General features: G+C 38.5%; 1 protein-coding gene across 1 annotated transcript; it reads left to right on the top strand.

The window, feature by feature from the left end:
• Window positions 1-46,248: 46,248 nt before the first annotated feature.
• Window positions 46,249-50,741, top strand: LOC136781330 (uncharacterized). Its single transcript, XM_066740182.1, has 5 exons — window positions 46,249-47,102; window positions 47,145-48,439; window positions 48,509-49,740; window positions 49,813-50,310; window positions 50,595-50,741. Exons 1-5 carry the CDS (start codon window positions 46,249-46,251, stop codon window positions 50,739-50,741), a joined length of 4,026 nt encoding a protein of 1,341 aa, XP_066596279.1.
• Window positions 50,742-72,089: the final 21,348 nt, after the last annotated feature.

Here is a 72,089-nt window from a genome sequence, read left to right as displayed (position 1 = left end):
TGACTTTCAGGCGTTGATGAGGAAACGCGGGATAAATCACTACTCGACCTACAGCGTGATGAAAGCATCGATAGTCGAGCGCTGGAATCGTACGTTGAAGACGGAAATGTGGAAACGATTTACGCTGAACGGCAATTACAAGTGGCGCGCTATGCTGCAAGAGTTGGTGGATGCGTACAATGCGCGAAAGCATCGTACCACGGGAATGCGTCCCGTGGATGTGAAACCCGAGCATGCAGATAAGCTACTCAAGACAGTATACAGTCACATCAAGGTCGCAGGTCGTGCCAAGTTCAAAGTCGGCGATTTCGTACGAATCAGTAAATACAAGCAGATGTTCGCCAAAGGCTACACGCCAAATTGGACGACCGAAATATTCGAGGTGGCGAAAGTGCAGAGGACCAATCCCGCTACGTATCTCCTCAAGGATTCCAGGGGCACGGAACTGTTGGGAGGATTTTACGAATACGAGCTTTCGAAAACCATCAATCCCGATGTGTATCTGGTGGAGAGAGTATTGCGCAGAAAGGGCGATAAAGTGTTCGTTAAGTGGCTGGGATTCGACAGTACGCACAATTCCTGGATAAATAAGAGCAATGTTTTATAAGAACTTTTATTAAGATGTTTCGTTGAAATAAAAAAAAAAAAATAAAGCGACTAAATAAACACAATAAATAAATTATAATTTTAGACTATAATGTCCCCAGGGTAGAGTCGCCGCGGTGCCGGGTGTAACGAAACGCTTGTCGTTGTACGGACTGAGGGCGACCTTTCTCTGACTGATCGAGAAAACTCGGTGCAGCTTCGATCTAATTAAATTTTGACTGCGAGACTGTACGGTGAAATTGTCCAAACAATCCTTGTAGTCGTCAAATGTTATATTTCTATCGATAACGTAACCTTTGACACCTTTAGCTTTTTTGGTAATTCTCGCACAGTCCTGCACCTTGAAAGTATACATTTTTGCCCTCAGTCCTACGAACTCGGTCATGATACGACCATTGTTCTCGTCCTTCATCAAACCAGGTATCTTTTTGTTGACGCGCGGCAAGTCATACCGATTGTCGTCGGGATAATCGCTGGTGTCGAATCGTGCGAGATCGCGTTTCATGTACGAGTAAACGTCGTCGCACTCCACGCTGTATATCAGACTGTCCGTGTCGGTATACATCGCTCTACATTTACCGCCGAATGTAGGAAGCATATAGTCATAGTGAAATTCGTACAAGCAAATTTTTGAAATATCTAAAATACTCATTCCCACGTAAATGGGTTTATCAAATTTCGCGCACAATTTCGACAATTGAATCGCGACCAAATTCTCATTGAAAATCGCGAGACTGTTAAAATTCGGTTTGGAAATTAGGGTTTCCGCCCCGTATCTTCCCTCCCACTTGGTTGCAAGCCTCACGTCAACTCTATTCCTCACGTTCTTCATTGTTTTACCGAAAACCGCGTTGTTCATCAACTTGAAGAGATTCCTCTCAAATTCGTTAGTGGACGCGGTGCGCAAACGCGTGTTCAGCTCGATGTAATCGCGTAGCCAGGTGGACTGCTGAAACTTTAAACCGCGATGTATACGTTTCAGTACGAGTCCATTACGCATACATTGTTGCAAATCGCGATAATGTATTACGTAACGGGTCTTATCGTTTAAAGTGGCCAGCAGCTTCTCCTGGCTCGCGCCCGGCGGCTTCTCGCGCACCATGCAGAACGGTAGGTCCGCGTGTTTGTCGTGAAGCTCGCGCGGATACTCCAAATCGACCTCCAAAATATAACCCTCGGGATGATCCGTGGGTATAGCGGAGACATCGAGATTGGCAGCGTCCTCCATCCATTGGAAACCATGGGTGGGCAGCGGCTGACACATTGCCCACCCATACAGATTGTTTACGTCGTAATACATGAGATATTTCGACGGTTCCGCCGGATCGTAGTCCCGCATGTACCGATTGTTGGCCCTCTCGTAACGATGGGAGCACTGACTCAAACCACCGCGTATACCGCGCTCCACGAACAGCAACATATCCACGTCCGTGAAAAGCTCCAGCCTGATTCCCGTATGCTTCAACATCGCGTCCCAGGTGAAGCCCGGTAGCGTATAAGAATGGGCTGGATCCAAGTTATAATTTAGCATGCAACTATCGCGAAAACTTTCGAAAACATCGGTCAACAATAGGACATCGGTCTTCAGGTACAGGTCACTGTACTCCCCAATTGTGCGCATCTGGAATTTGGTCCATACCTCTACGGCATGATTGTATGCTTCCTCGCTGATATCGCTGTCGGTCAGTCTGTTGCGAAACGACTGGCGCGGTGGTAAAGCCGTCTCTTCCAATCTAGCCGCGCTATCTATATAGTCGTAAGGAAAAATACCTTTTCTCGTAAGCAAGTTGAACTGCTCGACGCTCAATTCCGAAAATTGTGACCTCAAATTTGTCAGCTGAGATTCCGCCAAGTACGAACTCAATTTGTCCAGACTGGAGGCCATAAATTTGAACGAATCGATAAATCTCAGCCGTATATTATAATTTCGCAAATATTTGGTGAATGAAATGTATTTTTTCTTATGTACAGGCAGCAGATATACCGATCCCTCGTACAAATTAGCGATAGTCTCGAGAATAAAATGCGAATCATAGCCGGAAAAATTGTGGAAAATCACTGGAATGACATGCGAATCTTTAAAGTTTAAATTACAATTATTGTGAGCCGGTCGTCTATATCTGCCGGTCAGATGATCGTGATCGCGAATTCGTAGTTGATTCGGAAGAAACGGCTTTTTGCATATATGACAATTGGGGTCATTATAGTGACGCGATCGTTCGGTAAGACTAAGATTACGCATGGGTACGATAGTGCCCAGTTTTTCGATCGCGATACGCGCAATGACGTCGAGCTCGCGTACGAACCATTCGATGCAGTCGACACCCCGATGAGCATCGTATTTCGAGAGTGACGCATCGCGAGCACTTTTTAAATAATAAGCTACACTTATAGGTTCATGCTTCTGATAAATATCACTATTGTTCGATTGTTCAACTTTCGATAATATGCACTCGAGATCCGCGTATACGACGAATGGCACTCGCTCCCCATTTTCGATGTTCTTGAAGGAAACCCAGCGATCCTCGGACTCTCTCGGTAGCATCAATCGGAGGTTATCGTTGAGCCGCGCGCAATCCTGCTCATGCGACTCCAGCTTCTCCACTGTGCAAAAGTAGTGGAGACATCTAAAAATAAATCATATGCAGTTATATTTGTATTATTATTAATACATACCGATCGCATATATAATGTGCAATTTTGCTCTTGGTGAATTGACTTCGCACCAATCTCGACAGATTCCTTATGCACATGAAATGTGCAGCTCCCTGTTCATCGTTGACGAGAAGAAGATTGGCATGCCTCGATCTCTTCTTCTTCGTCACCTGAAGAGGTACGATTTTTGCATCGATATCATTCTCCAAGGTAAAGATGTTGACCGACACGTCATTATCCGTCTCGAATTTCGGGATCTGTTTTAGCGTAGTCGGAAAGGTTATGCTACCGACGTCTAAAACCGTCCGAAAATGTGGATAAGAGGACGTACGATTTGGATGAGCCGTAGATTTTGCCGGATAGAGTGCCGCCGTCACGGCCCACGCGAAACATGCATTATCGCTGGTTTCTAAATTTATCAGAGCTTTCCTACTTGTGATAGCAGATGGCAGATTAATTCTACAACCCGCGTGCAACGGGTTAAAACGATTAATGTTAATTAATAAATAATGGATTTTTTGTAAAGCCCATCCACTATCACTCTCTTGAAATTCGCTTAATTTTTTCATAATAACGTCTAAAATATTTTTCCTATACCAATCACTAAAATTATCAGTTTTATACTATGTTGCGTTAGTCGTACTGATGTTTTTTTCATCACTGTTGTCCTTGGAGATGAATTGTCCGTTAAATACACAATTAACCTTAACACTATTTGCACTAACAAATACCTTATCTATACGCACACGCAATAATACTTCCGCGTCTACTAAAAAATCCTTAGGCTCTATATAATTACTATTAACTACCATGCCGCTGCATATTCGACTTCGAAACGCCGAATCAAGCTCCTCCCAGGTAAGTCCTTGTACGTCATTGCTACAACCAGCCCCTGATTTAATATAATTCAATTCCCTCTGCGCTCGTAGCAACAGACACTTTATACACGCGATTTCGGCAAAATTCTTCTGACGCGTTCCAACGGGTAAAGCTCGATCCGCGTTGCTCAATCGTCGAATATGCTCGCGACAATCCAGTACCCACGCATCGTACTCATTCGCGCTATTAATTGTAAAAAATTTTCTTCGCAATTCAGTCGACATTTTGTGTGTGTTTCTTAAAGAAATGACTCTGTCATACGGTGAACAACAACAATAAATTAATAATTGCGAATGCGTCTCTCGCGAAGAGTAACGCTTATATATATCGAATAGAGAAGGGAAGTAGGGGTATCTACACATCCCATTGTTTCATCCGAAATGCATACTGACATTGATATACATTGTTTTTTTTTTCAGAAGTCTTTTATTCCTTTATATATTGATCATATACAGATTTCATAAACTAGACATTTTGCAGTGAACATATACCATAATGATTCATACACTTGGGTAACGGTGGTTCGAAATTTTTACTCCATCCAAGACTAAATTTACCCCACTCACACTCCTTCGCATTGTATATATTTTCTAAGTTGCAAATTTTTCTCAACCAATCATATTTCTCCAGTCCTTTCACGAAAATCCAATCCTCCTCCTCGTATGACGTTACATACTTTCTTATTACATCTTTATACTTGTAATAAGGTGAATGACCGTCGGTCCAATTGAATCCATGGCGATTAAAATAAAGCCAACTTTAAAAAGATAAAAAACATTATATTTTTTATCTTTAAAAAAAAAAAATACTTACTCATTCTGTTTTCTCTCGAGATCGCTCAACCAAGCTTCTTGAAATGGTGGTGAAAATACATTGTGATACACTTCATTATCACGGAACACCGCAAATTCTTTAACTATAAAACTTTTGTCGGTCAATACAAAACCTTGAAAATCAACGAATGTCGGTGCCATTATCGTCGTCAGTCGCTCGATGCATTACTGAACGATCTTTTTTTTTTATCGCATTTAAGAAATTTCTTTTCCCCCTCCATCAGGGGAACCAATATGCTAAACGTATTAAAATTCAATGTTTTTTTTTTGGAGGGGATAATTTCTAAGATTTTTTCCCATTGTAATTAAGAAACAATGGACTCCTTATCAAATGTAACTTTATACTTTAAAGAAACGATAAAATCTTTCTCTCGACGGAGATATTTTTTCGGATGCTTCATTTCAGTTTTTTTCTTCATCGAGAATAGCACGAGCGCAACAATGCATAGAATAACTCACATAATGGATATAGAAGCTTTCTTAGTTTATAAAAAAGAACTTAGATATAAAGATATAGCTATAATTGATTTAAAAAGTAACCAAATTTCTTACGCATCTTTTCGTTTGCGTGACAGTATGAAAAACCTTAGTGAGAAAGACAAAAAAACCGTGTGGTATTTGCTCAATATGGAGCATGGTATAAAATACAGTGATACGGGATTCGAGAAATACGAGCAGGAGGATGTAGAAGATTTTATTGGAGATTGCTTAACCTGCGAGAATCCCGTAGTAGCCTACAAGGGAGGGAATATTGAAAAAAATATATTGAATAGGATGAATGTGGAAAATATAAATTTAGAAGTGTATGGTTGTCCTAAGTTTAAGGATTTAATTAAATTATATGATTTTGAAAAAACACCGTGTAATTTACACGTTCGAGAGACGAACTTGGACAATGAACGTATCCACTGTCCTTACGAGGAGGTGTCAGTTTTTGCCAAGTGGATAAAAGCAAATATGTGATTCTTTGAAAACTATTTAGAGAAATAAAGAGGAGAACACAAGTCCTCAATTCTTCATTCAATCTTATACCGTTGTCGGTGCTGCACACAGGAAAAAAAATGAGCTGCGAAAAGTGTAAATTAATCATGATTCAAGAGGATATTGTTCCTCTTTCACCCACTCTTCCCAGAGAATTGACAGAGGAATACGTCAATCGTTACTTCGAAGAGTATGAACGGAAACTGCATCTTTATTTGCACAAAAACTGTAAGTATTTATTTTTTACATTTTTTCATAATTATTGTTTGTTTGTTTTTTTTAATAAAGTGAAGAAAGAGGAAGAGAAACAGGCTGAGGAAAAAGATATTGAGTCAAAGGACACGAAGAAGGAAGAGGAGGAGGAGGAAAAAGATATTGAGTCAAAGCAAACGAAGAAGGAAGAAGAGGAAGAGGAGAAAAAAGTAGAGGAGGAGGATATTGAGTCAAAGCAGACTAAGAGGGAAGAAGAAGAGGTACAACCACATTTCTATTTCTTTTACTATTAAATTTTGTGTATAATATTTAAAAAAAAAACATGAGAGAAAAAGTAGAGGTTAAATAAAATATTATTGAAAAAATATTATTGTAAATATTCCCCTTCCTATTTCATCAGGAGTAAACGGAAAGAAATCTAATACGTTTTGATTAAGAGATGCAACTCAATCTAGAGTAGAGATAGATAAGGATTATTCGTACTGGAGAGCAATCTCGACTTCAGTAGTGTTTCTGACAGTAGACGAAATGGATTCAAACAAAAAAAAAAATCAGTTTGCCAGACAAAAAAGTGACATTATTGGATTATCAACAAACAGGAAAGCCTGTAGCCATCGTAAAGCCATTTAGGATTGTACAACAGGCAACACCGCAGTTAGTTGTACCAAATAGATGGAGACTTCTGCAGCAGCATCAACCACTTCGTAGACCTTTAAATGCACCGCTGCAGCCTGATGCTGCTGGTGCTGGTGCTGGTGCTGGTGCTGCTGGTGCTGGTGCTGCTGGTGCTGGTGCTGCTGGTGATACCGATCATCAACCTATACCACGTATTGTAAGCTGTGCAATATGTGGTCTACGTGAGCATAGGGGTCGTGATTGCATTTAACAGCCACCATCACGAATCGGTAAGAAAAGTTTAAACTCTTTGTAACGAAGTTCCCCGTTACGTATACGAGATACCGAATAAAGAACATAAAAGCTACCGAACAGTGGATATTATTAATCCCTACGTTACCGACTCGTGAGATAGGCTCACGAGTGGATTATAGCTAACGTCAAGGATAGACCCCGTTGACAGGCAGAGGCCCGGATGAAAAGACCGGCGCTCCAGTAAACGATGTCCAGGTTGTCCTGAGAAGTAAGGCAGGGCCATGCCAAACAACCCAGGCAACCTGAGATAAGGAGAAACGGCCTCGGGGAGTCCTAAAGGAATGACAGTGTCTATAAGTCCCCACGAGGAGGGGAAATAGAACATCGAGTCTGGCTTGAACGCTGGTTACGCGCGTCAAGCAGGCTGCGCGAATGTCGTGCGCAGACTGCCATAGCAGGCAGCCGGAACGCGACCATGGGACTGTGCTGATGTGTCCGTGCGTGCTGGTGAGCGCGTGACGCGGCACTCAACAGCCATGGGTCGGTTCGCGTACGTGAGGCGTGTGCTATAGGCCAGCCTACACGTACGTCACGACTGGATACCGGCCAATGCATGGTGGGTTGTGCAGGGGCGTAGTTAGCCCGTTGGAATGTGTCCCGGTGCCCTCCGTAATCCCATAGGCTTGCGCTATGACTGGACGGGCCGTGAACATTGCCTCCGTGGTGGTCCGCTCCTGGCAAAACTCTATGCTTTGGCAATTGATACCGCATGTTCCCGCACTCCTCACCACCACCTGTGTGTGGGTGGTGAGGAAGAAATGTATGTCCCTCAGCAGGCAGGTCTGCGAGGCTCGTACTTCCGTAAGGAACCCTCCCCTCTCTCCACGACCTAGCATACTGAGCGACCCTGGCTACCGCTACCGTCCATATGCATGGCCGCAGGGCCGTATGAGATGCATAAAGAATGGGGTCGAAGGACCCAATTGATAACGTAGGGTTGTTGGCCACCCAACTGACCAACTGGCGCCCTGATACCGATAGAAAAGGACGGGCGAAGGTAATGGGAAAACCCGTAGTGTGAGTGGCCCCTCACACTGACGGGAATACCGTTACATCTTCTAATATTAAGTACTTCACGAAATTAAAATTTAAGACTAATAATAAATCATTTTCAATTTTTTAATCGCAGATTCTGCTGCTGGTGCTGCTGCTGCTGCTACAGTTTAGGAGCAATATTATTATGTGTATAATATTATTATTATTATTATTTTAAAAATATATAAGTTTTAATTAAAAACTCGAACGATCGTTCAACTCGTAACCCCCATCTCCCTGCTCCTCACCCTTGAAATCACGCGAAAAATGATAAAACAATATTATTATTATTAACGTTCGTCGTATCAGAATGCTAGTTAAAATATTGAGATCATCCAAAGTATGGACGAGGTAGTGGAAGATAGTAGTAGTGAGATGGAAGAGAAGGAAAATAACGTGTTGATAGCTATTGTGAAGTGGCGAAAGCTAATACGTATTGATAGAAAAAATAATAATACGTATTGTTAATATATTTCGTATTGAGCTTACATCTCTTCCATTCTCAGTCTACCGAGTTTGCTTAACGTGATAGTTCCTACAAAAAAAAAATGGGTGTAATTAAATTGTACAGATTATTTACTGAACAAAATATTGATAACATTCTAAATATGGAAGAATCAGTGGAGGAAGAAGAAGAAGAAGAAGTAGATTTGGAAGGAGATTGGGGTGAAATTGAAGACGAGGATAACAACGTGTTGACCGCAATTGTGAAAATGTTGAGGAAGAAGCTTCAGCGGCAACAATCCTCACAGTCCGATGGGAATAATGACGATAATGATGATGATCGTCTATCAGATTTTAGTAGTGAAATGGAGTGGGAGGGTATTGATATGGAACAAGAACTATATCCAGAAAACGTAATACGGTTCGACGAGGATGCAGACGTTCTCCAGCTACTGTCCGATTCATCTACGGAGACCACCCACAATCGGTAAGAATAGATGAAAAAAAAAAAATTTTTTTGGCATCGAGTGCTTGGATAAGTAGTACAATAAATATTTTTCCTTACTTTTTTCTCGTAGATGATACCGCTCCTACTGCTACTGTCACTACCATCTGCCGCTATTTACTTAAAATAACCAATCAAAAATGATGTCAACATTTTTTCCCAGTATTTATTTATTGTATAAATAAAACCTTCAAAATAAAAAATTATACTTCCTTTTTTTTTTATCAATCTTACAAATTAGAATTTGCATTTAGAGGTACAAATAAAAATATACGAGGATGCTAGTAGGTCTCTATTGACATTCTCTTTGACTGCGTTCCACTTCTCGGAAAGGAAGCTAATACGTTTTGATAAAGAGAAGACTAATATGTATTGATAAAGAGGAAAGAAAGGCATCAGATTAACTAAAAAATACGTGCGTAATCGGTCAGTTCATATTTCATTGGAAGATCGTTTTGCATCTGAGCGACTAGTGACGAAAAATCTTGAGATCATTTTAACGCTAGCGATCAAAGTGTAAAGAACAATGTTGTGTGACATACCGAAAAAGCAAGAAAATGATTTGTGGGAGAATGTGGAGGTGGTGCAGGACATTGATGATGACCCAGATTTTGCCGCCTTAGTTGAACAACTTATGGAGATAACTAATGAAATGGAGGAACAAATGGAGCAAGAGGAGGAAGAGGAGCAAGAAGAGAAAGGAGATGAAGAGGCGGCGTAAACCTAAAAATCGCGTGCTGAATTTTTGTAAGTATACTTGCTTTGTTAAAAAAAATAGAGCTATTACTATGCGAAAAGTAACAACATGATTTCAATTATGTCTAAGGTGAGAAATATTGGCTACGCGATCGGAGTCTTTCGTCACGGGAACACAAGCTGCGCGCAAATGAAGCCTGAGGTAGACCTTACTTCGACGAGGCAAAGTGGACCATTTTGATTTTAGATGGAAGAACTACTCAAAACGCAGAACCCAGCTATCTCGCTGCAGATTATCAGAAAAAAAAAATGAAGATTGTGAAAAATATATATATTTTAAATAATAAAGTGCGTTTTTTATGCCGCAAGGCTGTTTCACCAAAATCTACGTATATTCATACGTTCCCTCAATTCCTTTCATAATAATTTAATTTTACAATATGTGTTCTCTCTCTCTTATATCTCTCGCGTAAAGGGCTGGGACGTTTGGCGGACCCGTTGCGAACACCGGCTGGAATTTTTCATTTGAAATTAGGCATACCAATGGATGAAATAACAAAATAGGCAGATAGGCGCGCGATGTACTACTTCGATTCGCAAACTTCTTATAAAATTATACCACGTTATCAGTACCAAGAGATCTAACGATATAAATAAACCTTTTTGTTAAAGGCTAAACAATTGGAGTGTCACGTGATTAATTTTCCCCCACCACCGGGGTGTCACGTGATTATTTTTCCCCCACCACCCTGGAGTGGGGGCAATCCCCCTCCGCTAAGAAGTGGGGGTATTTCCCCTACCTCCCCTTCCCCCGCGAAACCCCGACCCCCTCGCCACCCGGTCCCAGAATCCCTATAGCCACACTACTGATATATATACGTTATTATGTGCTATATATATCAACAATCATAGATGGCGGCCAGCCATTTTCCCCCACCACCTTGCTTCACTCCCGCGGGCATATGCTGCTAGCTTGCTATTTTCCGTTTAATTTAAGTATTAAACGTAGTCACCAAGATTATTTAATTAAAATGATATTTATAATGAATAATAGAAGCAATTAAACTAAAGTAACCATTAAGCTTAACTAACTACGCTTTCATTAATTATGTCAATGTGTAGGAAGTGCTTCAATGCTATAGTCAAATAACACAATCCTATGTCCCGCTGTTAGGAAAAGACCCTGTACATACATGCAAGTAATTTCCCTTGGTTTTAAAATTATTAAAATTTTTTGGACAAGGGAGATTTTTACTAAAAACGAGCGCGCCCGCGAAAAGGACAGAACGATTTTTATCTAAAATTTTTTACATTGAGTTAGACTTTTTTACTAATTTTTGGTAACCAATTAATTTAGCTTTTAATAAACCCAATTTATCATGTGATTTGTAAAGTATAGAAATTATTTTTTAAAACTTATATAATTATTTTGTAATTTTTTTAATGGTGCTGCTAAATAGGAACAGTATGTTATCTCCTCTGAAATTGATGTATACATTTTTTAATATCGAATTAATTAAACGACACATTTTTCATTATGCAAAATACGATTAAAGGTTGCAAGAAAAACCGTATAGTTTTTATCTACGTAAGCACACATTATCAGTTTCGTTTTTGAACGTTTCATTATTATCGCGCTAAAAGAAGGATATGTTGTAGAGAGTCATAGAAAAAGGGGTGGGGATAACTCGAGGTGACTCTTAACCGAGGACAGTGACACACTGTTAACAGGAGAACTATATATTACTATATATAGGAAACAAAAAAGATAGCCAGCCTTGCTACAATTTTTCTCTTAAAACAATGGCGACTATTAAAAAATCAACAAATGTACAATACGATGATAATTATATATATGAGAATAATAAATTGTACGTGAATAAAAAAGGCGAAAGAGTAATGTAAGTATAAATTGTAATATTTTGTAGATAATTAAAAAATAAAATATTGGTGAAAAAAGCAAAATACTAGCAAAGAGGATTGTCCGAATTTTAATTTAGACATGTTACCTGTATACTTATTTGTGATCCGTCTTTATATTGAAATGGGTATAAGTCAAGGTTTCATAAATAATTACTCGATTTTAACATTCTTCAGAAAATTCTACATTTACATATAAATAAAGTATTATAATTGAGTTTTGTAATAAAATGAACTTATAAATTATACTCTGCAATAACACTTTAATCTAAATTAGGAAACATATATAGTATTATTTTCTTTAGATATTTGAGGTGCCCAAAAAAAGAATGTCAGGGAAGCGCATATTTAATAAACAACAAATTTATGAAAAAAAAAAGATCATTCTCATCCAACTGATCAAAATTATCGAAAAACAGCATCATTTCGGCAGAATTTATTTGAGAATATACAAGTATCAGGAAGTTCATCAAGTTTGAAAAATATATAATATATCAGCGCAAAAGTGAGTAAAAATTTAATATTTAATTAAACTGAAAAAATTGCAAAAATAAAATATTTTTGAATTATAACACAGAGAACCGAAAGGGGCAGAAAATACAACCTATCCTAAAATAAGAAGAAATATGAATAATTGGCGAAAAACAAATAAAATGCCACGTATTAAGAATTTGAACAATTTAGAACGAGTTATTAATAATAAGGAAAATGATAAATTGTTTTCTTATGAAATTAAGAATAAGAAGTATAAATTAAATATCTTTATTATTCAAAATGATGATGATTTTTCAATTATATTTTACGATAAAAATCTGTTAAAACTGTCAAAAAATGTAAAAAGCATCTCTGTCGATGGACTGTTTAAGACAGTCCCAAAATTTGATAATTTATACCAACTATTAACAATAATGGGGTTGTTTAAAGGAAAAGTAATTTCTTTGAAATTGAAATACATTACCTACCATTAATATATACTTTAATTAAAATCATTCATCTCAATATTTTTTTTAACAGTTTATTCCTATGGTTTGGGCATTTATGTCATCGAAGAGAGAACAGTCCTATGTTCATTTATTTGCTTTTATAAAACAAGTTATTGCACCCCAAATCAAACCTTCTATAATAATCACAGACTTTGAGCAAGGTCTGCAGAATGCTCATAACGGGATCCCTCACGCGTGCTTTACCGACAGTACAAGTCAATGAACAATTCGTTTAATAAAAGTCAAATGCGAAGCAAATTGCAAAAACGAGCTTCTTTATGACAAGGTGCCAATTCTAACGAGTCAATCGAGCTTAAAAAAACTCAAATCGGATGAAGAATAACGTTGTACCACTGTCCCGCGTTCTTGAAGTGGAAATAACCAAAAGTAACCTCTCTTTAAGAACGCAGCACAATGGTACAGCGTTATTTTTCAACTAATTTGAGTGTTTTTAAGTTCGTTTGACTCGTTAGGACTGGCACATTGTCCAACAAACGCCCGATTGTTCAATTTACTTCGCATTTGAATTTTATTAAACGAATTGTTTATTGACTTGTATTGTCGATAAAGTAGGCGTGAGGGCGGGATCCCTCAAGCCCTCTATAGCCAACATTAGGGAACGAAAAACGAGAGAAAATTGTCCAGCGCTATTTTTCGACCGATTTCAATGTTTTTTGGCTTGTTGGAATCGTTAGGAATCGCACCGTGTCATAAATAAAGCCGTATTTTCCAAAAAACGTAAAAAAAATAAAATTGTTTAAAAATTTGCATTAATAATATTTAAACGCAAAACAAATTGAAAAATCGGGCTTCTTTATAACGAGGTGCCAGACCTAACGATTCCAACAAGCCCAAAAACATTGAAATCGGTTGAGAAATAGAGCCGTACCATTGTCCCGCGTTTCTGAGGTGGACGAAGCAAAAATTTTTAGGAAGGAAGCTAGGGTTCCTCCCCTCTCGCGGCTCACGCTAACGTGTTCCCCCACTCCAGCATCGAAACTTACTACGAAGCTTTCCTCTCATATTTACGCTATTCTCCTATCTGTAGCTATACATATATAAATACGGCTAAAATAATGTTGAGAACATTTCATTTCGCCGATATAATGAAATTGCTAAAAAAGCAATTATCATTTTGAAATAAAATTGTAGAAAAGGAGATTTCGTAATGCTTGAAATATAAGACATACGGCGAAACGCTGGACAATGGTACAGTCGTATTTTTCAACAGAATTTGATGAGACTAGTCATACCTAAAGCCATTCTTCATGTAGATTGTCCTAAAGAGCTCGCATTTTCGATAAAGCTTATAGTTTTTCAGCTATGAACGATTGAAGTTGCACGGCGCACAAATACATATTTCCTCTCTCGCTTAGATCAGCTGTTGCGCATGTTCATCTTCAATCGTTAATAACTGGAAAACTATAAGCTTTATCGAAAATGCGTGCTCTTTAGGACAATCTACATGAAGAATGGCTTTAATTATTACTAGTCTCATCAAATTCTGTTGAAAAATACGACTGTACCATTGTCCCGCGTTTCGCCGTAGGCCCTATATTTCAAGCATTACGAAATCTCCTATTCTACAATTATATTTCAAAATGATAATTGCATTTTTAGCAATTTCATTATATCGGCAAGATGAAATGTTCTCAACATTATTTTAGCAGTATTTATATATGTATAGCTACAGATAGGAGAATAGCGTAAATATGAGAGGAAAGCTTCGTAGTAAGTTTCGATGCTGGAGTGGGGGAACACGTTAGCGTGAGCCGCGAGAGGGGAGGAGCCTAGCTTCCTTCCTAAAAATTTTTGCTTCCGTCCACCTCAGAAACGCGGGACAATGGTACGGCTCTATTTCTCAACCGATATCAATGTTTTTGGGCATGTTGGAATCGTTAGATCTGGCACCTCGTCATAAAGAAGCCCGATTTTTCAATTTGTTTTGCGTTTAAATATTATTAATGCAAATTTTTAAACAATTTTATTTTTTTTACGTTTTTTGGAAAATACGGCTTTATTTATGACACGGTGCGAGTCCTAACGATTCCAACAAGCCAAAAAACATTGAAATCGGTCGAAAAATAGCGCTGGACAATTCTCTCTCGTTTTTCGTTCCGTAATGTTGGCTACAGAGGGCTTGAGGGATCCCGTTAAAATAGTATTTCCACAAGCACATGTACAGGGTTGTTATTTCCATTATGTACATGTAGGTAACTATACATATGTTACAAACATTATATTTTTTTATGAATATCAAATAAACAAGCGAAATGACACTTCTGTTACAGAATATTTTAAAGAAAATTAATAGATTAAAAATTTTTAAAGCGAAAAAAACAATAGCATCTATTATTTTTTGTAAACTCAAACTATACATAAGAAAATTATTAAATCTACCTTACTTACCAAAGGATTTAATTGAGGAAATCTATGCTAAAATATACAATGAAGTAAAAATAAACGAGGAGTTATTTGTAACATTACGGCCGTTGTTGTTTTATTTGAAGTCGTATTGGTTACGTAAAGTTACTACAAATACTATAAGTATATTTAAATCAAAAACTCCTCCTAATAATCTACAAGAGCGTTACCACAGGATGTTAAATGAAATGATCGGCAAATGCCCCGAAACTACGATTTTATATGTAAGATAATTTTGCGGTTATAACTTAAAACATATATACTATTCTTTTGGATGATTCAGTACTTGTATATAATAATATATTATATTACAGCTAAATTAATGGAAATTAGTAAAATATACAACTTAGAAATTTGTCAGTTAAAACGAGGGAGTTGTATATCGAAAATTAATAGAAAAAATAACTACGTTTTATACGAGCACTTTTTCAAAGAAAATTGGAAAACATTTGATAATTATCATACATTAAGTTAAAATGAACAAATCAATGAAGCTCTATTATTTTTAAATTTAACTTGTTTTAAAAACAGAAAATTTATAAACGCTATCAAGAAAATATGTGCCAATAAAAGTAAGAGTATTTCTACTTTATTTTACTTAATGAAAGAAATATTTAATTAACCGACAGAGCAAACACACTTGCCTAAAAATTGACTATATATACATATTAGAGTTTGAGGATAGTATTGATTGTGATTAACGGTCATCAATAAAAAACTTCCTTAATATTCACAATAATTTATTATATACTTATCGTTACACGCGGAGAAAATTCAATACTGACTTCTTCGATTGCTTACCTCTAATTTTATACCTCAGCTTTTGTTGCCACGAAGTAGCTCTTTCCTCGAGTGTAAACAATAATTGGCTTAAATTAATTAATCTGCTTGAATTCTATTATATGTATATATATACAGGGTGTCCGGTTAACTATGGCCAATCCGGGATATTCGGATAGAGGGTAAAATTTCGAGTAAAAAAGTTCGAAACACTTTGCGGCTAGCACCCTTAATTAAAAAGTTATTAGCGATTAAATATCCTCAGTTTTACTTGGATTTGTTTAGACGGAGGATTCTATTGGTCGCATTGTTAGCCCATAAACGCTAAGATTCAGTAAAAGTTAATACTAATGCAAACACACGGGCAGTGGACCACCCACTTGAGCCTGTGGTAGTGACCGAAAGCCGAGCGACCGAGTCTCGAGAGCGAGCGTCATAAAAACAATGAAAACATAAATACTCTTGATAATAGTCACAAGCTAAAATTTAAACTTTTGTAATTTTCAAGTAAGAAGTTAATAATTATCATTTTTGAATTGTATGTATTTTTACGATGAAAATGAGTCCAAACACAATATAATTACGCCAATTTTAGAGTATAATTAACAGTTTTAATTAATTAATAATGTCGCTAAAAAAGTCATAATTATGTCGCGCTTGGACTTATTTTCACCATAAAAATATGAACAAATCAGAAATAAGAATTAGAAATTTGATAAAACACAATTGAAAAAGTTAAATTTCTTATAAATGTCTTAATTTCATTACCCCGATTCCCCCTTTCCTCTGCCGATCAAGCGCGTAGAATTATCGAGCTCCCAAGGCTAATCATTCAACAATAGGCCTCGATTTAAAAAACAGAAAAACGTAAACACATTACATTAAACAAAGAGAAATTTAACTTTTGCAATTGTGTTTTATCAAATTTCTAATTCTTATTTCTGATTTGTTCATATTTTTATGGTGAAATTAAGTCCAAGCGCGACATAATTATGACTTTTTTAGCGACATTATTAATTAATTAAAACTGTTAATTATACTCTAAAATTGGCGTAATTATATTGTGTTTGGACTCATTTTCATCGTAAAAATTCATACAATTCAAAAATGATAATTACTAACTTCTTACTTGAAAATTACAAAAGTTTAAATTTTAGCTCGCGACTATTGTCAAGAGTGTTTATGTTTTCATTGTTTTTATGACCCTCGCTCTCGAGACTCGGTCGCTCGGCTTTCGGTCACTACCACTACCACAGGCTCATGTGGGTGTGTCCACTGCCCGTGTGTTTACATTAGTATTAACTTTTACTGAATCTTAACGTTTATGGGCTAACAATGCGACCAATAGAAACCTCCGTCTAAGCAAATCCAATTAAAACTGAGGATCTTTAATCGCTAATAACTTTTTAATTAAGGGTGCTAGTCACAAAGTGTTTGGAACTTTTTTACTCGAAATTTTACCCTCTATCCGAATATCCCAGATTGGCCATAGTTAACAGGACACCCTGTATATTAGGGTGGTCGTTAAAAAAAAAATTTTGCGGATCCTTAAAAAACACTAGTATTTAATGAGAAACTACAGTCGTTGAAACCTGCGGCCTGACAAATGATGGAAACACGTGCCTCAATGCGATCAAATACAATTTTCGAAGAATTTTACAGTTTTTCGCAGATAACTCATTAAATATTCGATTCTATAAAAAGATGCATATAACCATTTCTCTGAAGAATTAAATTCTACATAATAAAGGTTCTATATATTTTTGTTCTAGAATGCATACTGATCGAGATATTCCTGAAAAATCGATCCTCTTTTTCGTTTATACACATTATATTGATATGTTTATATGAATAATTATTTTTAGTTTACCGTACAATTAACATATTTGATTAAATTAAGAGAAATGAAATGTGTAACTACAGCCAAATAAGAATAACTACTCATATGAGCATGTCAGTATAATGTGTATAAACGAAAAAGAGAATCGATTTTTCAGGAATATCTCTATTAGTATGCATTCTAGAAGAAAAATGTATACAACCTTTATTATGTAGAATTTAATTTTTCAGAGAAATGGTTATATACATCTTTTTATAGAATCGAATATTTAATGAGTTATCTGCGAAAAACTGTAAAATTCTTCGAAAATTGTATTTGATCGCATTGAGGCACGTGTTTCCATCATTTGTCAGGCCGCAGGTTTCAACGACTGTAGTTTCTCATCAAATACTAGTGTTTTTTAAGGATCCGCAAAATTTTTTTTTTAACGACCACCCTAATATACAGGGTGTAACGAAACGACCGCCTTTTCTCGTAACTGGAGGTTCGGGGTGACAAACTGAGTGCACGTGTAAAATTATACTCGAATCGTTCGAGAGGTTTAAAAGTTATTTACATTTTAAAATCACCCTTTTTCAGTCCTTTTCGAACGACTTTGACTGCACAATGGGAAGTGGGGAAAGTGAAAAAACAATTGATGAACACCCCAATAGAATGTAAAAATTATCGACCGCGCGCGATAATACTTTTGCTACTTATTCCATTAATCTGGCTATCAGATTAATTTTAAAAATAGCAAAATCCTTTTCATTACATTTCCAATTCAATTCAGTACAGTTATCATTGACTGAATTTATGGAAAGAGCGAGAAGACGCAATGAAAAGGAAAGTATCAGAAACTAAGATGTCGCGCGAACGCACTGAAAATTTAATAGGAAACGCATGAGGGCATTCTCTTTCTACTAACGAAGCTAAAGAGAATGATTCAAAATCAATACATTGATGATAGAGAAAACTAAACTTACCCATTTAATGTTCTCCAAGTTCTTTTACATCGAAGTTTTCGAAAAAGCTTCAAACTGGCTCTTCGATGATTTCCAGAAAGCACACTATCTCTGTTTTTGCATTTAAGCACTCGTGAATTTAAACAAATTAGGTATTAATCTACGTTTCTTCAAAACACTGGTTAATTTGACATTTTTGAACTGTTTAAAGTAGGCTGATTAAGAGTAGTCGAAACGAATTACTTATTATTTTTCCTCTCTTTGTCTCTCTCTCTTTCTCTTCAGCATACTTCAAACAGTTCAAAAGTGTTAAATTAACCGGTGTTTTGAAGAAACGTAGGTTAATACCTAATTTGCTTAAATTCGCGAGTTTTTAAACGCAAAATCAGTGATAGTGTGCTTTCTGGAAATCATCGAGGAGCCAGTTTAAAGCTTTCTTAAAAACTTTGATGTAAAAGAACTTGTAGAACATTAATTGGGTAAGTTTAGTTTTCTCTATCATCAATGTATTGATTTTGAATCATTCTCTTTAGCTTCGTTAGTAGAAAGAGAATGCCCTCATGCGTTTCCTACTAAATTATCAGTGCGTTCGCGCGACATCTTAGTTTCTGATACTTTCCTTTTCATTGCGTCTTCTCGCTCTTTCCATGAATTCAGTCAATGATAATTGTATTGAATTGAATTGGAAATGTAAAGAAAAGGATTGTGCTATTTTTAAAATTAATCTGATAGCCAGATTAATGGAATAAGTAGCAAAAGTATTATCGCGCGCGATCGATAACTTTTACATTCTATTTGGGGTGTTCATCAATTGTTTCTTCACTTTCCATTGTGCAATCAAAGTCATTCGAAAAGGACCGAAAAAGGGTGATTTTTAAATGTAAATAACTTTTAAACCTCTTGAACGATTCGAACGAAATTTTACACGTGCCCTCAGTTTGTCACCCCGAACCTCCAGTTACGAGAAAAGGCGGTCGTTTCGTTACACCCTGTATATAGATTGGCATGATTTTTGCTACCATTTTGTTAAATATTTAACATTTATGATAATTAACTTTTAAACTATTGTAAGAGCTTTTAATAGGTACAATAAAATTTGAGTATAATAGTTAATTATACTAAGTTAAAAATGTCCCAGATATTTCATCGCCAGGATATGAATTTATATTCTTGTAGTATTTATAAAAATATTTATTGTACCGCTTCCCAGCAAATTGATATTTCATATCTGTAACAATGTAGATTATGGAGTACCCCTAGATGCCGAAAAATCTGTTCGCTCTTTATGCAATTTTAGGGAGATGTACCGTTTAAGTGTTAAAATATAAGATATTTAGTAATCTCTTTAAGGTTGAGGACTAGCATGATTTTCTCAAATCCAAAATATTTACGAATTACTAAGATTTTAATAATATTATTTGTATTATTTTTTAACTTACTCTTGTAATGATAATATTCAATAGCGTCTGTGTGCGTCCTTGTTTCACTATTAAAAGATAAATTGTAATACCTGAAACATCAAAAAAAGCGACAAAGTATACATGGTTTTGAGTTCGAATCACGTGTACTATTTATCTTTAGTAAATTTTTACTTATCTAATAATTTGAGATTCTCTTTGGTTTTTAACCTCTTTTTTCACTGTTGATGTACACATCGTATTCAAACAGTTTTCAGTATTGTCTAAGATAATTATTCATAAATATGGTCACTTTACACAATCTAATAATTAATACATTATTTAACATATGATTATATTACACTTATTTTAAAACTCAATCACAAATCTTGATAAATAAACATGCTTAAAACTTCCATCGTTGCCTCAACTTGTGGCTTCAGCAGCGTAATGGTGAGAAAATGGCGAAGGGTAAACTGAGAGGAAAGAGACAAAGACAGTTATACGTACGGGCACCGTTAGAAATGGCGTTCTACTTTACTATATTATCTGTATACACATAATTTACAAAAGCTATGCGGAAAGTATACTGAATTAGAACGCCATATGTGGCGGTGTCTGTACGCCAAGTTAGTATACAGGCAATGCCAGAAAAGGCGTTCTATACTTTAGTATACCTTTCGGATACACATACTGAGCGTAAAATCATTTGCATATAATGAACACATTTATTTGCATTTTTGTTTATTTAAATCTAATATTTTTAATTGAAAACCAACAAATATTAATATAAAATAAAGAAATATTTGAATTTAATTGATTTAAAAAAATAATTAATTGAAATAAAATCTTCGTCCATTTGACTTAAATAAACTGATTTATCTGAAAGGCAAGTTTCATGGCATTCATTTAAATATTTATTTATTTGGTTGAAACAAAATAATTATTTGTATTGCTAGAATATATAAATAATAGATATTAAATTCAGATAAATTAATGTCTTTGTTTCAAATTATTGTGTTATTGAATGAAATAAATGTTTTCTTTTTTATTAAATATCTGATTACAAGGTAAAAGTAACTTTTCATTTCATTTCAAACTAACATTCATTTAATAGAAAAGGAAAATTATTTCGCTGAAAACTAATTTTGTTAGAGTTAGTAAATAATATTTTCTTTACATATAACCACATATTTATTTCGATAAATGAAACTAAATACTCTAATGAAATCGTTGAAACGCATTGTCATAAATTTCTGAATTCAATAACACATTTTCTTGAAACAAAACATTTTATTTCTTGCATCAAACGAACAATTGTAGAGTTTTATTATTCTCGGTTCCACATCAATTAAATTTCGTATTCAATGGAAGACGATAGTTATGTTTAATCAAGAACATCGATATGTCAAATTAAAACAGATTACATTTGTTTAAAAATAATATGTTTAACTCAAACGAAAGGTTTAACTGTTTTAAAATATTATATTGACTGCATACAAACTTATATTCGTTTGATGAACATTAATATTTGTTTAAACCGAAATCTTTTTTAAATTACTTTGCAATTTCTAAATTAGCAACACCGTTCTTCAATATAATCAACATTGTTCTTGAATTAAATGATTCCTTCATTAATATAAAATAATGTATTACATATTTCAAATAATTTTTCATTTTTATTTTAATTTAAAATTATATGAAACATTACTTGTACCCTGCAATCAAGTATTTCGTCAAATAGAAAAAGTTATACAGGGCAAGGGAAAAGTATGTGGAAACCATTAAATATTTTGTGGAAAATACTCATTCTAGTAAAAAATATTTCAGATAAAATTTGTATAGTTTCAAAGAGTATTAGCACGCTTTATAAGTACATAATCTTAAATTGCGTTGTGCAGGTCATTTCAAGGTCATATTCATTTTTTCAATAGTTCACCCTATTTGTATTACGTATTCTTTTAGCATATATCCCAAGAGCTTGCTAAAATACTAAAAAAGCCATCAGACTTATTAATGCAATTAAATCAGCTATCACAAAACATTGATCTCCATTTTGTCTGATTAATCCTGTGATTGTGAGGGAAAAAATATTTCTCTACCTACAGTTAACTGCCAATCCGCTCTTCAAAAATCCAATTTCAAATTACGATTGGCAAGCATATGCTATATAAAATGGATACAAATCTATACAGCACACTTCATTAAAAGTCATTTTATAGACATCGTTTAATCATCTAATTGACTAAAAGATGATTAAAAGATAACTTTGAGTCATTTGGTTCTACGCGAGAAACCAGAATGCCATTTATTGCGATGTTTGTGTATACTAGGCTGATACTGTAACTTTAATGAAAAATTTTAGCGTCGGTACCGACCCAAAACGATATAAATTTTTTCTATAATTCACAAATTGTTTATAATTGTATAAAAATATGGACAGTATATATTTTTAGTACATTAGTAGTAATCCAATAACCTTCAATATTGTTTTTATAATCAAAGTATTCTTTTGCAATTTTTTTCAGATCCTCAGACAAATTTTGGGGAAGGTACTTTTTTTGTCTCCAATTTTTCTCCTTCTTTCGATTCCTCCCTCTCCTCTCTCTTTTTCATTCTCTCTCTTTTTCTTTCTCTCTCTTTTTCTCTCTGCCTGCTGAAAAGCAGCCATACGCCTGTTGAAAAGCGGCCATACGCCTGTTTAAAAGCGGCCATACACTTGTTAAAAAGCACGATTTGGTTTGCTAAAAAGCGCCAATTAAAGATTCATAATATTACGTATTTTTTACTAATATTAAATATTATTATCAATTTATCATCTGTATATTTACTGGTATAATATACAAATTGTTGATAACAGCCATCATGGAGCTTTGCGCTAGAAATGAAGAAATTATTAAAAATGGCCAGTGGTTGGAGAATGAGCACATGAATAATTTTTTTCATATATTAAAATCATGCTCCAATTATAATCCTCAAAGTACACTATTAGTTCAGATTCCTAATAATCTTGAAAGTGTACCAAAAAATGTAAAACATATTCAAATATTACATAGCTGTGATTATTTTAAATCTAATCAAAGCGACCATTGGGTTTGATCTTATTATGATGGTAAATCAATATATATTTATGATTCATTGAATATGAAAAGGTTGCATGCCCATCATAAAACATTTCTTAAAAGATTGTTCCCATATTATAATTTGGACAATGAATCAGTTATATTTCCAATAGTGCAATCGCAAAGAAACGGAAATGATTGTGGAGTATTTGCTATAGCATTCGCAACGTCTCTTTTATACAATATTAAACCTAATGAAATTTTATATGATCAAAAGTTAATACGTCAACATTTGATACAGATTTTAAAATCGAATCGCTTAGATCATTTTCCAATTATACAGAGACAACATGAAAAAGCTAAAATTGTTACGTTTGAGGTATTACAAAATCGTCATAAAGCAGCTTCTCGAAAAAGAGAATTAAGAAAAAAGGAAAGTGAAGAACAACGTTTAGATTGGTTGAATAAAGCTGTTACTTATATCAAAGAAAAGCGAAAAACCGATAAAGAAAACAAAGCTATTGATGATAGTAAAAAGGTATGTGATAATGAAAATAATTTGAGAATAAGTTTAAGTATTGATACGGACGATAGTATTTTAATGATTAATAAAGGTGAAATATCGTTTCAAGGAGAAGAAACGAATGATGATACTTACAAAAAAGACCAAGAAGCTAACATTCAATATTTCAAAAATAATAAATATAAGAAAATTGAAAGGGTAGATAATATGTATAAAAATGCCAAGAGTACAGATATCGATGTACAGAAAGAATTAAATTATTTCAGTTTAAATACCGAAAATACACAAATAAATGTATCTGAAAATATTTCCAATTTGAATTCTACATTTAAGAAACACGCTTTGTCCAATATTTGTGAATATGAAATTTCCTCACATCCGAAACTGTTTAAATTTAATAATTATTCACTTAATTGTGATGATAGATATAGTAATAGAGCAGTGGCGAAAAAATATATTATGAATTAAATAAAAAAGATATTATAAGAAAAAGAAAAAGATTTTATGAATCAAATAAAGAAACTGCACTAAAAAAAACGGAAAGTATGATATGAATTAAATAAAGAAGCTAAATTAAAACAACGGAAAGTATCGTATGAATCAAATAAAGAAGCTATATTAAAACAACGGAAAGTATCGTATGAATCAAATAAAGAAGCTACATTAAAACAACGGAAAGTATCGTATGAATCAAATAAAGAAGCTACATTAAAACAACGGAAAGTGTCGTATGAATCAAATAAAGAAGCTAAATTAAAAAAACAAAATATCGCATGAAACAAATAGAGAGGCTAGAATAAAAGAAAATGAAATTATCATATGATGTTAATAGAGAAGCTATATTAAATAAAAGAAAGTTATTAAATGATTCAAAGAGAGAAGCTATATTAGAAAGGAAAAAAAATTATATAAATCCAATAAAGAAACTATACTGAAAAAAAGAAAAATATACTACGAAACTAATAAGTCAGCAAAACTTTGTTGCAAAAAAATTATTAATAAATACAATCGTATTAATAGACAAAACAATAATATAGCGTTAAAATTTACTGCTGAAAGGTACATACAAAATTTAACAAAAACCCTCGGCATTCCTTCGCTAACAGAAAGTAGAATGGAAGCTGAATGCATAATAAAATGGTGTTTATATACTCGAAATTTGTATATTACGAGCATGAAGAAAAATTTAAAAGAAATTAAACAAAAGACCGAAGTTTCTGTAACTCGGTCTAAACAATGTACTTCTATAGATATTATGAATAAAGTGAATTCTTTATGTGGATTGTCGGAACATATTGCTTCCTCGGAACAATATTTCTATGAAACTTCTTACTATGCAATGAGTGAAATTGTTGAAGCAAATTTAGATTTGTCTCTGAGGACAGGAGAAGATTTTCCTACTACTAGAAGAGATTTAGAAAGAAATATTACTGAAATTATCATGAATTCTGAGGGTAAATGTATTAATATCATGCCTTTATTGGAATCAAAAAATAAAACGAAGAAGACATGGCATTGTAATTTTCTTTGTAAAATTAAAGATGCTAATTTAATAAATGATTTAAAAAAATTTTATGAAAATTTATTACAGTGTACCTTAAAAAAGTTACATAAATTTATAACAGATATAAACCGTTGTTCTAATAAAGTTAATTATAACAAACTTGGCCATTCACATGGTTGTTATATAAATTATAAGCTTTGTAGGTCAAAGTTTATAGCAACACAAATATTGTCGTCTCATTTTCCTGAAGTGAAGTACATTAAAAGATTGTTACACGATTTGATAGCTTTAGATGCAAAACTTAATAATTTGGACAAAGCTTTGAATGAAACTGACGTCAATTTACTTCAAGAGATATCGAAGGAAGCTCAAGAAAATGCTGCAGCACATAGAGAGAAATTCACAGAAATTAATTTAAATGAAGACGACATAAAATTTCAATATTTTCTTGCCTTTAAAGCTTTTACAAAATGTTTTATCGATATACCTAAATGGCATTGTATTTCTTGTGAAAAGTTATCTTTTGAGAGAAATGTAACGAGAATAAAAATTTGTAATAAAACGTATGGCTCAAAACTTTGGAGCAAGCTGCTGCAGCATATAGATTATAAAGAGAATGATACTGCTTATATTTGTCAATATTGTAATAGTAAAATTCGCTTTAATATTATGCCACCTACGTATATCTTGAACAAATTAGATGCAGGGAAAGTACCAGAAGAAATAGAAAACATAAATGATTATGAACGAATCTTGATTCAAAGAGCTAAAGCATTTCAAACTGTTTTGCGAATGGGAACTGTTATGAATAAAAATATACCACACAGAGGTATGATTCCTAAAGTTAAAGGTAGGACATTCCATTTGCTTTTGCCATTGGAAGAAACATTTTAAAAAATCTGTCCTTCGCATGTACCAATAAATGTAAACCATGAATTATACATACTGGTAAGAGGAATTCCTACTAAATCGAACATAGTATGGGAAAATTTAGTGGATGTAGACAAAGTATGAAACGCTTTATTATGGTTGAAGGATAATAATCCTTTATATTCAGAAATAGTCCTACCTATATCTTTTGATGGCTTGCTATTACAGTCTAGTTTGAAAGACACTGAATTCCAAATAGATAATGACTTGAGAGAAGATGATGAAATATTTGAAGAAATAAATGATAAAGAAAAAGAAAACAATGCTTTAGTGACACAAAAGTCTCAATCTGATTCATATTATGTGTTGGTTGATTTTAACTTTCGTTAAGTTGCTGACGACTTTGTATGTATGGGTGAATTGAGAGATTCTACGCTGCGCGCTTAACATGTTTATGCGCGATCCAACGGTATTAGGCTAACGCTAGGCGTTAGGAGAAGACTGACTCAAGGAGCACTGGGTGCCATTGTGACGAGTCCTATGGTGCAGGGCACCTTTGTAAATCCAGATGGGGAAATGGATTCCTTGGTAAGTTACCGTGTAGGACGGTAATTAGATCTGGAGACACTGGATGGTTTGAGTGACCATAAGAATGGGTTGAATTACCCAGCAAAGTAATAACAGGTTAGTGGGTTACCGATTTAGTTTGTGAGGCTTTTCTCCTCCCATGTGGGGGTTTTTTTAGGCCAGGTAGAGATAGTAGAGTAGCTAAGGGGATTCTATGACCGGGTGACGAGGGGGTCGGGGTCCCGCGGGGGCAAGGGAAGTAGGGGAATTGCCCCCTCTCCTCGAGCGGTTGTGCGCATGCGCATCCTCCTCCCCCGACGTTAAACTCGTAGGGTACACACGTGGGCCCACTCTTACGTTAAGCAGTGGACGCAGAGAAAGAGAGAAAGAGAGAGAGAGAGAGAGAGAGATTCCATCGATGATTGTCGGTATCGCTAACTACCGATAGTTGTCGCGTGTATCCCCCCTCTGACTCCTTTGGTGGGGGGGTACAAATGTGGCCTCCCCCTTTTACCTTAAATTCCTTAAAGAGCGGTGCCCAAGCGAATCTTGACGCTCCTGGGATGAGAGTTGGGGGGTGCCCAACCGAGTCTTTACGCTCCTGGGTGCCCGCGCGACCGACTTCTTTTAAGGCGAATAGTGTAGACGCTTTGGAGAAAGAGAGAGAGAGAGAGAGAGAGAGAGAGAATACTCGTAGAGAGCGATCCAGTGATCGCTCCCCCATATTTTTTTTTTTTTTAATTATAATTTATTGAAGTATTAAAAAGGTTTTATTTACAATGCTTTTTTTTAGAAATTTTTTTTACATTCAATTGCATGATGTATATATTTATGACAAATGCTACACCACTCTGGTAGTGAACAATTGATGCGTAGGTGACCATATTTTGTACAATTTGTACACCAGTAATGTGGTGTGAGATCTATCTGAGGCTCCATTTGCGTAGCCTCAGTTCTTGTAGCAATGGACTCCGTTTGTGTGGCCATATTTTTCACCTGGGACATATTTGAAAAACATTTTGTTATTTTTTTTTTTTTTTTTGATATTGTAATAACTATTTTAACAAAGCAAATATACTTACAAAAATCACAAAAAGATTTTTAGGCTTTCGCTGCTTCTCCTTCGTTTTCCTCCTCCTCCTCCTCCTCCTCCTCCTCATGCACTTCTTCTTCTTCTTCTTCCTCTTATTCCACCTGCTCTTGCTCCGCTTGCTGTAGCCCTTCTTGTATTCGATTTCTGAGCTCCACTAGTTTTTCAACTAGTACTATCAAATCAGGATCGTCACCCAACAAATCTTCGTCCTCTTGCACTTCTTCCTCCATTTTACCCATTATTTCCACAAGTTCTTTAACCAAGGCGCTAAATTCAGGATTATCCTCCGGATTCCTCAACAAATCTTCGTCCTCTTCCTCTATTTGTTCCTCTATTTCACTTATTATCCCCACAAGGTCTTCAATCAAGGCATCAAAATCAGGATTATTCTCAAAAATGTCTCGTTTTTTAGGTGTATCACAGAACATTGTCACTGTCGTTGCTAGCGTTAAAATGATCTCAAGATTTTTCGTCACTAGTCGCTCAGATGCAAAACGATCTTCCAATGAAATATGAACTTACTGATTAGACACGTATTTTGTAGTTAATCTGATACCTTTCTTTCTTCTTTATCAATACATACATATTAGTCTACTCTTTATCAAAACGTATTAGCCTCCTATCCGAGAAGCGGAACGCAGTCAAAGAGAAGGAGAAGGAGAAATAGAATTTTGAGGTTGTGAAATGAACGATATTTTTTTTTTTGTTTTTTTAATTAAAATTTATAAATATATTTTTAATAACACACATAAAAAAAAAGTTATAATTGAATTTAATAATAAAATATTATAAAAATGAAATGGTAGTGAGAGTAGCAGTAGGAGCGGTATCATCTACGAGAAAAAATATTTATTATACTACTTATCCAAGCACTTGATAAAATTTTTTTTTTTTTTTTTTTTTTTTTTTCATTGATTCTTACCGATTGTTGATGGTTTCCAGTAGCTGGAGAACGTCATTATCCTCATCGAACCGTAATATATTTTCTGGAGAAATTTCTTGCTCCATATCAATACCCTCCCACTCCATTTCACTACTAAAATCTGATAGATGAACCTCATCATCATCATCATCATCATCATCATCGTCATTATCCCCATCAGACTGGATATTTGATGTGGATTGTTGCCGCTGAAGCTTCTTCCTCAACATTCTCACAATCGCGGTCAACGCGTTGTTATTCACGTCTTCTATTTCACCCCAATCTCCTTCCAAATCTACTTCTTCTTCTTCTTCCTCCACTAATTCATCCATATTTAGAATGTTTTCAATATTTTGTTCAGTAGATAATCTGTACAATTTAATTACACCCATTTTTTTTTGTAGAAACTATCACGTCAAGCAAACTCGGTAGACTGAGAATGGTAGAGATGTAAGCTCAATACGAAATGTATAATTATTATTATTTTCTCTATCAATACGTATTAGATTTCTCCACTTCACAATAACTATTAACAGGTTATTATCCTCCTCTTCTACTACCTCGTCCATACTTTGGATGATATCGTTTTATCATTTTTCACGTGAATTCAAGGTTGAGGAGCAGGGGTTTGCTAGTTGAACAATCGTTGTAGTTTTTAATATATATTTTTAATAATAATATTATATACACACAATAACAATAATAGTAATGATAATATTGGTCTTAAACTGGAGCAGCAGCAGCAGCAGCAGCAGAATCTGCGATTAAAAAATTGAAAATGATTTATTATTATTATTAGTCTTAAATTTTAATTTCATGAAGTACTTAATGTTAGAAGAGTTAAAACTTTTCTTACCGATTGGTGGCTAAAGACGTGGTATAGGTTGATTATTGACATTATCAGAATCACCAGCACCAGCAGCAGCAGCAGCAGCAGCATTAGGCTGAAGCGGTGCAGGTCTTCGAAGTGGTTGATGCTGCTGCTGCAGAAGCCTCCATGTATTTCGTCCTACTACTAACCGCGGTGTTGGCTTTACTATAGCTACAGGCTTTCCTGTTTGTTGATAATCCAACAATGTCATTTTTTTGTCTGGTAAACTGATTTTTTTTTGGTTCGAATTCATTTTGTCTACTGTCAGAAACACTACTGAAGTCGACATTGCTCTCCAGTACGAATAATCCTTATCTATCTCTACTCTAGATTGAGTTACATCTCTTAATCAAAACGTATTAGATTTCTTTCCGTTTACCCCTGATGAAATAGGAAGGGGAATATTTACAATAATATTTCTACAATAATTTTTAAACTATTCTATAAAAATTTAATAATAAAAGAAAAAGAAATGTGGTGATTCATCTTCCTTCTTAGTCTGCTTTGACGCATTATCTTTTTCCTCCTCCTCCCCCTCCTCTATTTTTTTCTCTTCTTCTTCTTCCTTCTTCATCTCCTTTGGCTCAATATCTTCCCCGGTCTGTTTCTCTTCGTCTTTCTTCACTTTAATTTAAAAATACAAATAGGTAATAATTATGAGAAGGTAAAAAAATAAAGTAAATACTTACATTCTTCCTCCTCTATTTTCTCCTCCTCCTCCTCCTCCTCCTCCTGCTCCTCCTTCTCCTCTATTTTTTTCTCCTCTTTATCTTCTTCCTTCTTCGTCTCCTTTGACTCAATATCTTTTTCCTCAGTCTCTTCGTCTTTCTTCACTTTATTTTTTTGAAGAAAAAAATTTTACAAACAAATAATAATTATGGAAATGTAAAAATATTATAAAATAAATACTTACAGTTTTTATGCAAATAATGATGCAGTTTCCGTTCATACTCTTCGAAGTAACGATTGAAGAAATCGTTAATTCGATTCACGTATTCCTCTGTCAATTCTCTGGGAGGAGTGGGTGAAAGAGGAACAATATCCTCTTGAATCATGATTAATTTACACTTTTCGCAGCTCATTTTTTCTTACTGTCACCGACGATGTTGTAACATTGAATGAGGCTGCGAGGACTTGTTTTCCCCTCTTTATTTCTCTATGATTTTTAAAGAATCACATTTTTGCTTTTATCCATTTGGCAAAAACTGATACCTCCTCGTACGGACAGTGGATACGTTCATTGTTCAAGTTCTTCTCTCGAACGTGTAAATTGCACGGTGTTTTTTCAAAATCATATAATTCAATTAAATCCTTAAACTTAGGGCAACCATACACTTCTAAATTAATATTATCCACATTCATCCTATTCAATAGATTTTTTTCAATGTTCCCTCCCTTGTAGGCTACTACGGGATTCTCGCACGTTAGGCAACCTCTAATAAAATCTTCCACATCCTCCTGCTCGTATTTCTCGAATCCCGTATCACTGTATTTTATACCATGCACCATATTTAGCAAAAACCACACAGTTTTTTTGTCTTTTTCACTAAGGTTTTTCATACTGTCACGCAAACGAAAAGATGCGTAAGAAATTTGGTTACTTTTTAAATCAATTATAGCTATATCTTTATATTTAAGTTCTTTTTTATAAACTAAGAAACCTTCTATATCCATTATGTGAGTTATTCTATGCATTGTTGCGCTATTCTCGACGAAGATAAAAACTGAAATGAAGCATCTCCGAAGAAATATCTCCGTAGAGAGAGAAAGATTTTTTAAAAATATAAAGTTACATTCGATAAGGAGTCCATTCTTTCTTAATCTCTGGAAGATATTTTTTTTCCGAAGAAACTAACAATGGGAAAAAATTCTTAGTAAATATCCCCTCCTAAAAAAAAAAACATTAAATTTTAATATTTTCTTAAATGCGACAAAAAAAAAGATCGTTCAGTATTGCATCGAGCGACTGACGACGACGATAATGACACCGACATTCGTTGATTTTCAAGGTTTTGTATTGACCGACAAGAGTTTTATAGTTAAAGAATTTGCGGTGTTGCGTGATAATGAAGTGTATCACAATGTATTTTCACCACCATTTCAAGAAGCTTGGTTGAGCGATCTCGAGAGAGAACAGAATGAGTAAGTATTTTTTTTTTTTTAAATGTAATGTTTTGTATATAATTTTTTTTTTTTTTTAAAGTTGGCTTTATTTTAATCGACATGGATTCAATTGGACCGACGGTCATTCACCTTATTACAAGCATAAAGATGTAATAAGAAAGTATGTAACGTCGTACGATGAAGATTGGATTTTCGTGAAAGGACGGGAGAAATATGATTGGTTGAGAAAAATTTGCAACTTAGAAAATATATACAATGCGAAGGAGTGTGAGTGGGGTAAATTTAGTCTTGGATGGAGTAAAAATTTCGAACCACCGTTACCCAAGTGTATGAATCATTATGGTATATGTTCACTGCAAAATGTTTACTTTATGAAATCTGTATATGATCAATATATAAAGGAATAAAAGACTTCTGAAAAAAAAAAACAATGTATATCAATGTCAGTATGCATCTCGGACGAAACAATGGGATGTGTAGATACCCCTACTTCCATTCTCTATTCGATATATATATAAGCGTTACTCTTCGCGAGAGACGCATTCGCAATTATTAATTTATTGTTGTTGTTCACCGTATGACAGAGTCATTTCTTTAAGAAACACACAAAATGTCGACTGAATTGCGAAGAAAATTTTTTACAATTAATAGTGCGAATGAGTACGATGCGTGGGTACTGGAATGCCGCGAGCATATTCGACGATTGAGCAACGCGGATCGAGCTTTACCCGTTGGAACGCGTCAGAAGAATTTTGCCGAAATCGCGTGTATAAAGTGTCTGTTGCTACGAGCGCAGAGGGAATTGAATTATATTAAATCAGGGGCTGGTTGTAGCAATGACGTACAAGGACTTACCTGGGAGGAGCTTGATTCGGCGTTTCGAAGTCGAATATGCAGCGGCATGGTAGTTAATAGTAATTATATAGAGCCTAAGGATTTTTTAGTAGACGCGGAAGTATTAGTGCGTACGCGTATAGATAAGGTATTTGTTAGTGCAAATAGTGTTAAGGTTAATTGTGTATTTAACGGACAATTCATCTCTAAGGACCAGAGTGATGATAAAAACATTAGTACGACTAATGCTACATTGTATAAGACTGATAATTTTAGTGATTGGTATAGGAAAAACATTTTAGACGTTATAATGAAAAAATTAAGTGAATTTCAAGAGCGTGATAGTGGATGGGCTTTGCACAAAATTCATTATTTAATAGTTAACATTAATCGTTTTAACCCGTTGCACGCGGGTTGTAGAATTAATATACCATCCGCTATCACGAGTAGGAAAGCTCTGATAAATTTAGAAACCAGTGATAATGCATGTTTCGCGTGGTCCGTGACGGCGGCACTCTATCCGGCAAAACCTACGGCTAATCCAAAGCGCACGTCCTCTTATCCACATTTTCGGACGGTTTTAGACGTCGGTAGCCTAACCTTTCCGACTACGCTAAAACAGATTCCGAAATTCGAGACGGATAATGACGTGTCGGTTAACATCTTTACCTTGGAGAATGAAGAGCCAAATATCGACGCAAAAATCGTACCGCTTCAGGTGACGAAGAAGAAGAGATCGAGGCATGCCAATCTTCTTCTCGTCAACGATGAACAGGGGGCAGGACATTTCATGTGCATAAGGAATCTGTCGAGATTGGTGCGAAGTCAATTCACCAAGAGCAAAAATGCGCATTATATATGCGATTGGTATGTATTAATAATGATACAAATATAACTGCATATGTTTTATTTATTTATTTATTTTTTTTTTTTTTTTTTTTTTAGATGTCTCCACTACTTTCGCACAGTGGAGAGGCTGGAGTCGCATGAGCAGGATTGCTCGCAGCTCAACGATAATCTCCGATTGATGTTACCGAGAGAGTCCGAGGATCGCTGGGTTTCCTTCAAGAACATCAAAAATGGGGAACGAGTGCCATTCGTCGTATACGCGGATCTGGAGTGCATATTATCAAAAGTTGAACAATCGAACAGTAGTGATATTTATCAGAAGCATGAACCTATGAGTGTAGGCTATTATTTAAAAAGTGCTCGCGATGCGTCACTCTCGAAATACGATGCTCATCGGGGTGCCGACTGCATCGAATGGTTCGTACGCGAGCTCGAGGTCATTGCGCGCATCGCGAGCGAGAAACTGGGGACTGTCGTGCCCATGCATAATCTTAGTATTAGCGAACGATCGCGTCACTATAATGATCCCAATTGTCATATATGCAAAAAGCCGTTTCTTCCGAATCAACTACGAATTCGCGATCACGATCATCTGACCGGCAGATACAGAGGACCGGCTCACAATAATTGTAATTTAAATTTCAAAGATTCGCATGTCATTCCAGTCATTTTCCACAATTTTTCCGGCTATGATTCACATTTCATTTTCGAGACGATCGCTAATTTGTACGAGGGATCGGTATATCTGCTGCCTGTGCATAAGGAAAAATACATTTCATTCACCAAATATCTGCGAAATTATAATATACGGCTGAGATTTATCGATTCGTTCAAATTCATGGCCTCCAGTTTGGACAAATTGAGCTCGTACTTGGCGGAATCTCAGCTGACAAATTTGAGGTCACAATTTTCGGAATTGAGCGTCGAACAGTTGAATTTGCTTACGAGGAAAGGTATTTTTCCTTACGACTATATAGATAGCGCGGCTAGATTGGAAGAGACGGCTTTACCACCGCGACAGTCGTTTCGCAACAGACTGACCGACAGCGATATCAGCGAGGAAGCATACAATCATGCCGTAGAGGTATGGACCAAATTCCACATGCGCACACTTGGGGAGTACAGTGACCTGTACCTGAAGACCGATGTCCTATTGTTGACCGATGTTTTCGAAAGTTTTCGCGATAGTTGCATGCTAAATTATGAGTTGGATCCAGCCCATTATTATACGCTACCGGGCTTCACCTGGGACGCGATGTTGAAGCATACGGGAATCAGGCTGGAGCTTTTCACGGACGTGGATATGTTGCTGTTCGTGGAGCGCGGTATACGCGGTGGTTTGAGTCAGTGCTCCCATCGTTACGAGAGGGCCAACAATCGGTATATGCGGGACTACGATCCGGCGGAACCGTCGAAATATCTCATGTATTACGACGTAAACAATCTGTATGGGTGGGCAATGTGTCAGCCGCTGCCCACCCATGGATTCCAATGGATCGAGGACGCTGCCAATCTCGATGTCTCCGCTATACCCACGGATCATCCCGAGGGTTATATTTTGGAGGTCGATTTGGAGTATCCGCGCGAGCTTCACGACAAACACGCGGACCTACCGTTCTGCATGGTGCGCGAGAAGCCGCCGGGCGCGAGCCAGGAGAAGCTGCTGGCCACTTTAAACGATAAGACCCGTTACGTAATACATTATCGCGCTCTGCAACAATGTATGCGTAATGGACTCGTACTGAAGCGTATACATCGCGGTTTAAAGTTTCAGCAGTCCACCTGGCTACGCGATTACATCGAGCTGAACACGCGTTTGCGCACCGCGTCCACCAACGAATTTGAGAGGAATCTCTTCAAGTTGATGAACAACGCGGTTTTCGGTAAAACAATGGAGAACGTGAGGAATAGAGTTGACGTGAGGCTCGCAACCAAGTGGGAGGGAAGATACGGGGCGGAAAGCCTGATTTCCAAACCGAATTTTCACAGTCTCGCGATTTTCAACGAGAATTTGGTCGCGATTCAATTGTCGAAATTGTCCGCGAAATTTGATAAACCCATTTACGTGGGAATGAGTATTTTAGATATTTCAAAAATTTGCTTGTATGAATTCCACTATGACTATATGCTTCCTACATTCGGCGGTAAATGTAGAGCGATGTATACCGACACGGACAGTCTGATATACAGTGTCGAGTGCGACGACGTTTACTCGGTCATGAAACGCGATCTCGCGCGATTCGACACCAGCGATTATCCTGACGATAATCGGTATGACTTGCCACGCGTCAACAAAAAGATACCCGGTCTGATGAAGGACGAGAACAATGGTCGTGTCATGACCGAGTTCGTAGGACTGAGGGCAAAAATGTATACTTTCAAGGTGCAGGACTGTGCGAGAATTACCAAAAAAGCCAAAGGTGTCAAAGGTTACGTTATCGATAGAAATATAACATTTGACGACTACAAGGATTGCTTGGATAATTTCACCGTACAGTCTCGCAGTCAAAATTTGATTCGATCGAGGCTGCACCAGGTTTTCTCGATCAGTCAGAGAAAGGTCGCCCTCAGTCCGTACGACGACAAGCGTTTCGTTACACCCGGCACCGCGGCGACTCTACCCTGGGGACATTATAGTCTAAAATAATTTGTTTATTTATTTATTTATTTATTTATTTATTCCATATTTTGATACATCTTAATAAAAGTTATTATAAAACATTGCTCTTATTTATCCAGGAATTGTGCGTCCTGTCGAATCCCAGCCACTTAACGAACACTTTATCGCCCTTTCTACGCAATACTCTCTCCACCAGATACACATCGGGATTGATGGTTTTCGAAAGCTCGTATTCGTAAAATCCACCCAACAGTTCCGTACCCCTGGAATCCTTGAGGAGATACGTAGCGGGATTGGTCCTCTGCACTTTCGCCACCTCGAATATTTCGGTAGTCCAATTAGGCGTGTAGCCTTTGGCGAACATCTGCTTGTATTTACTGATTCGTACGAAATCACCGACTTTGAACTTGGCACGACCTGCGACCTTGATGTGGCTGTATACTGTCTTGAGTAGCTTATCTGCATGCTCGGGTTTCACATCCACGGGACGCATTCCCGTGGTACGATGCTTTCGCGCATTGTACGCGTCCATCAACTCTTGCAGCATAGCGCGCCACTTGTAATTACCGTTCAACGTAAATCGTTTCCACATTTCCGTCTTCAACGTACGATTCCAGCGCTCGACTATCGACGCTTTCATCACGCTGTAGGTCGAGTAGTGATTTATCCCGCGTTTCTTCATCAACGCCCGAAAGTCACTGTTGTAAAACTCCTTGCCGTTGTCGGTCTGTAAATTTTTCGGACATCTGCCGTTCTTCAGTAGGATTCTCGTCATTGCCGTCGTCACTTCTCCGCCGCTCTTGGTCTTCAATGCCACCGCCCAAGCGTATTTCGAGAGGGTATCGATTACAGTGAGAATGTACTGGTGACCCGCATCGACGTAATTGCGCATATCAACAAGATCGGCCTGCCAGAGATCGTCGAAGCCGCGCACGATGACTCTTCTGCGTGGAAAATTTATCCTCGCCGGTGCGTGGAGCTCCTCCACCAACTGTATCTTTTCTTTGCTCATTTTTTCAAAAATAGACAGATTCTTCGAAATTCCTAATGAAAAGTGTTGCTAAGTATTGCTCTTTCCAGATCTCTTTTACTCACTTTATCATCCAATTTTTCACAAATTGTTTGAAAAATTTGGTCCATCTTTTTCTCAAATTGTTCATTATGTTTATTCAATGTCATTGTCAGATATTGTTTGAATTCATGCAGTAAATGTTCTAAATTTGGTTCGTGTTTCCTACTCTCACCATCCAGTCCAATTCCAAATTTATTTATCGACATTTCAAAAATCAGTCTCCTGTTCCTCGTTATTATTATTCCTCTTTTTGATGGCTCGTAATGTCGAGAGTATACAGTCTACGATGTATGTTAAACAAATGTAAATTTCACAGCAGCAGGAGTCAGACATTTATTTACCTCGTACTACCGAAAGACGTTGATATTACACTGAGGTAAGAGTGTAACGTGCAACTTTCTTTATACGATGAGATCCTCGTCGCGCAACTCCTCGATTATCGACTGTATCTCGTTGTGATGACTCGTATTACCGGCAGCCACCGACGCGATCAAAAGTCTCAAACGTTCGATCAATTCATTCGGATCGTTCCAATGTACGTAGTTGATTGGTCCCTCGGTGACACGCATAAGACCTTTACCCTTTTTTTTCGATGATGCTGATGACGGTTTACTTGCGCTCGACGGTTTACTTGCGCCCGACGGTTTACTTGCGCCCGACGGTTTACTTGCGCCCGATGTTGACGCGTCAGAAGTTGACGATTTTCTTGCGCGTGATGTTGATGGTAACCGATAAGGCGGTAAAATAGGTTTTCCCAATAGCAATGGTTTCATAATTTCTGTATATTTTGCACCTCTATTACCTTTGATTTGTTTTAGACTATCGTTTAACAGTTTATGCGCTTTAGTTTGATTGAGAATACTCTTGTATTGTTCCAAATCGTCGGGTTTTATAATGGCTCGATTGGGTTCTCTCATGAAAATTAGTTCATAAGTACCCATTGTACCGGTGTATAACGTCTTATCGAGAATAATATCTCCCTCATGACTTATTTCAAATTTACATTTACCAAGCGTCAGTTGATCATCTTCATAACGAGGTCCAAAAGCACGATCAATCAAGTTATCCCTATCAGTCAGAAGTAATTTAATATACTTGCCAGGGATCGGATGTAATTGAATATGTTGAAAGACATGTTGAAACAAGCCTGGTTCCTGTTTTTCATCAACATTTAATTTTTCTAGCAAACTTTTTTTTGAATCGGGCGACGGTTGATCGGTTATAGAAGACTCGTCGTCGTCGTCGTCGGTCATGAAATCCAATGGATTCGTAATAGTTTCACTAATATTACTACTACTAAGATTCTTTGCTCGTTTATGCGGTGTCGATGTGAAATAGGCTCCCCTCTTCAATTTATCGTTGTATTTGACAAACGAACTATTATTATTATTATTATTTGTGTTATCCTCCGTTTGCGAAACGAGTTTCTTCAATGGTTCGACTATCGGCTTGAATGTCTCGTTCAAACTGCTCTCCATTATCGCCTTCTCCGATTTCAAGGCACGATGCTTGTCGCGAATGACCTCGCTCGTCTTGGCGATCCTCTTCAGAAGCGATTTTTCATCCATCGCGATGCTGTATAAAACAGCTTTCCCCCGAATTGAACGGTTTTTAACCGACCTGTTGCGATGCTGTATTCTCCCCGAACCGACACGGGTTTTAACCGACCTGACACGGTGATCCGAACAGCCTGCGCTCCAGTATCAAACTGACACTCAAGGCCGTGATCGTGAAACCTTACCGGCATGATTATCGACATTCACAAGGCCGAAACCTTACCGGCAAGGTCGAAACCTTACCGGCCTGACAAAACCGTTCACTCGATCGTGGCGTACTCGTTGAAACCTTTGCGATAACGACCGTTCCTCAGAGAGCTATCCTTGTCTATTACTAAGAAACCGTAATCGCGACTCCAACAGGTTGAACACAATGTGAGAAATTTCTCATACGACATATCACTGTTGACGTGATCGTTGAAAATATGCTTCAGATTAGTTCCATCCTGCTTAAATATTATTAGCAAGTTTGCGTTATCTCGTATCAGATGCTTCGGTATTTTCGCATAAGTCTGACAGAGGTAGAAACAATCGATGTTGGAATGTCTACCCATGCAAAAGTAGTCCCTTATATTGTCCTGCTTGTCGTTGGCCACATCGTCGAATATGAAAATGGAATTCGGCTTTGCATCCGCGACGTTCACAACCTCGCAATTGTTGGAAAATTGAAAGTAACCGATTTCCTCCGTTTCCTGCAGAAGCTGCTCCAGATATCGATACTTCGGTTGCTGGAGCGATTTCGAGTAGACGTACAGGTTCTCGAATCTCACACCGTGCGGACTCTCTATGAGGCTCAGCAGCACGTTTGTCTTACCGCAATTCGACGGACCGCAAACTATGCAGCGTATCGTAGATGGTAATAGCGATCCGTGACGTTTTTTTTTTATTTGCGCGGTAGCATTGTGAGCATCCAAATTTGTCACGCGAATAGTCGGCACGTGCTTCACGAAATGCATCCTCGCTATTAACCTTCGGGAACAGCCGTATCGTTCATTTATATTTCGCGAATTACGGAACTATTCGGTCAGTTGCCATTACGATGGCGTTCATGCTAGTCGTCGTCGATTCTCTGCATAACTTGACGAATCATCAGCTCGAACACATACCGAAGATCGTATTGCTCGAGTACTTTCCAGACAGTATCGCGAGTGTGTGGGAAAGATTACCTCGGCACATTCGCGCGGACTCGGATGTGCAGCAATATCAATATTGTTTGCAACACTACAATCTACCTGATACCACTCACCACGACGGACCACCGAGACGGATAAAAGACTGTTACGTTTGTCAGCAAGAGAAGCAGTTGCTCTAAATGTCTGGATCGTTCTTCAATAAAGTCTTGAAAAAATTGCCATTTGAGCTGCACGTGCCCGGTTACAATTATTGCGGACCCGGCACTCGATTTCGCGAAAGATTGGAGCGCGGCGATCGTGGTATAAATCCGCTGGACGAGGCCTGCCTCGATCACGACTTAGCATATTGGCACAACGAGGATCTACCGGAGCGTCATCAGGCCGATAAAGTGCTAGCGAGGAGAGCGCGTGAACGTATTAACGCAAGAGACGCGACCTTGGGTGAACGCGCGGTCGCCGCAGCCGTATGGGCATCGATGAATGCTAAGCGTAAACTTGGCTTGGGATTACATAATAATAATATTGTTGCGATGAAGAAAGCAGTAGCGGCTAAAAAAAAGAACAACAACAAGAAAAAAATTGGTATTACGAGGAAGAGAAGAATTCGAATGCCGAGGAAACGGGGTGGTATAATACCTATACTTCCACTACTAGGTGCAGTCGGAGCATTGGCAGGTGGAGCATCGGGTATAGCGAGTGCTGTAAACCGTGCAAAAGCTGAGAGAGAACGATTGCGGGAAATGCAACGTCACAATCGCGCGATGGAAGCGTCGCGCGAGAGAGGCCGAGGTCTTTATCTGAAACCGTACAAGCGAGTCGTCGGAGAGGGTATCCGTGGAAAAAAAAAACAAAAAAAAAACAACAAAAAAACGGTCGAGGAAGAAAATGAATGAGGGAAAATTTCGTCGTCGTCGCGATGCTCTCCCGGATTCAGGTCCTACTAGTAACGTACAATTGGCACTCATCTGCCGACGCATACCATACTTCCGTGGAGTCTTTATGCGCACATCTCTGCCGCTAGACGGACCGCGGTGCAACGAGTGCGCGATCGTGAATCTCGACGATCAATGCGGTCCTGGTACCCACTGGGTAGCCTACGTCAAGCGTAACGACATCGTCCTATATTTTGATTCCTTCGGAAATTTGAAACCGCCGAAAGAATGTGTGCGTTACTTTGGTCCTAACGTTACAATCTACTACAATCATGATCGATATCAATCGTACGATAAAAGCAATTGCGGTCAGTTGTGCGTGAAATTCCTGCGAGAACAGATACTTTGAAAAAAAAAAAAAAATGTCTTTCACCGTGACATTATCGGATCGTCAATCAGTATTAAATTCAGATTTCTTTCCCCCCATCAATCTGCAAGACGATCGCTACGAGATCGGTCTCGTGGACATGCAAACGTTCAACTCGATAGCCAATGTGGACGAGACGAATAATAAGTTTTACTACGATAACGATAAGGTACTGACGATACCCAGAGGCTGTTACGAGTTGAGTGCCATAAATGAATTTTTCCAGTCTGAAATTTCTGCTAGACATGAAATTAAAGACAACATTGACAGCGTCATTCTTCTACGAGCGAATAACAATACACTGAAGAGTGAAATATTCTGTAAATATTCGATTGACTTTGGAAAACCGAATAACATTGGCTCGCTACTGGGCTTCTCGTCGAATCGCGTGATCGAGCCGAACGTCCAGGCTGAATCCGACGATACCGTGGACATTGTGAAAACAAATATTCTACGCATCGAGTGCAACATTGCGGGTGGTGCGTACACCAACGGTAGACCACGACACATTATTCACGAGTTCTTTCCCAGCGTACCACCGGGCTATAAAATCTCGGAGGCACCGAAAACCGTCATTTATCTACCGGTCATCGTCAGAGTAATCGACCGTCTCACGTTACGTATCCTCGATCAGGACGATCGTCTCGTAGACTTTGGACGTGAAGAAATTACCATAAGATTACACATTAAGAAATGTTAATTTACAAAAGTAGTAGCGAGGATTATAAAGCGGTGAAACTGGATGAAACGTTCGCTAGTCGTTCGTCCTACGTGGAGTCGAATACACCGGCTCGGAGTGAAAATCGCGACAAGAGGAGCTTCCTGCTAACGAGAAGAAATATCGAATTTTTACAATCATTGGGATTCACCGTGAAGAGATTGGGCGAAGGTAGTACATAGTGGAACAATGGCAGATCCCTTGAACGTCACCGCACCGCTGACCTACGACAATCGCATCACGAAAATGGAGATGCATGCCTACAATCCGTATGCGAACGCCTCGTTGGCGAACAGCGACGAGATTCGCATTCCCATACAGCAGCAAGATTTGATACTCCTGCCGTGCGAGAGTTATCTCTACGTCGAGGGCCAGCTGGTGGAGGGTACGCGTGACGCGAGCGCCACCAACGATGATACAGTTACGCTCGACTGCAATTCCGCGGCTTTCCTCTTCGACGAGATTCGTTATGAATTGAACGGTATCGAGATCGACCGATGCAGAAACGTCGGTATTACCAGCACTCTGAAGAATCTCGTTTCCCTGAGCACCGAGGAGAGCGCCAGTCTACGTCATTCCGGATGGTTCGTCGCTACGGCCAGAGACCGGCTCAAAAAGGAGGAGGCTGTTAAGAATTTCAGCTTTTGCGTGCCCCTGAAAATGCTGCTGGGATTCTGCGAGGATTATCGGCGAGTCGTCGTTAACGCGCGTCACGAGCTCGTTCTCATTCGCGCGCGCGACGATACAAACGCCATTTACTCGGCGGTGAAAATCACCGATTCGTCGATCAAGCTGCTACGAGTGCAATGGAGAATACCCCATGTGACCCTGAACGAAATTACGAAACTCCAATTTCTCGGTATCGTCGAGCAGGACAAGAGTCTGTCACTCGCTTTTCGCGCCTGGGAACTTTACGAGTATCCCCTTCTGCCCAAGTCGCAGCGACACACGTGGTCCGTGAAAGCGTCCACGCAATTGGAGAAGCCGCGATACGTCATTCTGGCGTTCAGAACGAACAAGAAGAGTAATCAGCACGAGGATGTGCTGAGATTTAATCATTGCAAAGTCCTCGATGTCAAACTCTATCTGAATTCCGAATCCTATCCGTACGATCGTCTCGACACTGATTTCACGAAATCCCGCTACTCCGTCCTCTACGACATGTATGTAAAGTTTTTCACCTCCTATTACGCTGGTGAGAAACTCGGGAGACCCATGCTCGACTATACGGACTTTTTGACGTACGGGCCGCTCTTCGTCATCGACTGCTCGCATCAGAACGAGTCCATAAAAACCGGCACGGTCGACGTTAAACTCGAGATCGAGTGTATGGAAATCATTCCGGATAATACTACAGCCTATTGTCTAATTATACACGATAAAATTGTACAATATAATCCTCTTACGAATATTGTTAGAAATGTAAGTTAAAAAAAAAAAAAAAAAAAAATTATTGTTAGAAATATAAGTTTATAAAAAAAAAAAAAATAAAATACTTTCTTAAAGTTCTTAATGTTTTATTCCTAAATTCTACATTATGGGAGATTAAACGTAGGGAATAAATAAATATTAATAATTATAAGCATCAATTAATTTTTTATTTTTAATACAAAATATCTATCAAACTTTACACTTAAATTCCACGTTGTGGTATTTTCCTCCTTTATATAACATTATTAAATTATTTGCTGCTGCAGCCTTTTGCAGCTGCTGCGGCCTTTTGCAGCTGCTGCAACTGCTCCATATCTTCCGCCAATTTTGCCATTCTCCCTGGCAAGAATACCCAATCGGCTGTTGGCAGCTTTACAATAATTTTTATGCCATATTTTGTCTTAATTATTTCAACTTCAGATATTTCGTATTCGTCATTTTCCGTTAAGCTATCTAATTTAACGAATTTTTTTGGAATGACACTTCCCAATTCATTGATCTTATTGAAGTTCATTTTTATCTCTATGAAAAAATTAGTCTCATTAGAGTAAAAAAAAATCAATTAAATAATGCATTTACTAATCGAATGAAAAAGAAAATCCTTACCTTTTTTTATTTATGTAAGAATCAAGTTTATTTTTAATGCGTTCAAACACACACACACACAAACTTATTTTTTCTGAATAGTTCAAGCACGCGTGGTACGACTATGCAGCTCTCGTTTAACAGACTGACTTTTTATATGAACGATATTATCATATATTAAGCGTATGCAATGTTTGGAAGGGGTAATTTTTGTTTTTTTTTTTTTCTTTCTTACTTGCGATGAATTTCCATTGTGATTGACCTATAGGTTTATCACAGTATAACACAATAGGAAAAAATATCTATGGATATCACTATACGGGGATTATTCAGAGGGTATAGTGTATCCTTCTTAATTAAGAAAGAAATAATGGAAGGGGTAATTTTTTTTTTTCTTACTTGCGATAAATTTCCATTGTGATTGACCTGTAGGTTTATCACAGTATAACACAATAGGGAAAAATATCTATGGATATCTCTATATACGGGGAGGGTATAGTGTATCCTTTAAGAAAGAAAGAATGGACTTCTAATGTAATTTCATATTGAAAACAAACGATAAAGACTCTCTCTCTCTCTCTCGACGGGATTTCTTCAGAGGCTGCATTCAGTCCTCGAACGTTCATCAGTGCGGATAGTAAAGTAGAAAATTAAAGAAATGGAAAGTGAACGTTGTTTAGTGACAATAAATCTAGTAGAGGAGGAGGAGGATAAAAATCAAGCAGAATCGATGTCTGATTACATCAAAAGAATTAACGATTCTCATAATCGTTATTTTGAAGAATATGAAGCAATGCTTCATCATAATATGCACATGAACTGTAAGTATTTATTTTAATTTCTTTTAAAGAAAAAAAACCCTACCCATCCATACAGATTGTTTATTTCAATAAATAGAATCATAAAAGAATTTTACGACACATATATTTGAAAACTGTTAACAATCCCACTATTTGACCAATTTTTTTTTTTTTTTTTTTTTTATTATTATTCAAAACGAAGAATTACGAAAAAAAATTTTTTTCTTTTATTTTTTACCAGCCATTGCTTTAGAGGAGAGGGAGGAAGAAGAGGAGATGGTGGAAGAAGAGGAGATGGTGGAAGAAGAGGAGATGGTGGAAGAAGAGGAAGAAGAAGAAGAAGAAGAAGAAGAAGAGTTTGTGATTTTTGTAAGTATATTTGCTTTGTTAAAATAGTTATTACAATATCAAAAAAAAAAAAAAAAATAACAAAATGTTTTTCAAATATGTCCCAGGTGAAAAATATGGCCACACAAACGGAGTCCATTGCTACAAGAACTGAGGCTACGCAAATGGAGCCTCAGATAGATCTCACACCACATTACTGGTGTACAAATTGTACAAAATATGGTCACCTACGCATCAATTGTTCACTACCAGAGTGGTGTAGCATTTGTCATAAATATATACATCATGCAATTGAATGTAAAAAAAATTTCTAAAAAAAAGCATTGTAAATAAAACCTTTTTAATACTTCAATAAATTATAATTAAAAAAAAAAAAAATATGGGGGAGCGATCACTGGATCGCTCTCTACGAGTATTCTCTCTCTCTCTCTCTCTCTCTCTTTCTCCAAAGCGTCTACACTATTCGCCTTAAAAGAAGTCGGTCGCGCGGGCACCCAGGAGCGTAAAGACTCGGTTGGGCACCCCCCAACTCTCATCCCAGGAGCGTCAAGATTCGCTTGGGCACCGCTCTTTAAGGAATTTAAGGTAAAAGGGGGAGGCCACATTTGTACCCCCCCACCAAAGGAGTCAGAGGGGGGATACACGCGACAACTATCGGTAGTTAGCGATACCGACAATCATCGATGGAATCTCTCTCTCTCTCTCTCTCTCTCTTTCTCTCTTTCTCTGCGTCCACTGCTTAACGTAAGAGTGGGCCCACGTGTGTACCCTACGAGTTTAACGTCGGGGGAGGAGGATGCGCATGCGCACAACCGCTCGAGGAGAGGGGGCAATTCCCCTACTTCCCTTGCCCCCGCGGGACCCCGACCCCCTCGTCACCCGGTCATAGAATCCCCTTAGCTACTCTACTAGAGATAATTTATGAACGGCAATAAAGAATCTGTTGAGCCATAAATTGTGTATTTTTCATTCCTATTCCTATTCCCTCGATGTATGTAACTCAAACAATTATCAGTATTGGTAACCAAATTCGTGATATTAAACATGGTCCTTCGAGCCGGATACATCGAGGGTTGGGATTGGTGATGACGGTATTGGCTGGCTGGTGTTGACAGGGAGGTTATTCGGATATGATCGTTGATAGTCGTGAATAGACGCCGCAGTTCGTAAGACCGAATTGTTTTTATGCGTTGAGGAAGCAAGCGGTGATGGTGAGCTAGTCAGTCGTAGTTATTCGTTACGAAAACAAGGTGTCTTTCGGTAATACAAAGTTAAGTCTCGAGCGTTTTCTATACTATATATTGGTGTAATTATATTTGGTGATTGAAATTGTTAGCAGAATAATACTTAGAATCACGAGTGTGTTAGTTAAACCAAGTGTGTTTATTAATCAGTAAGTGCGATGGCGCCTGCATCAAAAACATTAATTTCTCAATTAAAAACATTGGAAACGGACATGAAATTTCTAGTAGAAGATCTTAGGGGACGCGCTGTAGGAGAACGAACCTCTTTAGTGATCAAGGCTAGATCTGATTCACTAATTGTGATTTGGGACAAAATTAGACTGATTTATTCGGAATTAGTGGCCAAGGGTGACGAAATCGCCACTGAGTTTATTGATGGCAACGGGTTTTTGGAATTGCGCCGTTGTTTTAATAACGTTGAGGAAGAATTGACTGTTTTGCGCGAAACTCAACCTTCAACGTCTTCAAGTGATGCTTCCTTGTCAACACCTGCATCCGTGTCTGAGGCAACTGTAATGCCTAACCATGCAAGATTGCCGCAAGTGGATTTGCCAACCTTTTCTGGAAGGTTTGAGAAATGGGACAGTTTCTATGATTTATTTGATAGTTTAATTCACCAACGGTCAGATCTTTCGGATGCGGTAAAACTGCAATATTTAAAGACATGCTTGACTGGAGAAGCAGCAGCCTTTGTAAGAGGAACCTCTCTCAAGGAGACTAATTATGTTCCTACATGGATAGCGATAAAAGCGCGGTATGCCAATCCGCGAGTATTAGCTTTCATACAAATTAGAGAGTTAATTGATATGCCGCCGTTAAAACGAGAATCGGCATTAGAATTACGCACTTTCATAGATAAGATTCAGCGCATTGTACGTGCTTTAAAGAGTATTGGGCTACCAGTGGAACACTGGGATCAAATATTAATTGGTATATTGAGCCGAGCCCTAGATCCAGAATCTCGCAGGTTGTGGGCTGAAAAAACTAGCGTAAAGGAACAAACGGTGCTAGAGTAGGCAGCTCGTGTTGGGCGTGAAGTGGAAGCATTGTAAAGATTTTCAACGTTTTCTGAATTTATAAAATTCTTGAAAGTTCGTGCGTCATCCCTGGTAGCAGTAAACGAAGAAGAAGGCAACGCTGAGGGCCCATCTACTGTTGGCAAAGCTGAGCGTCGACTAAAAACAAGATCGGAACGTAAGGCTGCTTACCATGTGGGTACCTCGCGGAAAGGACAAAAGGCGAATACACCGTGTAGACTTTGCTCTAGTATGCATGGTCTAGTTGATTGCGATAAATTTGTAAAAGAACCGATAAAATCCCATTTGGAAATTGTACGTAGATTGCGATTATGTTTTAAATGTTTTCTGTCTCATTTCGCACGGGATTGTAAGGCTATGATAATCTGTAAAGTATGTCGCGGTAAACATCATTATTTATTACATCGACCAGCAAAAAGCGATAGTAATAATGAACAAGTAGCAAATACGGGTAAACAAAATGAAGGTAGTGAAACGGTGCAAGTTTTAAATGTAGTGACCGATAGGCAAAGTTATGAGGTGATCTTAGCTACAGCTCAAGTCGCGTTGAAAGATGTGAGGAGAAATATCGTGAAGGCACGAGCCTTATTAGATCAGGGTTCTGAAGGATCATTTGTGTCCGAGGCATTGGTACAATTACTAGAATTACCCAAGCAAAGAGCAAGTGTGTCTCTGGTAGGAGTGGGTTCTTCGTCCATTGGGACAGTGAAATCACAGACTGATTTGAATTTATATTCAACCTTGCATTCTTCATTTCAAGTAAATGTAAAAGCTTTGGTTCTTCACCGAGTAACTCCTTATATACCTAAAAAATGTATCGTAAATCTAGATTTGGAAGAGTTCAAAGGGTTGGAACTCGCAGACCCTTGTTTTTGGAAACCAGATTCAATTGATCTAATTCTGGGAGTGGACATTTATGGGCAATTAATAAAATCAGGGGTTCGTCGATTAACTACCGATAACTTAGTTGCGCAAAATTCGCATTTAGGGTGGATCGTTTCAGGTACTGTCCAAGAAAAGACGCCACGGCGGGCGGTTAAACATAATGATAGATCCAATGCAGTGGTATCTATATTCTGCACTACTGACTTGAATTTGCTTGAAGCATTAAAAAGATTTTGGGTGATTGAGGAAATTCCAAACGCTCTACCGGTGTCACCCGATGATGAGTATTGCGAGAAACATTTTATGGAAACTCACACTCGTGATAGTTCTGGTAGATATATTGTAAAATTATCGATTCAATCGAGTCTACCGGTTGTTGCATTATCATCTCGCAGTCTAGCTTTAACATCATTGAGGCAGCTTCATGGTAGGTTTCAACGGGATAAAAGATTAGCGTCTGCGTATATTGAATTTATGAACACATACGAATAACTAGGACATATGGTGAGGGTCCCTCCTGTGAACAATGATTGTCCGCGAACATGGTACTTACCACACCATGCCGTGACTCAGGAGTCGAATTGTCAATGGAAATTACGAGTTGTATTCGATGCGTCGCGACGCGTCTATGTGGACCATTGTTTAAATCGCTATTTGTACGCTGGACCTACTTTGCAAAGCGAGTTGCCTTTAACTTTGTTGCAATGGCGACAACATAGATTTGTATTTACCGCTGATCTTGTAAAAATGTTCCGCCAAATTCGAGTTGATTCGCAAGATCAAGAATTACAACGAATTGTATGGGCGAAAGGACCGAATGAGCCGTTGATTGACTATAAGTTTACTACTGTCACATACGGTACGGCATGTGCGCCCTTTTTAGCCATTTGCACCTTAATGCAGTTGGCTCATGAGCATAAATCAAGATATCCACTAGGCTTTGAATGTTTATTACAAAATACCTATGTGGATGATATTTTCGCGGGAGACTATAAATTAGACAGAGCTTTATTGAAACGAGATGAACTATGTGGGTTATTAAAAACGGCAGGAATTGAGTTAAGTAAATGGGCTGTGAACCATATTCGACTTAAACCGGGTGTAGAATCCTCTATTCCAGTGATGGAAGGTAAATTAATAGGTGATCGTGAAGACGTTAAAACGTTAGGGGTACGTTGGCGTCCAACAGAAGATCATTTTTATTTTACCGTCAGGTCATCTGATCGCGAGCCAGATTTTACAATGAGAGGAGTTATGTCAGCAATCGCCCGGTTGTTTGACCCTTTAGGGTGGTTAGCCCCAGTTATTGTTAAGGCTAAAATTATTCTTCAAGACCTTTGGATTTTAAAATGCGATTTAGATACGCCTTTACCTCCAGAACTAATCTCGCGTTGGGAAGAGTATACAAGTCCGTTATCAGGATTGAAAAGGTTAAATATTTATCGTTGGCTTGGGACTTCATCGACAATAAGAGGAGAAATTCATGGATTCTCAGATGCCTCTGTAAGAGCTTATGCCGCCGCGATTTTCCTTAGGGTACAACGAGAGGATGGTTCCTTTTTAGTGTCGTTATTAATCGCTAAAAGCAAAGTGAGTCCAGTTAAAACAATTAGCGTTCCTAAATTAGAATTGAATGGTGCAGCTCTCTTGGTGAAACTCATTCGCTACCTATTGACGGTGCCAGCTTTTAAAGAATTGCCTATTTTCGCTTGGACGGATAGTCAAATTGTTTTGTCTTGACTCCATAAACATCCATGCAATTGGAAGACATTTATCGCGAATCGTGTGTCTTATATTCAGACCGAATTGCCTTCTGCGACATGGCGACACGTAAAGTCAAAGGAGAATTCAGCAGATCTGGCTACACGAGGTTTGACTTCGCTGGAATTAGCTGAATCAGTTTTATGGTGGCATGGCCCCCATTGGCTCTCTGCTTTGGAAGTTGAATGGCCAGAACAGGCATCACTAGTGCAGGTGTCTCATACTCGATTAGAATCAAAAGACCCAGAATTGATTACGTGTTTTTCTAGTTTTACCCGACTATTACGCGTCACGGCGTACTGTTTACGACCATTATCGCGTATTTGGGCTAAGAAGGCAGGTATAATGGTGCCGAATGGTAGTTTAACCGTCGCTGAATTAGCTGCAGCACGGGTGGCGTTGATTCGCATTGTTCAATTGCGATATTTTAGTGATGAAATTACTAAATTGAGTGCTAATAATTTGCATTCCGATACTGAAATTACACGTTTGGCAGTATTATCAAAAAATCACCCATTGAGCAAACTACGGCCTTATGTGTTGTGACGGGATATTTCCCCGTCACAGAATTTTTGTTGCTCGTGGTAAGGCTAGGTGGGCGCGGTCGGTAATTGGGTTACCGTCGCGCGGCCCACTGGCCTAATTTCGTTGGTGAGTCGCCCGCGGCAGCGCCTGCCGGGATCTAGGATCGATTACGCAATAATCCGCGAAGAGCGCTGATCGATCCCAGCGCGTGCCAATTGTCGCCGCGAGGACTAACTCTCTTCCTTGGATAGCTTTGTCGAGGAAGGACCTCCTTCACTTCGCGACTTTTCGTGTAGGTACCAGCTACCTGTCGCCGGTTTATGGGTTTATTCCCTTCCCCCCAGTTAGTGTTTTCCCTCGGGCTTTTTCGCGAGTGCATGTGCCTGCATCGGACGAAGGCGAGGGACCCTGGAAGGCTGGTGGAGGACGGAGAGACTGCCTGAATTCGTAGATAGTAAAGCAGGTAACGTGGAAACCCCACATCTGGGAAGTACACGCTTTTCTCTTCGTTGCCGTGGGGTTCTCGGGGCAGCAGCGGGTATAGGTGGCAGAGAGAAACCGTCCTTCTGTCAGGAGAGAGCCGGCGATCGGTTTCGTCGTAAATTAGTCTTTTTGATTGTCGTTCGGATGCCGGTTCTTAGGCGGGCGGCCATGTTGAAGGCGGCAGCCACCTAAGGAATCGACTCCTATTATTTCGTTATCGTTGTGATATTTTTCGGTCAATATTTTTCGGGTTTTCAGGTTATCCAGGACCAGTGCCCTCTTTCGAGTTTTTCTTGTGTTTTGTCCTATTATTTCAAGTCATAGGTTGACCTAACAAAAAGCCAAAAGCCTAGTGGATTCCGTTGGTTTTTGTTAGAAGTTCTTAAATGCATTTTTACTTAGGTATTCGTGATTCAGGTTCCTAAAAGTGTCGGATTAGAACCTGGTAAATAAACTTATTAGAATTTTGTACGGATTCGGTAAAGCCAATTCTAGCACGACCTGAGACGGTCTCGGCCGGTCAAGCCGCGGAATGAAATGGGATGCCTGGCGCCCAAGTAAGAGGTTTTCACCTATGTATTTATTAATTTGAATAAATTATTGTTAAAGATTAAATCGGCATTCATTTCTTGTTTAAATTCCGTGTGCCTTGTGCATCTCACGTTCGAATTCATGTTCCCCTCGCGAGTAAAAAGCGGAAAAGTTGTCACAAATAGCGCCCAACGTGGGGCCTAAATTGCCTTAGGGGACGAATCCACCTCCGTGGAAATAGTTTTTTTTTCTCTTTACGAATTTATTATTATTAACTTGTTTTTGATATTTCAGATATTAATTGAGTTTAAAAATTTTTTCCCTGGTTGTTAATTTGATTTTTGCCGGATTTCTTGGAATTTTTTTTTTGGTATTATTATTGAGTCGGTTACAGCAACCTATTTCGTTGGATAAAAATATCCAATTTTAAATCTATTATTGATTAATTGGGAAAGGTTGGCTGAGATTGGGTTGTTGAGAAATAAGAATTTCTTGTTCTCACACAACACCAATCTAAACTACTATTATTGTGTTCTTCCGTAGTTTCCATTAGAAATTTGAATCGACGGTTAACTTCACCGGGCATATTTATAGCTTATCACCGGACCATGGAAATTTGTTTTGAGTTTTGCCTTAGATTTTAGGTTTCAGCAACCTCGTGTAGTAAAGAATTTTACATTGTTAATTATCAATAGCAGGTTTTCTTATACCTATATTTTCAATAATTTTTTTTGAGTAATTGGTTGAATTACATTTAAACGGACGGTCCTGGTAGATTTTTTTTTCCTCGGCGTTCCCTATGTTTTTCAAGTTTTGGCGGCCTTCTTCATAGAATTATAATATGAGTGGTAAATAATCCATGAGCGTCGCTGAAAATTGTGTTGTAAGGAAGTAAATAATTTTTATCCCTGTACAGCCACAGTTGAGCCTGAGAGCGGAGATTAGCCGGCATTGCTCTGTTAGGACGTCACGATTGTTTACATTTTTTTTTGTTTTCGCTCAACAGCTTACATCATAAATAGCGCTCTGAGAGGCAGCTACTTGAGACGGATTCCGTTTATTATAGGCCTTGCGAATAGAAATAATATTTCGAATATCTCACGTTCAAGCTGCTACCGAGAGCTCTACTGGTGATGAGAAGAGAGGATACCTGCCTTCCCAGTAGTTTTAATGTTTATTCTTGATTAGAATTTATGGGATTTTCGCTTGCGATTGTGCTATTGATCCTCTTCTCTGTACTAGTAGATTAATTTATGATTTCGCTATTTGATTGATATATATCTATTTTCTTTTTGTGTATTTAATTACATTATGATTATATTTCATTGTTTATTGCCATGTTATTTGTGTCCCTGCTTTTTCTGCGCTTGCTTTTCCAATTTCAGGTCGACGAATGAGTGAGTACCTCGTAGTTTAATTCTACGCGCACAAAAATTAAAATTTTAGGTTCTCCTTCTAACCTATAGCGAATTCAATGAAAAGTTATCTTGGCTTATCCGCATCACCCTATTTTTTTTGTCTTGCACTTCTTGCTTTATGCTTGACCTTATTTGCTTTTGGCTTGCGTGGTGAATAGATAGGGCTGCGTTAGCAAGATTGGCGACTTTTCATCTATTATTGATTTTGCGGTAATTAGCGAGCAGGAAAGCAGGTCCCGAGGACTTTAGGCGCGTAGCCATTTAAGATCTTCAGGGAATGAATTTTTGACTTTTCACTTTTTTTTTGGTTATCATTAGGATTGAAAAAGTTTTTCGGTAGCCCGGAATTACTTATTGTAAAATTAATTCAAGGTAACTCGTGACCTGTCTGCCATATAAGAAGTGTTTTTTTAAGAAACTACATAATTTCAATTCCTATTGGGTAACCGTTGATTACCTAAACTATTGTAATACGTAAAGTTCCTTATCCTTGCGAATTTAAGTTAAGATCATACCACTTATTTATTAGCGCGTTATTACAACTTGTTCCCTTTATATTTGCCGAATTAAGAAATACGTAATCTAGCGAATCAGAGATTCTCCCGGTACAATAACGAACTGTATCGACCATGAAGGAGAACTTCAACCAACCATCTAATTAACCAATCTTGCGAGGTGACTTTCCAACTTACTATTTCGAAGGGCATTACCCCTAAGTTTCTCCGATTGTATATCTCGTTTCCTCATTTATTCCCTCCCCCTATTGACCCACTGCCATCGTCAAAAAGGTCAACTTCAACGAACTAAAATGGCGTTTTCAACCAGAAACGAACTAGATAGAACCAACCAGGCTCGAGACCAGCGAGCACAGCAGCGGGAGGAGCATCGTCAAACGGATCAGAACATCAAGGACTGGCTCAAAACCCTTCAATTCGGCGAATTAATCAGAATCCTGCAGCAAGAACACCTCAATACTAACGGAGGAATTAATAAGCTGAAGGACCGACTTTATCGGTTCATGAGGAGGAGAGAGCTTGGCATGGATGCTGCTAAATGGAATCCCCTGCACGACGAAGTATTGCCAACGGTGGCGGCTCCTGTCCAATCGGAAGCATCTCCCAACGAAAACATCAATTTGCCTGGACCTAGTCATCAAACTGTAGTGACTCCAATTGGCGTAACACCATTACTTGAAATCACGGGAATACAATCTGTTACGTCACCTACTACCGCGGCTTTAGCCATCACAACCACTGCTGTGACCGTCACTGATACCAGGCTGGTGTCCACTCTAGTAAGACCCATTTCGTCTATTGCTCGACAAATCTCGCCCATAATTTCTACCATGGGCACACCACCCCTGAGAGTAGAGGACCGCAGCGGCCTTAGGCCAGGACTGAATCTGACCTTGTGGCCAGACTCACACCAACCAACAACAGCCCAACCTGATCCACACTAGAGAGATCCAGCCTCCGAGTTTTCCAGTGATTACAGAAGTGCCCGGGACAGGGGCGATACCTAGAGGAGAACAGCCCCCTATTTTTGCTACCTCAACTACTCGGAGCGGAGTAACTCCAGCTTGGTGGTTGCCTGGAGAACGAGAGGGTAGCGCTACTGATATCAAAGAAGCAGCTCATTCGGCTTTGGATCACTTCAAGAAACTGACCATTGAAGCACGGTATCGTCGTAGAAAACAAAATGAGGAGGTCTTCCAACGACTTGAAAACCAACGAAGAACAGGCCCACCTCCACTTGTACTGCCGAAATTTCAGGCTCACATTAGGCATCGAGACATACCAATTTTTGTACAAGATGAGCCAAATAGGACGCAGCGGGACTTGCCTAGACTTACTTCAAGGAGAAACCCCTAATCCTCAGGAGAGAGCATCCTATCCCAGACAGGTCCAAGTCGACAATCGCCAAGACACCGACCTCGACCTAAACAAGCCCACCATCGTAGGCGGCGTTATAAAAGGGACGTTGACGAGAATGAATCTGATCAAGATCGATATGACTCCGACCTTAGACCTATACATCGACGGAAGTGGTCGTACAGGTCATATAGCTCTTCTACTGATGATTCATCTGAACCTGACGACTGTTCCACCGATAGAAACACGTCAACCCCGTCGTCACAGGATACAGGACTCCTCAACTGAACGTCATCACACCAGAAGAGGAACTAAGGCAATAGACACCTTACAAAAGTGGCGAATCTTTTTCGACAATGAAAGAAAAGAAAGTGCAGTATCTTTTCTAGAACGGCTAGAAGACTGCATAGAAGGGTCTGATTTGCATAAACGGGAAATACTAACAGCATTACCAGTAGTTCTTACTGGCTCCGCTAAGAAATGGTATAGATTGCATGGACAAAATTGCCAATCATAGTCGGAATTTGAGAGGGAGTTTAAACGAAGATTCTCCACGAAGGAATATAGAACTCGAGTAAAAGAACAGGCACGCAGTCGCCTTCAGGGAGATCAGGAAGCTATCACCGAGTATATCGAGAATATGGAGACTATCTTTTCCTATCTGGACCCTCCTTTATCCACCAGGAGAAGACTAGATATCATTTACTATAACCTCTTACCGGCTTATACCCGTCATTTCCTTAGGAGCGACTTCTCCTCTGTGCGAGGCCTCATTCAGCAGGGACAGGAACTGGAATACAAATGGAACAAGCTTAAGGAGCGACGGACTCCTGGCAATGTAGCGACGCCATTACCGGTACCTTCGGCGGCATATAGCAAACCAACTAAAGCTAATCAAGCTTGTGCCGCAATTGAGGAGCCTGGCTCCTCTGATCAATCAGACTCTAGTTCGAAGAAAAAGAAGAAGAAGAAGGTATCAACACCCAAAAACGAGACTGAAACTAAACCGGAGGCAGCTACCGTTGCCAGCATTGAAGTAAACTCACCTAATAGTCCCAAAAAGAAAGGCAAAAGAAAAGGGAGCTCTAAACCATCTTCTCCCACCCCACCGACCACCTTGCCTCCAGGACCTCCTCAGTACCTTGTATTTCCTACTTGGCCACCAGGATCGCCCTGACCCTTTGGGTCAACTTGGCCGCCTGGAGAATTTTGGCCCCCACCACCGGTTATACCCACGAACCCTCCTACAGAAAATAGACTACAGCCAGCACCTAGGGAACAGCGCAATAGAACAAATAGTTCTTATCACAATTGTAGGCAATTAGGTCATTGGATGTCGGAATGCCCTCAACCTAGACTACCAAGGCTATCAAGGACGAATTCAGCATCAAATAGGCAAGAAACTAGCAAATAAACGTTACCTAGTACATCAGCGGGAAACGCCAATCCTGGTGGACCTTCAGGGTCAAGCCCACGATAGCACCCAAAGGAAAGACCCTGAATCCAGGTGACAGCCACCTTCCGTTACGCACACTGAGCGTAAACTGTCCAGGTGATAGCCACCTACCCACACGCACAATTAATGTAGACAGAACACACCCGGACATGACTACCGATTTTAGAGAAATTGATTGTTTTTATGAGAAATCTATTATGGAAGAGAGTGAGGAGGTCATCACACATCGGGAAGAAGAGGATCCAGAAGGTAACGTGAATCTGCTGGACCGACGTTCACAACCAGGTAAGGACTCGGACCATTTGCTAGAGGAATACCCAGAGAAGGAGGTTACCAGCGACCTTAACAAACCGATGATGGCAGTTGAGCCCTTTGAAACCGATTTGGAAACTTTTGTTATTAGGTCTAGGACCATTTTACCGGATTTGGCGGGCATGCGGCCCGAACCTCTTGATTTTCGCGGATTTTTGTACATCCGATTATATGATAAGTTTTTATTGATATTGATAGATACTGGAGCAGAGCTCAGTTATCTAAGTTTAAAGGCTGCGAATGAAATTAGCCTTTCTGAAAGCTTAGCGGCGTCGATTGGCGTGCAGGTGGCAGACGGACGATCTTGCGCAATAGATCGGGATACCGTTCTGCAGTTCACCGTTAATGGAAAGTCTGCCAATCTTTAGGTTAGTATAGTACCGACTTTAGCGTTTGATTGCATTTTGGAAGTAGATTTTTTAAAATTGTTCGACTTGGTAGTCGACGTTAATAGGGATATGTGGGGAACTAGAGACGTTCTTCATTATTCACTACTACTGCCTGGAGTGAATCATTTACCAGCTGATGGATTAGCCGTGGTAGCTGAAGTGGTACAGGACCCAGAAGTAATCAGGCGACCTAGCGTAAGAGACGAACGGCCGTTTTTATGGCTTCAGATTGGCAATGTGCGAGCCAATATTTTGTTAGACACAGGTGCGGTGAGAACCTTCATAGGTGAGCGTCTGGTTGATTTAATCCGCCCGTCCATAGACGTTACTAGAAGTAGTCTGATGCGACTGGGGGATGGAAGTGTAACTAAAACCGTGGGCGAAGCTTACATCGAATTTGAAATTGATAAGGTGAAGCGAGTGTTAGCGGTTAAAGCAACGCCTGTATTAGACTATCACTGTATTCTTGGTGTCGATTTTATTAAAGCTTTTGGAATTACAATTCATTTGCGTCGACGATCATGGAAAACATCCGCGGGAACATGGCGAGAGTTCGCAACCTGTAAAAGACTCTAATAGTTGGAGGGAGGAACCTTTAGATTGTGCGGCATTAGTGGAACTTTCGACGGATCAGACAACTGCGCTCGAGGGACTGAAGAAACGTTATGGGAAACCTTTTTCGGATGAACCAGGGATTACAAGATTGGTGAAGCACCATATTGATGTACAAGGCCACGCACATATAAGGCAACGAGTCCGACGAATTTCTCCAAAGATGTACGAAGTCGCCCATCAAGAAGTGGATAAAATACTTGCCAGTAGAGTGATTGAATGTTCATCGAGTTCCTGAGCGAGCTGCCCTGTGATAGTTCCCAAACCTAACGGGAAATTTCGTTTCTGCATTGATTACCGGGAGGTTAATGCTGTCACCAAGAAGGATGCGTATCCTCTACCCCACATGGAGGCGATACTGGATAAACTCAGGTCAGCCAAGTACATTTCTACACTGGATCTAAGTCTAGCATATTTTCAGATAGAGCTAGAGAATGCCAGTAAGGAAATAACGGCTTTCATCGTTCCCGGGAAGGGCCTTTTCCAATTTCGACGGATGCCTTTTGGACTAACCAATGCGCCGGCCACGTTCCAGCGGCTCATTGATCGCTTATTAGGACCAGAGTTGGAGCCTGTAGTATTTGCCTACCTCGACGACATAATTTTGGTGACCCCAAGTTTCTCCGAGCATCTGGAATGGCTCGAGAAAGTGGTAAAAATTATTGAAGGCGCAGGCCTGGAAAGCAACTGGGAAAAAAGCCAACTCTGCCGTTCTGAAGTGCGTTTCCTGGGATATCTAGTAAACAAGGAGGGATTGGCACCTGATCCAGAAAAGGTCAAACCTATCGTGGAGTATCCACCTCCTTCTAATCTGAAACAACTTCCCCGATTTTTAGGTATGATAGGATGGTACGCCAAGTTTTTGCCAAGTTTATCAGAGGATAAGATCCCTTTAGTCCAATTATTAAGGAAAAATGTTAAATGGAGTTGGGGGCAGGAGCAAGATGAAGCTTTTGTTAAAATGAAGCAATCGTTTTGTTCTGCACCGATTCTAACCAGACCGGATTTCTCTTTACCTTTTCTCCTACAGACTGACGCGAGCGATTACACTATAGGAGCCGTTTTAGTTCAAAACATGGACGGTGAGGAACATCCTATAGTTTTTAAGTAGACATACTATGCCGATTCTAGCCCCCCCCCCCCCACTCCTGTCCACTCGGATGAGCCTGGTTGTGAGGTAGTGGGGGGAGCCAAGATGTGCTAAGCGGTGGTGGTGGGGGAAATCGGAGGTTCCACGTGAGCTCGCAGCAAGTATAGGCGAGAGGGTTGCGGGGGTGCGCGAGGATCAGCAAGTGGTGGCGAGAGGGTTGCGGGGGTGCGGGAGGATACTTGCAGCATTTTGACGTCACACTCCCACTACTCTGACGTCAGGTCTCAGTTAGTAAAAGCAGTTTCCTAAATGGTAAAACAGATTCTCCCTGCGTTTTTTTTTTGCTCGCGTAACCTTGAATCTTTGCAGCATATTACTGACCCCGCTGAGCCCCCTTTACACTAAATGTAGCTGAGTGTGTTGCTTTTTTCCATAGCTAAGCAATTTTTAAACTAATATATAATAGCATGTGCAAATATTTGATTTATTCATTGAACAACCTATGCTTGGGTTAACTACTGCTAGGCACTAGGAGCAGAGACAAATCACGATGTCTTCAATTATATATCAATAAGCACACTCATATTCTGCTCTTCCAAAGTTCTCTATCTTCTATTTAATTTTATAAATCAACAAAACAAAAATAAACCTTATTATATGTTTTTATTGTAATAACAGTTAATTATAAAATGGTATTATTGAAATATACATTGATTAAAATGTTGATAACATAAATGTACAATGTTACATTTTTTTAAGTTATATATTTTCAGAAGATAATAGTTCAACAATTACATCTCGTTTTTCTTGACTCAATCTTCTCCTTTCAGTGCTTGAAGCCACGGTAATAAAGCTGCTGGTTCACACATATAACATGGTTTTTTTTTTAAAAGACTACTCTATTTTAAAATGATATTTATAATTCGAAACTTCGTAACTATGAGATAGTAATTCCTGCTATAAGACCTTTTTAAATAGTTCTTGACAGATGTCAGTGTTAACTGAAAAGTACATACAATCATCATATGCATTCAATATTACTACGTAAAGGTTAGAATGCTATAAATACAGTGGTGGCAGAAATAATAAGAACGGTACGTTAAAGCGTCATTAGAAAAAAATTTGTGATAATTTGCAGGAAGATTAGGTGCAAATTGATTTAGTAACAGTTGAATTTATTGTAAATAAATGAACTTTATTGTCCAAATATCAGAAATGTAAATCAATGAGTTTTTAGAAAAAGTGACTGGAAAAAATAATAAGAACATTGCTACAGACGTGATAGAAAAAAAAATAAATTTATCAGTAGCTATTTTAATTGATTTAAATCAATATTTAGTCGAATATCCTTTGTTTTTTAGCACTTCCTGACACCTTCGATTCATGGAATCGACCAAATGTTCGCACGTTGCATTTGAAATGTTGCTCCAAGCATTTTCGATTTCTTGCCATAGTAAATATTTATTGGTAACTTTTCCTTTCGATAAACACTTTTTGATATGACCCCACAAATTTTCAATAGGGTTTAAATCAGGCGACTGTGCCGGCCATTGCATAACTGACACTTGGTTATCTTCAAACCATTTCTTTACCAATTTCGAGGAGTGTTTCGGGTCATTATCTTGCTGGAAAATGAAATTGGCAGGCATATTTTCCCTTGCATACGGTAGCATAATATAATGTAGAATATCTCTATAAGTCTCTTTTGTCATAACATCTTTAATCCAAAATATGGGGCCTACTCCATTACGGGAAAAGCATCCCCAAACCATGATGCTACCGCCTCCAAATATAACTGTCGGCTTTGTATATTTAGGATTGTATTCAGAATTTTCAGGCCTCCTAACGTACATTCTTCCATCAGATCCAAATAAATTGAACTTGGTTTCATCGCTCCATAAAATGTTATGCCACTGTTTATCTCTTTCTTCTCCAAGCAGATTTAAATGCTCTTCAGCAAACCTTATACGAACCTTGATATTTTTCTTTCTAAGTAACGGCACTTTCCTAGGCACTCGTCCATGCAAATTTGCATCTTGCAATCGTTTTCTAATTGTCCTTGCACTTATCGGAGCGTTTGTCATTTGCTTTAGTTTTACTGAACCAGCAAACGGATTCACTTTACATTTTCTTAACAATAGACGGTCAAATGTCGCTGTGGTTTTCCTTGGCCTACCTCGATTTTCTGTTAACTTGACGGGTTTTAAGGCACGGTGAACCATACATTTAGATCGATTTATCAATTTGGCAATGTATCCAATTGATTTTCCCTCTCTTCTCAAATTTTTAATTAGCAATTTCTCTGCATCACTACAATGAGTTGATCTACCCATTTTAAACTCACTGTAAGCACAATTTTCAGCAATAATTTAAACAAGAACAGCAAAACTTAAAGTGCACTAAATCATGGTATGGTAAGTGTATGAAAAATGTTCACCTTTGTTTTTAATCAGTCGAATACTAAAGCGTTCTTATTATAATTACCAGTCAGGTGAGCACTGTGAAACTAAAGTTATACACTAGTTGCGCTCTAAATTGAAATTATGTACATGTTTATTTACAAAGCTATTCACGGTCAATGTGTGAAGTATGATACCTGGATTACATTGTTTACCAGTGCCTACAGTACATACCGTTTGTCTGAGAATACGAAAATTGAATTCGTTCTTATTATTTCTACCACCACTGTATATACTTATTCGTTTACTTCATCTTCAATTATCATAGCATTCTCTCTGTTGATTATTCCAGTAACTTTATTATTTTCAAAAATCGAAAAATTGTCCTCAATATCATCACTATTATCACTGTCAATTATTTGAATTACAGTATTAACATCATCAGAATCATCTGCGGTCAATACTTCAGTTACTTCATCTTCAATCATTGTCTCGTTCTCACCATCGATTATTTCAATAACATCAATATATTCCTCCCTACAATCATCATTTATAATTTCCTCACAACGTTGCATATTTGTATTAATTTGAAATAGTAATTCAAATAATAAGTTCATATCTCTTTCAATTTCATTTAATATATTAGTAGAGTAGCTAGGATGGTTCTGGGACCGCGTGGCGAGGGGGTCGGGGTCCCGCGGGGGCAAGGGAAGTAGGGGAATTGCCCCCTCTCCTCGTGCGCGGTTGTGCGCATGCGCATCGTCCTCCCCCGACGTTAAACTCGTAGGGTACACACGTGACCTCCCCCCCCCCCCCCCCCCTCTAATGTTAAGCAGTGGACGCCTGAGAGAGAGAGAGAGAGAGAGAGAGAGATTCCAGCAGAATAGTAGGGTACACACGTGGTCCCCCTTACGTTTATCCGTACAAGAGAGAGAGCCCCCCATCCCCCTTACGTTAAGCCATACAAGAGAGAGAGAGAGTAGTGCGATGATGCGACCTCCCCCCTCTTACGTTAAGCAGTGTACGTCTAAGAGAGAGAGAGAGAGAGAGAATACTCGTAGAGAGCGATCCAGTGATCGCTCCCCCATATTTTTTTTTTTTTTTTTTTTTTTCGTAAGTTAGAAAAAAGGGAATCTTTTTTTTTTTTTTTTTTTTAATTTTAATTTATTGAAGTATTAAAAAGGTTTTATTTACAATGCTTTTTTTAGAAATTTTTTTTACATTCAATTGCATGATGTATATATTTATGACAAATGCTACACCACTCTGGTAGTGAACAATTGATGCGTAGGTGACCATATTTTGTACAATTTGTACACCAGTAATGTGGTGTGAGATCTATCTGAGGCTCCATTTGCGTAGCCTCAGTTCTTGTAGCAATGGACTCCGTTTGTGTGGCCATATTTTTCACCTGGGACATATTTGAGAAACATTTTGTTATTTTTTTTTTTTTTTTTTTTTTTGATATTGTAATAACTATTTTAACAAAGCAAATATACTTACAAAAATCACAAACTCTTCTTCTTCTTCTTCTTCTTCTTCTTCCTCTTCTTCCACCATCTCCTCTTCTTCCACCATCTCCTCTTCTTCCACCATCTCCTCTTCTTCCTCCCTCTCCTCTAAAGCAATGGCTGGTAAAAAATAAAAGAAAAAAATTTTTTTTCGTAATTCTTCGTTTTGAATAATAATAAAAAAAAAAAAATTGGTCAAATAGTGGGATTGTTAACAGTTTTCAAATATATGTGTCGTAAAATTCTTTTATGATTCTATTTATTGAAATAAACAATCTGTATGGATGGGTAGGGTTTTTTTTCTTTAAAAGAAATTAAAATAAGTACTTACAGTTCATGTGCATATTATGATGAAGCATTGCTTCATATTCTTCAAAATAACGATTATGAGAATCGTTAATTCTTTTGATGTAATCAGACATCGATTCTGCTTGATTTTTATCCTCCTCCTCCTCTACTAGATTTATTGTCACTAAACAACGTTCACTTTCCATTTCTTTAATTTTCTACTTTACTATCCGCACTGATGAACGTTCGAGGACTGAATGCAGCCTCTGAAGAAATCCCGTCGAGAGAGAGAGAGAGAGAGAGTCTTTATCGTTTGTTTTCAATATGAAATTACATTAGAAGTCCATTCTTTCTTTCTTAAAGGATACACTATACCCTCCCCGTATATAGAGATATCCATAGATATTTTTCCCTATTGTGTTATACTGTGATAAACCTACAGGTCAATCACAATGGAAATTTATCGCAAATAAAAAAAAAAAAAAAAATTACCCCTTCCATTATTTCTTTCTTAATTAAGAAGGATACACTATACCCTCTGAATAATCCCCGTATAGTGATATCCATAGATATTTTTTCCTATTGTGTTATACTGTGATAAACCTATAGATCAATCACAATGGAAATTCATCGCAAGTAAAAAAGAAAAAAATAAACAAAAATTACCCCTTCCAAACATTGCATACGCTTAATATATGACAATATCGTTCATATAAAAAGTCAGTCTGTTAAACGAGAGCTGCATAGTCGTACCACGCGTGCTTAAACTATTAAGAAAAAATAAGTTTGTGTGTGTGTTTGAACGCATTAAAAAGAAACTTGTTTGTTACATAAAAAAGGTAAGGATATTTTTTTTTTTTTTTCATTCGATTAGTACATGCATTATTTAATTGAGTTTTTAACTTTAATGAGACTAATCATTTTTTTTTTTTTTCATAGAGATAAAAATGAATTTCAATAAAATCAATGAATTGGGAAGCGTCATTCCAAAAAATTTTGTGAAATTAAATAGCTTGACGGAAAATCAAGAGTACGATATTTCCGAAGTGGACAAAATTATGACAAAATATGGAATGAAAATCATTGTAAAGCTGTCAACAACCGATTGGGTATTCTTGCCAGGGAGAATGGCAAAATTGGCGGAAGATACGGAGCAGTTGCAGCACCTACAAAAGGCTGCAGCATCCAATAATTTAATAATGTTATATAAAGGAGGAAAATATCACAACGTGGAATTTAAGTCTAAAGTTTGATAGGTATTTTGTATCAAAAAATAATGAATAAATTTGTTGTTTATTATATATTTATTTAATAAAAATTGTTTTCTTATTTTTTTAACTTACATTTCTAACAATATTCGTAAGAGGATTATATTGTACAATTTTATCGTGTATGATTAAACAATAGGCTGTAGTATTATCCGGAATGATTTCCATACACTCGATCTCGAGTTTAACGTCGACCGTGCCGGTTTTTATGGACTCGTTCTGATGCGAGCAGTCGATGACGAAGAGCGGCCCGTACGTCAAAAAGTCCGTATAGTCGAGCATGGGTCTCCCGAGTTTCTCACCAGCGTAATAGGAGGTGAAAAACTTTACATACATGTCGTAGAGGACGGAGTAGCGGGATTTCGTGAAATCAGTGTCGAGACGATCGTACGGATAGGATTCGGAATTCAGATAGAGTTTGACATCGAGGACTTTGCAATGATTAAATCTCAGCACATCCTCGTGCTGATTACTCTTCTTGTTCGTTCTGAACGCCAGAATGACGTATCGCGGCTTCTCCAATTGCGTGGACGCTTTCACGGACCACGTGTGTCGCTGCGACTTGGGCAGAAGGGGATACTCGTAAAGTTCCCAGGCGCGAAAAGCGAGTGACAGACTCTTATCCTGCTCGACGATACCGAGAAATTGGAGTTTCGTAATTTCGTTCAGAGTCACATGGGGTATTCTCCATTGCACTCGTAGCAGCTTGATCGACGAATCGGTGATTTTCACCGCCGAGTAAATGGCGTTTGTATCGTCGCGCGCGCGAATGAGAACGAGCTCGTGACGCGCGTTAACGACGACTCGCCGATAATCCTCGCAGAATCCCAGCAGCATTTTCAGGGGCACGCAAAAGCTGAAATTCTTAACAGCCGCCTCCTTTTTGAGCCGGTCTCTGGCCGTAGCGACGAACCATCCGGAATGACGTAGACTGGCGCTCTCCTCGGTGCTCAGGGAAACGAGATTCTTCAGAGTGCTGGTAATACCGACGTTTCTGCATCGGTCGATCTCGATACCGTTCAATTCATAACGAATCTCGTCGAAGAGGAAAGCCGCGGAATTGCAGTCGAGCGTAACTGTATCATCGTTGGTGGCGCTCGCGTCACGCGTACCCTCCACCAGCTGGCCCTCGACGTAGAGATAACTCTCGCACGGCAGGAGTATCAAATCTTGCTGCTGTATGGGAATGCGAATCTCGTCGCTGTTCGCCAACGAGGCGTTCGCATACGGATTGTAGGCATGCATCTCCATTTTCGTGATGCGATTGTCGTAGGTCAGCGGTGCGGTGACGTTCAAGGGATCTGCCATTGTTCCACTATGTACTACCTTCGCCCAATCTCTTCACGGTGAATCCCAATGATTGTAAAAATTCGATATTTCTTCTCGTTAGCAGGAAGCTCCTCTTGTAGCGATTTTCACTCCGAGCCGGTGTATTCGACTCCACGTAGGACGAACGACTAGCGAACGTTTCATCCAGTTTCACCGCTTTATAATCCTCGCTACTACTACTTTTGTAAATTAACATTTCTTAATGTGTAATCTTATGGTAATTTCTTCACGTCCAAAGTCTACGAGACGATCGTCCTGATCGAGGATACGTAACGTGAGACGGTCGATTACTCTGACGATGACCGGTAGATAAATGACGGTTTTCGGTGCCTCCGAGATTTTATAGCCCGGTGGTACGCTGGGAAAGAACTCGTGAATAATGTGTCGTGGTCTACCGTTGGTGTACGCACCACCCGCAATGTTGCACTCGATGCGTAGAATATTTGTTTTCACAATGTCCACGGTATCGTCGGATTCAGCATGGACGTTCGGCTCGATCACGCGATTCGATGAGAAGCCCAGTAGCGAGCCAATGTTATTCGGTTTTCCAAAGTCAATCGAATATTTGCAGAATATTTCACTCTTCAGTGTATTGTTATTCGCTCGTAGAAGAATAACGCTGTCAATGTCGTCTTGAATTTCGTGTCTCGCAGAAATTTGAGACTGCAAATACTCATTTATCGCACTCAATTCGTAACAGCCTCTGGGTATCGTCAGTACCTTATCGTTGTCGTAGTAGAACTTATTATTCGTCTCGTCCACATTGGCTATCGAGTTGTACGTTTGCATGTCCACGAGACCGATCTCGTACCGATCGTCTTGCAGATTGATGGGGGGAAAGAAATCTGAATTTAATACTGATTTACGATCCGATAATGTCATGGTGAAAGACATTTTTTTTTTTTTTTTTCAAAGTATCTGTTCTCGCAGGAATTTCACGCACAACTGACCGCAATTGCTTTTATCGTACGATTGATATCGATCATGATTGTAGTAGATTGTAACGTTAGGGCCAAAGTAACGCACACATTCTTTCGGCGGTTTCAAATTTCCGAAGGAATCAAAGTATAGGACGATGTCGTTACGCTTGACGTAGGCTACCCAGTGGGTACCAGGACCGCATTGATCGTCGAGATTCACGATCGCGCACTCGTTGCACCGCGGCCCGTCTAGCGGCAGAGATGTGCGCATAAAGACTCCACGGAAGTATGGTATGCGTCGGCAGATGAGTGCCAATTGTACGTTACTAGTAGGACCTGAATCCGGGAGAGCATCGCAACGACGAAATTTTCCCTCATTCATTTTCTTCCTCGACCGTTTTTTTGTCGTTTTTTTTTTTGTTTTTTTTTTTCCACGGATACCCTCTCCGACGACTCGCTTGTACGGTTTCAGATAAAGACCTCTACCTCTCTCGCGCGACGCTTCCATCGCGCGATTGTGACGTTGCATTTCCCGCAATCCTTCTCTCTCAGCTTTTGCACGGTTTACAGCACTCGCTATACCCGATGCCCCACCTGCAAGTGCTCCGACTGCACCTAGTAGTGGAAGTATAGGTATTATACCACCCCGTTTCCTCGGCACTCGAATTCTTCTCTTCCTCGTAATACCAATTTTTTTTTTCTTGTTGTTCTTTTTTTTAGCCGCTACTGCTTTCTTCATCGCAACAATATTATGTAATCCCAAGCCAAGTTTACGCTTAGCATTCATCGATGCCCATACGGCTGCGGCGACCGCGCGTTCACCCAAGGTCGCGTCTCTTGCGGTAATACGTTCACGCGCTCTCCTCGCTAGCACTTTATCGGCCTGATGACGCTCCGGTAGATCCTCGTTGTGCCAATATGCTAAGTCGTGATCGAGGCAGGCCTCGTCCAGCGGATTTATACCACGATCGCCGCGCTCCAATCTTTCGCGAAGTCGAGTGCCGGGCCCGCAATAATTGTAACCGGGCACGTGCAGCTCAAATGGCAATTTTTTCAAGACTTTATTGAAGAACGATCCAGACATTTAAAGCAACTGCTTCTCTTGCTGACAAACGTAACAGTCTTTTATCCGTCTCGGTGGTCCGTCGTGGTGAGTGGTATCAGGTAGATTGTAGTGTTGCAAACAATATTGATATTGCTGCACATCCGAGTCCGCGCGAATGTGCCGAGGTAATCTTTCCCACACACTCGCGATACTGTCTGGAAAGTACTCGAGCAATACGATCTTCGGTATGTGTTCGAGCTGATGATTCGTCAAGTTCTGCAGGGAATCGACGACGACTAGCATGAACGACATCGTAATGGCAACTGACCGAATAGTTCCGTGAATCGCGAAATATAAATGAACGATACGGCTGTTGCCGAAGGTCAATAGCGAGGATGCATTTCGTGAAGCACGTGCCGACTATTCGCGTGACAAATTTGGATGCTCACAATGCTACCGCGCAAATAAGAAAACGTCACGGATCGCTATTACCATCTACGATACGCTGCATAGTTTGCGGTCCGTCGAATTGCGGTAAGACAAACGTGCTGCTGAGCCTCATAGAGAGTCCGCACGGTGTGAGATTCGAGAACCTGTACGTCTACTCGAAGTCGCTGCAGCAACCGAAGTATCGATATCTGGAGCAGCTTCTGCAGGAAACGGAGGAAATTGGTTACTTTCAATTTTCCAACAATTGCGAGGTTGTGAATGTCGCGGATGCAAAGCCGAATTCCATTTTCATATTCGACGATGTGGCCAACGACAAGCAGGACAATATAAGGGACTACTTTTGCATGGGTAGACATTCCAACATCGATTGTTTCTACCTCTGTCAGACTTATGCGAAAATACCGAAGCATCTGATACGAGATAACGCAAACTTGCTAATAATATTTAAGCAGGATGGAACTAATCTGAAGCATATTTTCAACGATCATGTCAACAGTGATATGTCGTATGAGAAATTTCTCACATTGTGTTCGACCTGTTGGAGTCGCGATTACGGTTTCTTGGTAATAGACAAGGATAGCACTCTGAGGAACGGCCGTTATCGCAAAGGTTTCAACGAGTACGCCACGATCGAGTGAACAGGCCGGTAAGGTTTCACGATCACGGCCTTGAGTGTCAGTTTGATACTGGAGCGCAGGCTGTTCGGATCGTCAGGTCGGTTAAAACCCGTGTCGGTTCGGGGAAAGCTGTTGTATACAGCATCGCAACAGGTCGGTTAAAAACCGTTCATTTCGGGGGATAGCTGTTTTATACAGCATCGCGATGGATGAAAAATCGCTTCTGAAGAGGATCGCCAAGACGAGCGAGGTCATTCGCGACAAGCATCGTGCCTTGAAATCAGAGAAGGCGATAATGGAGAGCAGTTTGAATGAGACATTCAAGCCGATAGTCGAACCATTGAAGAAACTCGTTTCGCAAACGGAGGATAACACAAATAGTTCATTTGTCAAATACAACGATAAATTGAAGAGGGGAGCCTACTTCACATCGACACCGCATAAACGAGCAAAGAATCTTAGTAGTAGTAATATTAGTGAAACTATTACGAATCCATTGGATTTCATGACCGACGACGACGACGAGTCTTCTATAACCGATCAACCATCGCCCGATTCAAAAAAAAGTTTGCTAGAAAAATTAAATGTTGATGAAAAACAGGAACCAGGCTTGTTTCAACATGTCTTTCAACATATTAAATTACATCCGATCCCTGGCAAGTATATTAAATTACTTCTGACTGATAGGGAGAACTTGATTGATCATGCTTTTGGACCTCGTTATGAAGATGATCAACTGACGCTTGGTAAATGTAAATTTGAAATAAGTCATGAGGGAGATATTATTCTCGATAAGAAGTTATACACCGGTACAAGAGGTACTTATGAACTAATTTTCATGAGAGAACCCAATCGAGCCATTATAGAACCCGACGATTTGGAACGATACAAGAGTATTCTCAATCAAACTAAAGCGCATAAACTGTTAAACGATAGTCTAAAACAAATCAAAGGTAATAGAGGTGCAAAATATACAGAAATTATGAAACCATGGCTATTGGGAAAACCTATTTTACCGCCTTATCGGTTACCATCAACATCACGCGCAAGAAAATCGTCAACTTCTGACGCGTCAACATCGGGCGCAAGTAAACCGTCTAGCGCAAGTAAACCGTCGGGCGCAAGTAAACCGTCAGGCGCAGCATCAACAGCATCGAAAAAAAGGGGTAAAGGACTAATGCGTGTCACCGAGGGACCAATCAACTACGTACATTGGAACGATCCGAATGAATTGATCGAACGTTTGAGACTTTTGATCGCGTCGGTGGCTGCCGGTAATACGAGTCATCACAACGAGATACAGTCGATAATCGAGGAGTTGCGCGAGGAGGATCTCATCGTATAAAGAAAGTTGCACGTTACACTCTTACCTCAGTGTAATATCAACGTCTTTCGGTAGTACGAGGTAAAAAAAAAATTCTTCATTCAATCTTATACCGTTGTCGGTGCTGCACACAGGAAAAAAAAATGAGCTGTGAAAAGTGTAAATTAATCATGATTCAAGAGGATATTGTTCCTCTTTCACCCACTCTTCCCAGAGAATTGACAGAGGAATACGTCAATCGAATTAACGATTTTTTCAATCGTTACTTCGAAGAGTATGAACGGAAACTGCACCATTATTTGCATAAAAACTGTAAGTATTTATTTATTTAATATTTTTATATTTATTATTTGTTTGTATTTTTTTTTCTTCAAAAAATAAAGTGAAGAAAGACGAAGAGACTGAGGAAAAAGATATTGAGTCAAAGGAGACGAAGAAGGAAGAAGATAAAGAGGAGAAAAAAATAGAGGAGGAGGAAAAAGATATTGAGTCGAAGCAGACGAAGAAGGAAGAAGAAGAAGATAAAGAGGAGAAAAAAAATAGAGGAGGAGGAAGAATGTAAGTATTAACTTTATCTTTTTTACCTTTTCATAATTATTACCTGTTTGTATTTTTAAATTAAAGTGAAGAAAGACGAAGAGACCGGGGAAGATATTGAGTCAAAGGAGATGAAGAAGGAAGAAGAAAAAAATAAAGTGAAGAAAGACGAAGAGACTGAGGAAAAAGATATTGAGTCAAAGGAGACGAAGAAGGAAGAAGATAAAGAGGAGAAAAAAATAGAGGAGGAGGAGGAAAAAGATATTGAGTCGAAGCAGACGAAGAAGGAAGAAGAAGATAAAGAGGAGAAAAAAATAGAGGAGGAAGAATGTAAGTATTAACTTTATCTTTTTTACCTTTTCATAATTATTACCTGTTTGTATTTTTAAATTAAAGTGAAGAAAGACGAAGAGAAACAGACCGGGGAAGATATTGAGTCAAAGGAGATGAAGAAGGAAGAGGAGAAAAAAATAGAGGAGGAGGAAAAAGATAATGTGTCAAAGCAGACTAAGAAGGAAGATGAATCACCAAATTTCTTTTTCTTTTATTATTAAATTTTTATAGAATAGTTTAAAAATTATTGTAGAAATATTATTAAAAATATATATTAATTTTATTTAAAAAACTACAACGATTGTTCAACTAGCAAACCCCTGCTCCTCAACCTTGAATTCACGTGAAAAACGTTATCATCCAAAGTATGGACGAGGTAGTAGAAGAGGAGGAGGCTGTTAATAGCTATTGTGAAGTGGAGAAATCTAATACGTATTGATAGAGAAAATAATAATAATTATACATTTCGTATTGAGCTTACATCTCTACCATTCTCAGTCTACCGAGTTTGCTTGACGTGATAGTTTCAACAAGAAAAAAAAAAAAAAAAAAAAAAAAAAAAAATGGGTGCAATTAAATTGTACAGATTAACTACTGAACAAAATATTGAACAAAATATTGAAAACATTCAGAATATGGATGAATTTGTGGAGGAAGGAGAAGAAGTAGATTTGGAAGGAGATTGGGGTGAAGTGAATAACAACGCGTTGACCGCGATTGTCAGAATGTTGAGGAAGAAGCTTCAGCGGCAAAAATCAACATCAAATATTGATGATGATGATGATGATGATGATGAGGCTAATCTATTAGATTATAGTAGTGAAATGGAGTGGGAGCCAGAAATTTGGGAGCAAGAAATTTCTCCAGAAAATATAATACGGTTCGACGAGGATAATGACGTTCTCCAGCTACTGTCGAATTCATTTACGGAAACCTCCAACAATCGGTAAGAATCGATGAAAAAAAAAAATTTATCAAGTGCTTGGATAAGTAGTATAATTTTTCCTAATTTTTTTTTCTCGTAGATGATACCGCTCCTACTACTGCTACTCTCACTACCACTTCATTTTTATAATATTTTATTATTAAATTCAATTATAACTTTTTTTTATGTATGTTATTAAAAATATATTTATAAATTTTAATTAAAAAAACAAAAAAATATCGTTCATTTCACAACCTCAAAATTCTATTTCTCCTTCTCTTTCTATTATTATTATTATTATTAACGTTCGTCGTATCAGGTCTCTATTGAAATTCTCTTTGACTGCGTTCCGCTTCTCGGATAGGAGGCTAATATGTTTTGATAAAGAGTTAACTAATATGTATTGATAAAGAAAGGTATCTGACTAACTAAAATGTACGTGCGTAATCGGTTAGTTCATATTTCATTGGGAGATCGTTTTGCATCTGAGCGACTAGTGACGAAAAATCTTGAGATCATTTTAACGCTAGCAACGACAGTGACAATGTTCCGTGATACATCTAAAAAACGAGACATTTTTAAGGATAATCCTGATTTTGATGCCTTGATTGAAGTGCTTGTGGGGATAATAAGTGAAATGGAGGAACAAATAGAGGAAGAGGACGAAGATTTGTTGAGGAATC

Source organism: Prorops nasuta, unplaced genomic scaffold (genome assembly GCF_024137725.1).
Source record: "Prorops nasuta isolate Cenicafe-Biocafe unplaced genomic scaffold, Cenicafe_Pnas_1.2 PNAS00022, whole genome shotgun sequence".
Taxonomy (NCBI): Eukaryota; Metazoa; Arthropoda; class Insecta; order Hymenoptera; family Bethylidae; genus Prorops; species Prorops nasuta.
Note: the sequence above shows the minus strand (reverse complement) of the source record. Positions and strands in the feature narration are given on the sequence as shown.

Coding starts and splice junctions, on each gene's coding strand:
- LOC136781330 (XM_066740182.1), top strand. CDS start 46,249: ATGGCGCCTGCATCAAAAACATTAATTTCTCAATTAAAAACATTGGAA. Junction 49,741..49,812: donor CTTGGACGGATAGTCAAATT/GTTTTGTCTTGA, acceptor TCTTATATTCAG/ACCGAATTGCCTTCTGCGAC. Junction 50,311..50,594: donor TGAGCAAACTACGGCCTTAT/GTGTTGTGACGG, acceptor CTTTTCGTGTAG/GTACCAGCTACCTGTCGCCG.